The 72,089-nt window shown below is 42.3% G+C and overlaps 1 pseudogene; it reads left to right on the plus strand.

Moving 5' to 3' along the window:
* The first annotated feature begins 4,802 nt into the window (after window positions 1-4,802).
* On the plus strand, window positions 4,803-27,966 carry LOC133362873 (exostosin-1-like; annotated as a pseudogene).
* The last annotated feature ends 44,123 nt before the right edge of the window (window positions 27,967-72,089 follow it).

Here is a 72,089-nt window from a genome sequence, read left to right on the forward strand (position 1 = left end):
ATATTTTCAACTTTGTATTGTTTTGTAAATAGTCATTTCTCAGTGGTGTTTTTATTCCTAACGCACATAAACCACGGGGACCACGTAGACACCCACATAAGAGACCCATCGACTCACGTAGATAACTGTAGACCTACATTATAAGGTCGGCACAGCACACGAGGGGGTGGGTGGCCAGCACCACGCCCGGCCGCCTTTGTCTCTCTTAGTGGCAATGCTTACACACTGCACCAGGTACTAATTTGAGACTGAGTAGACCTAGAGGAGGCCAATGACCGGTTCAAATAAAATCACACTGGAGTTGGTGTCTGTGGGCAGGAATCAAACTCGGGTCCGCCGGGTTCATAGCGCAGCGTGCTAACCGCCACACTGCTGCTCCCCACTAGAGAAAACACAAACACACACAAACTCTTAGTCGGCGTCTAGTTTCTCGCGGACGATATGAAGGACTCTGCGTTGCTACCAAGCACCGTAAAGCGGTTGTCGAAAAAAAACCTACTTCGAGCTCATCGCCTGACAGTTAGCGTGTTGCCAAAGTAGGCTAGCGAAACAGATGCGTATGGGCCAAACTGCAGACTTGCATTCCGTTTGAGCAAGCGGCGTGCGCGGCGAGGAATGCGGGCCACTTGTTGCCTGCAAGGCATTCTCCGGCTTGCCAGCGACACGTTTGCAGGTCGTGGAATTGTTTGGTGAAGTCAGTGGAGCCGCGAGGTGCCCTCGGGTTAACGCAGAATCCCACCTTAATGCGGAGCTCTGGTACAAACGCAACGGCAAGAAAAATAGATGTTTTTTTGGTGGACGTGGACGTTTTAGTCAATACCTGTAAGAGTAACTAGTTGAAATTTTTCATAGTTCCGGAGTATTTTTTACAGTAGAAACTCATGTTAAAAATACGGTGATGTACGGTTTAACGTTGTGGATGCCATTATCCACGATGTCATCTGCAAACGTACTCCGCTTACCCTGCAGAAGACAAGAAAGCAGATTTAAAAAGTATAATCTTATTCACCAAAAAATATGCAGATTGCTTAATTTATCATGTAATTTTACAAAGTATATCCTGGGGAAAAGGGAAAGTCAATACACACGATAAGAAGTGGTTAATTGGATACATTTTTCACGTGACTCCTCTTATCCATCAAACATTGCAGATAATAGGAAGCTCTTCTGCCAAACAGCATGGGGATAAGAGCAGATAATGACGAATTATAGGAAAACGAGGATGCAGATACAAGTGTAGTGAGCGACTTCTGAGACACGTCGAGTAGAAGGCTTCTTATTTATTCAGAACACACTGGGCGAGACATTGTGTGACGCAGCTACACATAGCCGATCCTAACACGTAGCCTCATTTCCGGCTTCGCTACACAAGCTGTTCGACCAGCGCAGCGACGGCGACGGAGAGAATCTTCCATAAGATCAGCCACGTGGTCGGAGACGAAGAGATGACAACGAGCAGCGACGCAACGAGGACCCAGGACCTGTAACAGCCACGAACCTCTGGTTCGGTGCCCCTTATATCTGTCCCGGTGTGGCCAAGCTCCACTTATGGCCACGCCCGCTTTCCAGAACCTTCGAGCCGGTTCCCGGAGCTTCTCGACTGACTCTGCCTTTCACCTTCACCCCAGATACGCCCCCCTTATAATAAGGCATTACGTAATGCAGCCATGACCGTAATTACCACTCCCGGCCAACAGGTGTCACCCTGTCATTACACAAGTAATAGGAATAATGGTAAAATGGGTCAGAGATAGCCCTAGTTACACTGTATATATTATATTGTAGCAATGAAGCGGGGGGGGGGGAACATCAACACATTATTTCTGATATATTCCTGCAAACGATGGCAATATGTTCAGGAGATAAATACCAATGCCGAGGTCTGCTAGCCACGAGACGGCTTCAGGAGAGAGTGCGTGGAGTTTTGCTGTTCCACCATGGAAGGACTGCAGACTACAGTGGTTTATCGTGGCCCATAGTTTGGATCGCGTGGCCACAGTCGCCCGACTGTGGCTTGCGTCTTCAATTTTCGCGTTCATGAAGGAGATGTTGTACATCGGACTGTTGATGTGCTGATGCATTTAAGCTAGGGCATGTAACGTTTTCAACTCTGGTTATATGATTTGAAGTTACTGAATATTTTACGTGCTCAGAATGAATACTAAGAGATGCTCCTCGCGCGTAAGCTCATCCATTAAAGGAGATATTTGGACCTGATATTTGGATATGCAGCATCGGCTATGAAACAAGCGGCCACTGTACATTTTCGGAATTTTCCACGTGAGCACAATGCACTCAAAGTTCGCAGAGGCGTTCACCTGTGTATACATTGCACACTGTTTGCTGTAGTAGCTGAACGATGCCATCTAGTGGATAGATAATACTTTCAGAGGCGTCTTTTTCATCTCGAGTAATAGAGTTTTACAAGCCACAGCGTAACTTCAGAAAAAAAGCAGCGATATTTCAAAATGACGAAAAATTTGTGGTGGTGTAAAGACACGTAGAAAATATGACAATGCACCATCAAGAGGCGTTGTTGTTTTTGTTCTGATTTTTGCATACCTTTGAAATGTATACAATTATTAATATTGAGTTGCAATCATTGCAATGTATTACCATAAATATGCATGCTATATGTCAGTTGAATATACATATCGTAGTCAATTTATTAACTACACATTTCCTAGCATCACAAATAACAAAATATGTTACTATAATGTTTAGCTATTGGCAGCTCTACAGAATTACTCTGCAATTTCAAAATACTTTTTGCAAAAATATATTTTATTTTTACACGATTATTTTCACCCTGAATTCGTTATATTTCTTTAAACGCATGTTGCTTTGTGACCCCCATTTTAAGTGCTTTCCACCACAGAGAGTACAAAAAAGTAAAGAGCAGTGAGTGCCTAGAAATGTGTTCCAATTGGCCACTATCAGAGGAAGGACTCACAGTTGGTTTCCTTCTGTCCATTGTGGCTGAGATCAATATTTTTTGTCATCGTTACAGCTGGCATATATATATTTTCCCGTTTTTAGATTATTTTGGTCCAATTGCATTTCTTTGGAGGCGACTCAGTGGAACTACAAAATGAGGTGTTGCTATTAAATCTGGGAGATAGGCAACGTATTTTAAAGCATGATTTCCACCACAAAGATGGCATTGTAAATGAGTGTATACAGTGAGTGACTTGTAATTTAGATTTGCGATTTTTGCTCCTGCCGGCGACACATTCTCTCCTCCAATTATCCAGCCACCCTTGTCCACTCGTCATCTGGCGGTGTAGAAATTCAAAGAGTTTTCTATAAATATGCGCCATAAGAGGTTAGGTTAATAGTGTAGAGAAGACGTCGCTGGGACGTTGATCGTGGAAGAGATGATTGGGTGAAGTGTGCAGCAATTTGTATCACGTGATCATCACCAGCCACGATCTATCTACTGCTGGATAATTGCCTCTTCAGGCTATTGAAATCCCTTAGTTCAGTGGTTCTTAACCTTTACTGCAGCCTTGAAGCCCTTTATTTCTCAATCGTTTAAACATGTATAATGTTCATATTCTTAGGTTTTTTCGGTAAAGTCACGTAAGTAAAAAAATTTTATTGAAAATAATAAAAGTAATAAAAGGAAAATTAAATAAAAATCACGACGTTTCGGATGCAACACAAGCCTCCGTCTAGAATATATAATGTTAATATATACATAGGGTTTGATGAAACAAAGTAGTTGTACTAAGATGCCGGTGCTTAATTTGTGTTTCAATAATTCACCTTCTAAAAAAAAATCGTACCGTGTCTCGGACCCCCAGAAAGGACCATCTCGCACCTCCAAGTGGCACGTCCACCCCAGGTTAAGAACCACTGCCTTAGTTGCTCGCGATTCCACAGCACATTGAGTTTCTCGCGCTCTTGGTCGTGGTGTCTGTTGTTAATCTCAACCAACTGGCAAACCACGACGCCGTCCATACTGAAGACGCAACCGGTACACAGACGGTCCTGCAGCGCTTGAGCCAGCAGTGGCCACGACCGAGAAACTGCGGGGACTGCATCTTCACCTTTATCCGTGTCACTGTTTTAAAATCGCGTCTTAAAACTCGCCTATTTGTACTATGTGCTTTCCCTGTAACCTAAGATGGAAAAAATACGACTTTGTTGTCTGATTGGATTACTCTGCAATTATTGTTATTGGCTTTTATCGTAGTTATTCATATTAATGGAATTTCGAGAGTGGTCATTAACATTATTATCAGCTTCCTATTCCCTTAGATTCATCGATATTTGTGAGTGTAGCTTTATCTTTACGTACAGCGCCATGAGATACTTCAATATGAAAGGCGCTTTATAAAATAGAGGTTATTATTATCATAATTACCTTCGCTGTCAGAGACCAATCCCGTGCCCATCAGGCCGACCAATAATAATCTTAGGTTTTTTCGGTAAAGTCACGTAAGTAAAAAATAAAATTAAAAGTTAATAAAAGTAATAATGGAAATAAAATAAAATAATATAATAAAATATATAATAAAGTAAAATAATAAATCACGACGTTTCGGAGGCAACACAAGGTCCTCCGTCATCAGGTGGGACAGTCACAGCTAAAATTACTGCATCAAGTGAGGGAAAACTCCAAAAGACCAGCCCTTAAATACAAGTTAATAATGATTCACAGTTAACGCACGTGTTTTACAACCTGGAGACATTTTCCTGGACAAAGGGGGGGTGGGGAGGTGGGTGGAATTCTCCTTCGGTGAGTTGCTTTTACGTCCACCCGCGCCGAATGCTAAACCGCGCTTGTGTGGTCGCAGGTACGACTACCAGGAGATGCTACACAACTCCACGTTCTGCCTGGTGCCACGTGGTCGACGCTTGGGCTTCCTTTCGTTTCCCTCGAGGCGCTGCAGGTAGAAACCCGCCAGCGCGTGCCGTGCGTCTTCTCTCGTCCGAAAGGTTTCCATGTTGGTTAATTGTTTTTTTACCCTTCTATCTGGCAACTAAACTGACACTTTTTTTTACAAGGAGTCATGTTTGCATAGACCACAATACCTACGGTCGGAATGCAAACAAAAAACATAACTCTGATAATGTGCACTGTCCTTGAAGTTATGTTTTTTGTTTGCATTATGACTGCAGGTATGGGGTCTATGTAAACATGACTCCTTGTAAAAATGTGTCAGTTTTGTTGCCAGATAGAAGGGTAAAAAAACAATTATTAGGTTTCCATGTTGTTAATTGGTTTTTTACCCTTCTATCTGACAACAAAACTGACGCCTTTTTTACAAGGAGTCATGTTTGCATAGACCACAATACCTGCAGCCATAATTAAAAAAAAACATAACTCTGAAAATGTATGCACTGTCCTGGAAGTTGATTGGTCCACACCCGAGACAGCTTCCTTAGAGCCTAGTCTCACATGGGTTGGACCAGATGACGCCAAAAGGCGCACAGCTCTATGTTTTACACCCGTGTGTTGTTCAGCGTGATGTTCGACGTTTCGCCCCCCAGGACACAGCTTCCAGGACCTTCGGCAACCTTGCGGAACTGCAAGGTTGGCGAAGGCCCGGGCGTGTGGAGGCAAACGTCAGAACTCGGTGGCCGGAGAGTTGCCATGCAGACCCTTCCGTTGGCTCGATGTTAAGGTTCTAGATTTGAAGCTTTCGTGACTGCAAGGATTCATATTCTTATGTTTTTTCGGTGAAGTCACGTAGGTAAAAATTTAAATTAATAAAAGTAAAATAAAAATAAAATAAAAATCACAACGTTTCGGAGGCAACACAAGCTTCCGTCTTCAGGTGGAACCGTCACAGCACGCTTGCTGTATCAAGTGAGAGAGATTCCAAGAAAACAGTCCTTGTGTATATACTGGTTGAGGGTGGGAGGAGCCAAGGTAGGCCCTGGATATTATTATTGTGAGGTGTCGGTGCGGCTGAAGCACGCTGTTAGGAATGAGCCTTTTTTGTGTAAACTAGGTGCGGATGATGTAAAGGATTCGATTTGAAAGCAGACCGATTGGGTACATTTAATTATTATTGTCAAACTTGTTTGCCGAGGAAAGCCTCCCTGTGTCTCAAGGCATCTTCAGGAGGGTCCTGCAAAGTACGGGGCAATGTGGAGCTCTGCAATCCAATGTGATTGATTTGCAGGGAATTTTTCAGCATTCGGATGTTTTGCCAATTAGCAGTTGCATTGTATGGTGGATTTTTTTGCTATGGAAGGAAAGCAGAAACTCGTGCAGAACAGGGGAAGAGAATTTTGCAACACATCCACACACAAGGTGTCCGTGATTGGAATCGAACCGGGGCCCTTCTAGCTGTCATGCACGCATTATGACTGTGCTACCCTGCCACCCAATTGTATATAACAAGCTTGGCATTTCTGCTCGGGAATTTTAATAGAGACTTTTTTTTCTTCCATTTGGCACCTATTGTATTACTTATACAGCCCTTTATCAATGCAACGCTGGATGAATGCCTCGCCATGCCATGTCTGTCATAGGGGATTGTTTCACCAACCTTCATCACGCTGGTAGGTGTGTGTTGGTAAGTATGGTGTGGGGCCTGCTTCAGATGCCACTCGCCACTGATGTTGTCCGTGACCAGGAATTTAACTCAGATCGTCAGACTCATAGCGAGGTGTTCTAACCACTGCACCACTGCTCCGCTCCCAGTGCACAGATCAATTTACATGCAGCTATATAACCATAACTCTAGGTAAGTGAGCCGTTTTTCCAGTCCAAAAATGTTTTTTACAGGTTCATTAATATATTATAAAAAATTACATGTTTCTTTGCTGGCCATGCCCACTGCCGTGTTAGGTTCGAAAACCTAGCCATGCCAAAAATAGGCTGGTCCAGCACTGATTGCATTTCTGCACTTAGCGGAGAGAAAATGTATGAAATAAATCTTAAATACACAAAACAAAAAGCGAATTATTGATTTTCACAGTTTTTTTTCATTGTTTCCAATGGACTGGTAAACTAAAACCATTTGCATGGAAGGGAGGCTTTGTGCATTGTGGAGTTCCTGGGCAAAAGCACACGTCTTCTTGGTTCTTTCGGTAAAGTCACGTAGAAGGGAAGTAATAAAATAATAATAAGTATAACCCGTAAAAACAAAGTTTTTCACTATAAATCCTTTATATGCGAGGCGGCTAGAGTCCTCTCGTCCTCTGGCTTGAGATGGCTGCCACCTATGGGTCAGATTATTGCATTGCACCATTAAGCAATTGGTAATTAAATATAATATTTTTGTCCTAAAAAGTGTAACATTTTGGAAACGAACATTAATTGTCACGCACAACGAGTCTGTGTGGAAAATTTCAGCTCGATTGGATCACGGGAAGTGGGTTAAAAAACGACTGAAAGATTTGCACGGTCGTAAGCAAGCAAGCAAGCACGCAAGTGAACTTAATATAAATGATTTAAAAATAAAACATAATCAAATAATTCTCACGACGTTTCGTCTACAACGCAAGCAGCCGTCTTCAGGTGAAGAATGAGACACTGCCAAGCTTGGAGCTTATATATAAGCTGGGTTGGAGGTGGAAGAAGAGCGCCTTAACAAAAGAATGCGCATATCAATAAAATAATTCTCACGGCGTTTCGGCCACAACGCAAGTATCCGTCCTCAGGCGGAGAACAGGTCTGTCTTATTTTATTATGTTTTATTTTTATTATTTTATTACTTCCCTTCTACGTGACTTTACCGAAAGAACCAAGAAGATGAATCCCTGCAGTCACGAAAGCTTTAAATCGAAATTTAACAGCACACGTATTACGATAATTGGTTTTTTACCCTTCTATCTGGCAACAAAACTGACGCCTTTTTACAAGGAGTCATGTTTGCATAGACCGCAATACCTGCAGTCATAATACAAACAAAAGACATAACTCTGATAATGTGCACTGTCCTTGAAGTTGATTGGTCCACACCCGTGACAGCTTTCCTTAGAGCCTAGTCTCACATGGGTTGGACCAGACGACACCAAAAGGTGCACACGTATTACTTTTCAGAACTAGCAAGCACATGACTGCGAAATAGAGCCCTACCATGTAGTTCTTTGACCATATTCTTACATTTATATTTTATTCAAGTCTGTTATTTTTCAGTTTGCAAATAATGTTTGAAATGTAGTTTCATTCATCATCCCATTTAATAACCTTGTAAATTATTTGTGTTCTGATTTGAATGCGATTATCTACAGTAACTGCCAATTGTGAGTTGTTTTTTAGTGTTTTTCTCGTGATTAATTCCTGTGACTTCCTTACTTAACATGTAATAAAATGTGACCTAATAAAACGGGTGCCTAAAGTTTAATATGAATATGTCTTGTTCTAAATAAACACCCCCCCCCTCCCAATGCGTATTGATTAATTAACTTCTTACTATCAAAATATTTTTTTAAATCCGTAACTTAATTAGGTCAAAGTAATTGGGATTGCTTTGACCTGCGTTAAGACATTCCAGTAATTAAAACCTGCTGAGGATTTATACAAACTTAAATTAAAAACACACCAACAATTAATGAATGTCAATGTTTTACACCCTCATTTAGAAATTAAACTTTTATATGTTTTAAATTTTATCCCATTTTTCTAGATATACTTTTGAAAAAAAAGTGCAGTCTCCTCAGCAAAAAAATTAGCAAGTCAACACAGTTTAATACAAGCCTCATTGTCACAAGCCAAGATATACAGATGCGATTAAAATATTTTTTATCAGGCATGCATATGAATACGCCACATCATGTTTTGTGTTTACGCTAAAAATGCATCTTTTATTAAAACATTGTTTTCGTTTAATCAATCCCGTTATTGTTGTATTGCTTATTTACACATTTTTTTTGTACGAACAGCAATTACATCATTGCAAGTTTACTTGGGAAAAGTCTCGTGTATTCATCGTGTTTTCCTGAAAAGGACATTTTTTAGGGTGCCTTAAGCGGTATACTAATGTGTTAGTGCAATGTGCAGGCTGCAGGCACGTGGCACGTGTAATTCAATGCAGAATATTTGCAGTAAGGGATTTTTTTTTACCCAGAATAGCTGGCTTTATAGTTGTCCTGGGCTAAAGCAGTGCAAGCACGCAAGCGTTCCTTGCTTCCTTCCAAGGCTGGCTCTAGCTTCAGTTGTGACGCCCTCCATTGCCTTTCTCTCCTGCCCCTTGAACAATACTTGCCTCTGTGCACGGGGTCACCAAATGCCAAGCCCAGACATGACGTCAGTGCGTTGGGGTACGGAATCACAAAGCACATCGTCGGCCTTTAGAAGTGACACACACACACAAAACCCTGCTGCCTCCGAACACTTGTGGACGTTATGTATTCCGCAAATCTCCATGCCCCCGGAAATCTGTTTGGAGCCAAACCCGATGCCAGCATGACCACCTTGAATAATTCTATGCTTGCATTTTTTTAATTATGGTCTTCATGCTGCCAAACACCTGCGCTTCTAGCCCTCGTTGTTGGTTTTGGGTCTCGAACGTACGTACATTAATTGTTATTTGAAAGGCAATTTGGCCAATAATTTCAGACCACATTTTACCACGCATTTTAAATTGTTTTTACCTCACACTTTTGTTTTTTTTTCCACTCATTGATTTTTTTTTCTCCCCCCCACAGGTCTATTAATTTTTCAAACAAATTGTGCAATATTTATTTTATGTGTTTCTCCATTGGCTTTTACCTATGTACCAGTAGAGTAACACGGATGGTGTAATGGTTACCGCACGGGACTTGCAAATCCAGAGGTCGCCGATTGCATTCCATATCTCGGCACGGCAGTTGAAGCAATGAGCAAGGTTTTTAAAACCGGCAGTGCCTCTGTCCACCCAGCAGTGCTAATGAGTGCATGCTACAGTGAATCGATGGGAAGGTCACGTGTGGTAGAGGTGGAGTGTTGGCACTCACACCTGTTTCAAGGTGTCTAGCCAGCGTGGAAGAGAAGGCCAATGAAACAATTCCTCTCGACCCATACTTTCCGAACCCCAATCTACTTCCTGCTGGGCAGCTTTGCGTTTCCACCTTTGGTGGCTAGGAGATGTTAACTACCTTGCCTGGTATACAGGAGGTCGTGGGTTTGATCCTGACCCTGATGCCTGCAGTATAGTTCGAGTTTGCACGTACTCCCTGTAGTCTTTTTTCTCTGGGTCCTCTAGTTGTTTTCCCTTCACGTAAAAAAAAAAACATCTGCTGAGAGTATTTGTCTGCTATAAATATCCACGTGATAAGCCACTTTGTTGAATTATTATTGTGGCCAGGTCGTTTTCTGAAAAAGAGCGAAATAGCTCATTGGGCCTTACCTGGTGAAATAAATTTTAAAAAGTACGAACAAAATCCAGCATTTTCTTCCTTAACCATGGCCACAATGATTTGTTCTCTTCTGTGTCAGGCTGCATGTGTTCCAGTGCTCCTTAGCAATGGCTGGGAGCTTCCCTTCTCCGAGGTGATCGACTGGAGCAAGTCCGTCATTCGCGGGGAGGAGAGGCTGCTTCTTCAAGTATGTTTGCAAGTGCACGTGAACGAGCGGCATAACTTTCCACCACTTTTCTGCTTGACCGCTCCCAAGAGCATTCTAGCCACAGCTTGTAACCCTGCAGATTAATGAGGCACCGCTGCAGGCTTAAGGCAGGACTTTGATTCCGACAGGCTGGGAAAAGCTATTACGAAATGATTGGTGTTTGAAAGAGGAAGCAGTTCACTGGTCCAGTAATTTGCAGTTCTGTCTGATGTGTTCTTTGTTCTTTGTGATGCAATGATACATCAGTATTTTTTTCATTTTGTGAAATAAAATACATGAAGAAAAAAAAAACTGGGATTGTTCACCAAAGCGTGCATGCAACTGCATATCTCTTTCATATAGCCTGATCCATCCTCCCTTAAGATACCTGGAACATAGGTGTGGGCAGTTTCATTTTATATAAGGTCACTTCATGAAAACAAATGCCTCTTAAGTTTACTTCTGCTGCAGAAAAGAATGCGACATTAGGCAGAGCGCACGCGTGTAACCCACGTGACTCAAAGCAACACAAAATGTATGAATGCAGCAGCAGCAACAAAAAAATCAAACAAACACAAATAAACAAAGATCTCTCATATAGCCTACATAGATTTGTTTTTTGCAAATACTGTTAGAAACCACCTATTAAGGCATGAGGCATATCTAGCACCATGCAGAGCCACCTTTGTCTCCCCATTAAAGTTTATACATCATAAAGGTTCTACATCATGCCAGCTAAGGCTCTCTTCCCCCTCCAACCCAGCTTAAATATACGCTCCAAGCCTGGGGTGTTTCATTCAGACGCTGTCTTCTCGACAGACCTGTTCTTCACCTGAGGATGGTTGCTTGCGTTGTGGCCGAAACGTCGTGAGAATTATATTATAATGTTTTATTTTTATTATTTTATTATTTTATTATTTCCATTCTACGTGACTTTACCGAAAGAACCCAAGCAGATGAATCCCTGCAGTCACGAAAGCTTTAAATCGAAATCATACCAGCTACTCAATTAAGGCTAGATCGTCTTGGGAAAGACCCAAGACTCTTTCACATATCGCTCGCCACTCACGTCAGCCCTGACCAGGAATCAAATTGATGGCGCCGTGTTCACAGTGCGGCCTGCTAACCATTCTCGATCACTCTTTTCCACCCCGCAAAGCCCCCGCCATACACACACACACGCACGTATATTTTTCCCCAAATTATATATCCCCAGAAAAATATGAAAGGTATACACAGAAGGTGAGGTTATGTCTAAGTGTGCACCCATTGTAGGTTGGCACGAGTGGCATTGATTTCTCTTCGGTAACGTCACGTAGAATGGAAATAATAAAATACAAATAAAACATAATGAAATAATTCTCACGACGTTCGGCCACAACGCAAGCAGCCGTCTTAAGGTGAAGAACAGGTCTGTCGATAAGACAGAGTCGACAGACCTGTTCTTCACCTGAGGACGGCTGCTTGCGTTGTGGCCGAAACGTCGCGAGAATTATTTAATTATGTTTTATTTTTATTATTTTATTATTTCCATTCTACGTGACTTTACTGAAAGAACCAAGAAGATGAATCCCTGCAGTCACGAAAGCTTTCAATCGGCATTGATATCGTTAAGCGCCTGGTGTTCGCTGCTCGCGTGAAAACGCAGACGGGCCACGGCGCGCGGTCATCTCGTCGTGGCCACAGAGGACGCATGGCCAAGTGCGGCCTGTGCATCGTTGAAGCAGGAATGGTGGAAGGGAGAGCCCCCTCCCCCACATTTTATTCCGATACAGTGATCGCAGACTTATCGTGGGTCAAAAAAGCACGACGATCCTGTCTGCTGGATCATCCTCACCAAACGGATCTCCCAGGAGGAGCAGCGGCTAGGATTTGCCAGGCTCGGTGGCTCCTAGGCCTCGAGGCAGCCACAATATGGCAGGAGGGCCCGTAAGCTCGTGTAATCCGTCGAGTAAATTGGATCCAATGCCAAGCGCCGCCTGAAGTGCACTGGTGGCAGAAGGCAGTCGAGTACCTCCTGAGGCCAAGTGTGGCCTTAGAAATGGTGATTACCAACTCCGCATTTTTACATTTTAAACAAATGCACTGTGCTAATTCTAGATTTGAAGCTTTCGTGACTGCAAGGATTCATATTCTTAGGTTTTTCAGTAAAGTCACGTAGGTGAAAATTTAAAATTAATAAAAGTAAAATAAAAATAAAATAAAAATCACGACGTTTCGGAGGCAACACAAGCTTCCGTCTTCAGGTGGAACCGTCACAGCACGAATTGCTGTTTCAAATGCACTGTGCTGCATTCAAATGAAGTGGGTTTTGGCACGTTACGCTACCAATTGGAATGGAATACTTTTAATGGAATGTGTGTTTTGGTATTGTTTGGGTGGTGCACAATCCTGTGTAATTATCAGGAACACTCTTCCGTTGCACACATATGGCCCTCGATGAAACGTTCATGTCAAACATTTAAGCTGGAGTTTGTATGTTTGTAACTTGGAGAATCCTATCCATATCAGCATCAATAACATCATTGGCGGACACTACAACTTACGTACCACCACGGAGGTTTTTTTGTGGTTCCTGCTGCAAGCCCCTCCGGTGTGTGTGTGTTTTTTTTGGGTTGCGCACTGCGTGTTGTTCGGCCCGATGTCCGACGTCGCGCTCCGCGTGCTGGTAAATGGAAGCCCCCAGTGCGCGGGGCAAAACGTCGGACATCGCGGGTACAGCTCGAAAACACATCGCAGAGATGCACAGCTGCACGCAAGCCGTGTAACGTACACCGATGCTCTCGTTAACTGAATCACATACAACATTTACACGGCATGGTGCCAAGCGCACATCATATATGATTAAAACATCTGTTTGTCCTAAAATCCCCTTCCCTACCTAGATCCCATCGGTCGTTAGATCAATGACCATGACAAGATTTTGGCGCTCAGGCAGCAAACCCAGATGCTGTGGGAGGCTTACTTCTCTTCCGTTGAGAGGATAGTGCAGACCACACTTGAGGTAAGATCCATGAAGCGCACCGCCGCATTCCCACCTGCTTTTTGAAGTTGCAAAAAATGTGAGCTTCTCCATTGTTCAGAGAAATCGACTTGAAAAGGATGAAAACACATCACAGGATATCGTTATTTGCCACCAGCGAAAGGCGTTTTTGCGTTACTTGAAGTTCATTAAACATGAACTGTATTAACTGTGCGACACATACTCTATATTTGCTTGATTATGGTTTATAATAATTGTGTACATTAAACTTGAAATACATTTTCCCTTTGTAGCTCAAGCTACACGCCTGTGAAATAATAGTTTATTGCGTTGAAATGACGGATACGGTAATTTAACGAATACAAATTATGAAACTAGTATTGTTATAAACGACTCGCAGATGACGCTGGGCTTAAAATATTGATTCGTGCAGTTCCTCGGGCAAGTTGTACATCATGTGGTGTGGTCCGGCGCAGAAAATAGCAAGTTTATAATTCAGCGCAGCCCTTTTCATGGTGAACGTTTTACAATGCCACTTGCAAAAAAAAATGTTTTTGCAGATAATTCAAGACCGGATATTTTCACACATAGCCAGAAATAAATGCTGTGGAACCAATCGCCTGGTGGACTGTACGCTCTGCCACAGTATTCCACGGATTGCGCTGATTTCCCATTTTTATACGCTACTTTGGGTAAGTGTTGTGCAACTTTAAGGTCTCTTAATTAATTCCGACCGTAATGAAAGCAGTTAAAAATGACAGAAAAGTTAACCAGATTTTATGTCCTGTTCCTTAGCAGACAGCAAAAAAAAATCAGCAAAATGCCAAGTGATTTTCAGGAAATATATGTCCACAGTAAAAGTTTTGCAACCATTCGCGGAAGCAGTCAAGGTTATACGATCAGTTTTTAATGCACGCGTGTGTTGTTGAAAGTGCCTTAAAGGTGTTTAGTTTTTGTGCAGAGAGAAACCGCTACATTTTAATTGCCTGCTGATGTGTGTAATTCATAACAAATCTAAATCTGGGATACTTTCAATATCCATCATAAAAAATTATTGGTCAAGAATATCACAATAACGATATTTGTTTAAATAACAAAAAATATCACGATGAGATGGATATTTGTAAAACAATAAAAAGCATTGGTTAGCTTCCTTCATTTTAGAAGTCTTCAATGTCGAGCAGAGATGCATGAGGATGTACCAACCAAATTTGAGGACCCTCAGTGAGACAAGCACTATGTATGTATGCATTTGGAAGTTATTTCACACCACACCTCGCCAACTGTGCCCATCGGACGTGTGGGGGAAAGGACAACAAACTAAACAAACAAAATCAGTTCTAAAGAAATTAGTTTTCAATCCAGATTTAGAAGTGCACAGCTCCAGTGTCGTCCTAATCTAAGAAAGAAACGTCACCATTTCCGGCATTTAGCGGCCAATTGAGTTCCATTGCACGTAACAGCAGAGTCTGAAGAGGAGCAAGGTTTTTCTGCTTGCGGGGTTTTTATTTTGGAGGTTGGGGGGGGCAAGGGAACGCTCTTTCAATATTTGCTTACTTTGGCACTTCTTGGCCGGATTCCTACAATCCCATTAGCCGCGAGGCATGATCTTGTCACAATGTCAAACGGAGTTCGGTCTGCCGATTTAGCACCAGAGTTTACGCACTTCCACTGAATAGCAAGTGGTGCCTCCAAAATAAATCACGAGTCTGGTTGGCAGCGTGGCTAGCACTGACATGCACCGTGTCATGGAAATGATTTCAGATGTGTGCAGTCACTATGGATATTTCTATTTAGGTTATAAGCTACCCGGTGGAATGTTGTGAGGTTTTTTTTTTGAGTGGACAGTGAGAGTTTAAAATGTTCGACGTTACAGAGCTTTGGACGAGCATGTGGTGATTACGATGCTGATAAAAAAGATGTAACAATAACAACACTGGTCACACTTTTTCTGGCATAAGGTATTCCAACGGTTTTAAGGTAAATTTGGGGTGCTGATTCCAAATCTGGCATCAGTTTTTGTCTATCACATCAGGTTTTTGAGATATCAAATATTGTATTTTCAATAAAAACTGCAGAAGAAAAATATTAAATAAATGTGGATATCTACATAAAATGATATTATAAAACACACTATCCTAAAAATACAGCACCATATTTTAACACTAAAGCAGTCACTGACTCGCAACACTTGCAATCATAAGTGACAGAATTAATTTCGGGTAAAATCAATGAAAATGGGGTATGCCGATAGCATAAAAATGAGATGTGATAGAGCAAATCTGAGATCAGATTTGGAATCGGCACCCTGAAATTAGTCTAAAACAGCTGCAAAAGTCCAGGCCAGAAAATTCATTTTTGTTGACCAGTGCAATTGAGATGTTGATGATGTTTTTTTTTTATTTTTTTCAGGGATCAAGCCTTTGGAGCAGTTCACAGCCGTTTATTTTATGTCGTTTCCCCACTAATCTCCCAGTCCCAGCCTATCATCAAACTCATACTCGCTGTTGCAAAATCCAAGTACTGTTCACAAGTAAGTCTGATTCTACAATAATCTGTGGAATGTGCCCAGGGAACAAGCCATATACAGTATAACATAATATAATTTCCATATAAAGTATTATATTCTTGGGTTTTCGGTAAGTCACGTGCGTAAAAAAAAAAATTAATAAGAAGTAAAATAAAAATAAATAAAAATCACGACGTTTCGGAGGCAACACAAGCCTCCGAAACGTCGTGATTTTCATTTTATTTTTATTTTACTTTTTATTAATTTCAATTAAAAAAATTTACCTACGGACTTTACCGAAAAAAACTAAGAATATGAACCTGCAGTCATGAAAACTCAAATCTAGAATATAAAGTATTACTTTAATAGAATGATTATAGTTGAAGATTATCACCGTATAAGTACTACCCTTTTGTCAATCCACTTCTGGATAAGGAGGCCTCTCCATGCAACGCAGATGGGATGGAGTTTCTTTAATATATTTTACCCCAGATGGTCATAGCCGGTTGTGGAGGTGGAGAGCATAGATGTGGGAGCATAGTACTGTACAGCAATCTCAATTTTTCTGCACTACCCTCTGCTGCCACACTGTTGTCCCCACAGCAGCCTATAACACCTATTTTATTCAATGCCAATGGTCCCCCATCGAAAACACAATCCAGGCACAAGCCTTCTTAGCTTCTGAGCTAGAATGGTGTCCGGGCACATTCGTGTGATTTTTTTTTCCACGAGAAATGTTGACTAATATACAATTAATTTGTGAGTCAAACTCAGGAATGTTGCGAACTTGGCGTGGTGTGAGAGTGGGCTGAGACAAATAAAACGTCCATCTCCCATTATGCCCTACATTGTTCTTATAATGTGTAAATTGGATAACTTGTAATGGTCTGCCAAGTGCAGAAAGGAAATGAAATAAGAACAATCATAACATTGTTATGGGAATGATAATTACTACTAAAAATAGTCCCGCGGACAGCTAAACAGCAATCACTTGTAAAAAAAAAGTGATGTCTTCACATTTTAAAGGCGCGCATAAAAAATGTCCTTATAATTGATTATATTCATGCAAAATATACTTTAAAGCATAGTGCCTGTCAGCAAGAAGGTCTGGGTTCTATTCCTGACTCGAACACCTATCTGTTCAGAGTTCATATGTTCTCCCCCTTTTCTGTGTGGGTTTCCCTCTGGGTTCTCCAGTTTTCTCTCCATCGCTAAAACACGCACACACACACAGTGCAACTGCTATTGGCCAAACATCCAATTGCTGAAAAATTACACAAAATTACTCAACAAAAACTAACACCAAACTTTTTTTTTAAACGAACTAAACATTTTTTTTATTTTACCAGATAAGATCCACTGAGCTATACAGCTTTTTTCAGAAGTCACCTGACCACAAATGACAGCTCAACGAAGTGAATTATCACGCGGAAATGTATAGCAGCCACAAATACCCTAAACACATGTTGCTAAATGTTGAGGGAAAAACCGGAGGACCTGGAGAAAAATCCACGTGACCACGAGGAGAACACGCAAAATACAAACAGGCGCCAGGGTCTGGATCAAAGCCACAACCTAATGTGTACCAGGCGAGGTGGTTAACATCTCGCCACTGTGGTGCCCCACGAATTACATTTTGCACATTGTCCCCCCCCGCAATTGCATAAACTTGACAGGACTCTCCCGAAAGAGAGCGGATAGGCTTTTCCTGGCTAACCTAACGTAGTAAATGATGTCTCCCCATGTCATTCCTTCTTGTCCTCAGATTGTGATTCTGTGGAACTGTGACAAGCCCATGCCAGCAAGAAACAAGTTGCCAGACACCACAGTGCCTCTAATAATGATTGAGGGAGAGAACAAGGTGAGGGCACCATGGCAAAGGATGATGATCTAACGCTCGTGACAGGAGCGGACTGCTTTGTCCGGCGGTACAATGGGGTGCCACTGTTAAGGGTGCCCTGACGTTGGGGTTATTGAACGTGACAGTCGGTAAACGTAAAGGACCGGTGGCATGAAACTAATAACGTCTAAACAGCACTCGGGGGGCCAGGTTGTGCTCACTGAGGCAAAGGTGATATCATCTTGTGAATGTGTTGCGTCGGAATAGGATGAGTGATAGGGGCAAAAAAATGCCATCGTTATTAACCGAACGAAAATAGCACTTTAGCACTTTTTTTTTATTCCAGAATGCGGCGATCCGTTTCATATTTGCATGCTGTATATTTTAACGTTTCGAATCCATTGAATCAGATATTTGTAAAATAGAATAATATATATGGCGATATTAAGTACCGCTTACACGTATGAAGTGGATGCTACACAATTCTATGCATTGTTAAAAGAACAACGTGAATAATAAAGAAAACAACCCTGCATTCAGTTAATGTTTTTCCAAAGCATACATTTCGTCTCACGTCTTATACAGATGATTAAGAACGTAATCATAAAATGCAAATAGACTAAAAATGGCCAGTGCATTAAAACCGGCCTGTCTCGCTATTCTTATCTGCAGTTGCACATTTTCTTGCTTCCAAATGCGTTTCACTAACATTCCCAGTTTGTCTGATAAACACTCATTTTCGTTTCTCATTATCATCATCATCATCGTCGTGTCTTCACTGGGTGGTTACAGACTTGCTGTTTTTCCCGGGATTTTCTGTTGCATGTAGTCACTGTAGATGTTTCTTGTTCATGTTTTATTTTGTTGCGGTTGCACCCGAGTCAAGAGCAGCATGGCTCACAGGGTTATACCTAATACATGAAACAACTGAAACAGGATTGCGATATCAAGCGACCTACAACATGAGCAAGTTCCAGGTTGCGTTCCTCCCCGCTCCCCGCGAGGCTCCAGCTAATATACAACCGCAGTTTAGAAAGATTAAATCTGCCAATTGATCTCCAGTGCATGATAGACTTGAATGGAGAGTACGGAAGACACTTTCCACTTAACCTGTTATCTTATTTGGCTATTGGGGAAACCATTCATATTCTTGTTCATTGTGTGTGCTTATGAAGATGTTTGACTGCGAGCACAGCAATTATTACAGCAACATAACTTTTTTCATCGTGTTTTTCCTTACCTCCGTACCGTCCCATTAATTCGTGTACTCGATTGGAGCGGTCTCATTCTGCTCTTTTGACGTCATTCAGACCGTGGCATTGTCAGGGTAACAAAATGTTTTTATCTTCGTCCCTGCCGTCTGACGTTGGCTGGGCAGGTGATGAGCAGCCGGTTTCTACCCCTGGACGTCATTCAGACTGATGCCGTTTTGGTCTCGATGAAGACACGGTCCTCTCCACAAATGAGGCAAGTCCACCGTTCGCACACACACACACACAGTTATCCGGGGAGAGAACAACAACAAACACGCGGACGGGTTAATGAGCGGTCTCGATATAAATTTCGGGGCGTGCGTACGACTGCACCTCGCCACGTTGCCATTCATATTACAAGCGGGCGTTGTTGTCGAATAAGGCTCGCGATTTTGCAACGGCAACAAAATGTCAATGTCTAAACTCGTTTGCTGAAATACAAATAATCGAACGCCAGAAATGATCTAGATTTGAAGCTTTCGTGACTGCAAGGATTCATTTTCTTAGGTTTTTTTTCGGTAAAGTCACGAAAGCTTCAAATCTATGAAAAATATTATTTTTATTTTATTTTACTTTTAATAATTTTAATTTTTTACCTACGTGACTTTACCGAAAAAAACCTAAGAATAGAAATTATCTAATTTAATACACCGCTGACACAGGAGCTGCACAATGCGCAACTATCAAAATAAATTGCCACCTCCACCGCGAACAATATTGTTCATAGCTGTTTATCCTTAGCACAAGCACCGATACGTATTGCAACGTGTTTAAGCAACAGCAAACAACGGATTCTGTATTCACACACAAATCGCAACAAGAGCAGGGCTGTCAAGAAACGCATCTGACATCTGTTAACGGTCCGGCTTCCTGATCACGGTGGCCTCCAACAAGTCAGTTGCGTCTGCAACGAACCGTTTGGTGTTTGTGCAAGAGGTGCGTAATCACGGAGACGCCTCGCGCGGAGTTGGCGACGCCTCGGGTAGAAATTACACCCCCGTCGCTGCGCGCAGGTGGACTTCTCCTTCACGGTGTGGCAGAGCTTTCCCGAGCGGATCGTTGGCTACCCCGGCTCGCAGCCACTTCTGGGACAGCAACAAGGGCGGTGGAGCTACACTTCTAATGGACCAACGATTACTCCATGGTTCTCACCGGGGCTGCGTTTTACCACAGTGTGAAAACACTTTCTCACCGTGGAACCTCATTTGCCAGTAAAAAAATATGATTATTGGTTTTTTACCCTTCTATCTGGCACAAAACTGACACCTTTTTTTACAAGGAGTCATGTTTGCATAGACCGCAATACCTGCAGTCATATGCAAGCAAAAAACACAACTCTGATAATGTGCACTGTCCTTGAAGTTGATTGGTCCACACCCGAGACAGCTTTCCTTAGAGCCTAGTCTCACATGGGTTGGACCAGATGACGCCAAAGGCACACAACTCAAGACAATGCACCATCAGAGTATGAGAGCTCGGGGTAAGAATTTACACCATTGGAACCTCATTTGCCAGTAAAAAATATGATAATTGTTTTTTACCCTTCTATCTGGTTGTGTGCCTTTTGGCGTCATCTGGTCCAACCCATGTGAGACTAGGGCTCTAAGGAAAAGCTGTCTCGGTGTGGACCAATCAACTTCAAGGACAGTGCATACATTATCAGAGTTATGTTTTTTGTTTGCATTATGACTGCAGGTATTGTGGTCTATGTAAACATGACTTCTTGTAAAAAAGGTCAGTTTTGTTGCCAGATAGAAGGGTAAAAAAACAATTATAACAATTTCACCGTCACCTTCCCTCATCAGCAGCAGCAGCAGCCATTGCCTATCCGCTGCTGAATAAATGTGTCCACGTTGCCGTCGTTTTCGGGCAATGCCATGCCACTCCATCTCACTATCGCAATCGAACCGATCTCGTCACCCCCATCTCTGCGGTGGTCGTTTTCCCATGGCGCGTTCTCTCCTTTGGCTGCCATTTCTTCACTTACTTACCTTGTGATGTGTCCTACCCCGAGGCTATTTGCTTTCCTGAACGGTCAACACGATGCCTCTGATTTGCATTTGTTTACTGATCCATGTCCTCCTCCTCCTGTCTCTCGGCGTGGTTTCAAGGACGCATTTCTCTGTGCTTCTTTGCACACTTTTCCAATGCTTAATCCCTTCTGACTTTCCAAGCCACGTCTGAAAGCCTTGCAGATAACTGTTACAGGACTTTTAAGTTCTACGTAGGAGGCATTTGACTAATCACCCACCCCTACATAAATTCTATGAATTGCAACGATTATGAGTCACAGTTCAAGAATGATTCCATTTTTACAATGCCATTAGTATTGTTTTCTAAATTTTGTCTGTGAGACTTTTTTTTTTTTGCATAACTATAAGCACTACCCTCTGCTCTAACTGTTGTGGTTTTACTCTCCGACACACCGGTGTGCTGAACTAGTAACGAATTGGCACGTTTTGTTTACCTGACAAACCTAATCAATTGGCTGTGTCGGGTGGTGGCAGCGGATTTAACGACACATTTATATTCACGCAATCTCACCCAAAAACCTCTTATGGATTATATTGGTCACTGAAAGTCTCCTGCTATGTGTTGAACTGAGGTGTAGCGTTCATTAGTGCAGCGACGTGTTAAGCTAAAACGATGTGAGCCAGCATCTCTGACAACGTTGGTTCCAATGCCTGGGCTAAAGGGAAGGTACGAGGCACAATAGAACACGTTATATTTTCAGTCTCAACGAATTGAAAAATTATCACATGGAGCGGAATGACCGTTTCAGCCCGGTTGCCAACAACTGAACGGAATATATAGATTGTTGTTGCTGGCGAGGGCATTACATAACAGACACATGGAAAACACCGTGCGATTAAAAGCTTATCCGGTCACGTAATCCCTTAAGCAATAGTCTTGAGGCCAAATGAAGAAAGATCCAGACCGAAATGAAATTATTTTGTTCAGTTTAGCCACAAGTAAGTCTACTGCTGAGATGCCCAGCTGGTTGTCGTTTGGTGGTTTGTTCTCAAACCAAGGGGCAAAGGTAAATGTAAGTATTTTTTTTAAAAATAATAAGCTTGTTTACATATTTAATCCATTCAAATCTAAAGAGAAACGATACATTGGGCACCTAGGTTTCGGCAAGGCATAAAGACAAATCTTTTGCCCCTTTTAGACTGCACTCCCTCCCCCCCCCCACACAGCCACCGAAAGGGTGGACAACGATCCAATGTTATTTTGTAAAAGTTAAAGAAGGAAACTTGTAAACGAATGTGTTTCTACAGTCATGTTCAAGATTTCACAGACATCCAAATTCACTATTCCATTGACTATCGTGACCTTGGTCAAATTCCTAGCCATTCCCCCCCCCCCCCCCCCCCCCCCCCCCGCAAGTGCTGAACATCTTAGCAGGGTGTAACACATTTATTATTATTTGTTTCAGGTACTATCATTATCTGTACACATATCACCTTCCCGAGAGCTTGAAGGCCAATGGTGGACCAAATGGCAAACTGCGAAGACATCCTCATGAACTTTCTGGTGTCGGCTGTGACTAAGCTTTCCACCCATCAAGGTCACTCAGAAGAAGCAGTACAAAGAGACAATGATTGCAGCAGCAGGTGAGTTGGTGGTTAGTTTGTTGCCCCCCCCCCCCCCGCACACATCCGATGAGCACGGTTGGCTGCGTACGGTACGAGAGAAGTTCAACGTGCAACGCGCACAAAGTGCGAAAGGGCAGAAGGAATTATACTGATAGGAACAACCTGGTTCCACCAGCCCACAGGGGATTATTGTGTCGCCGTCCGTCCGTCGTGCATCCAAAAATGGGAGGATTGAGGCTGGGTGGAGAGGAGAGGGTGGGGAGGGGCTGAGGGGGGGGAGAGAGGGTGGGGAGGGGCTGAGTGGGGGGAGGGTGGGTTGGGGAGGGGCTGGGTGGGGAGGGTGGGGAGGGGCTGGGTGGAGAGGTGGGGCTGGGGTGGGGAGCGGCTGGTCACCCCGTGGTGCCCTTATAAAAACTCAACGTTTAACCTACTCACGCCGGCTTGTGCCCGCCCTCACAGTCGGCCATATTTGCGGGAATACACCACGCCGCCGTTGACCCTGGCCATTGACCGAGCAACCCACGTCTACCAGCTCCCTCCACAGGAATGTGTTAAGGTCGCACTCATTGCACACAAAGTTATTTCAAACAATGCACCACGATGCCAAGCTGATCTCGTCCAGGGACGTAACCATCACACAAACTCCGGTCATCTTCGTAGCGGATTTTGGCGGAGCCATCGAAACAAACACGGTCACTGCATCTGGCATCGCGCGCTTTCAGATGTGCTTCTGCGGCCGTCTGGAACGCTCTTCCTTCCGATATTAGGAAGCCACTGGAGCCATGCACTTTTTAAATCTAGATTGAAAACTCGTTTCTGTAGAACTGCTTTTTGTGGTTAGTTTGTTATCCTTCCTCCGCACTACGATTAGCACGGTTGGCTATGCACAGTGTTAAAGAAGGTGAAACACACACACATACATACTACAAAACAATAATGGGGTTACTGGACTCCGCCATAACACTTGTGGCCATCCAAGCATACCCAGGCTCCACCCTGCTAAGCTTGTGAGATTTGACAAGATTAGGCGCATCCTGAGCTGTAGGCATGATTGAAAATGTAGTGTGAAAAGTTTGCGAGTCACAAGTTCAGATGACTGCTCATTCAGTTTGTCTGCAGCTTGTCCCTATCTGTGCATGCAGAAACTGAGGAGTATTTCATATTCTACGGTTCTTTCGGTAAAGTCACGTAGATAGAAAAAAGATAACAATAAAAATATGAAAAGAAGGTGAATACAAATATCACGACGTTTCGATTGCAACACAAGCGGTCGTCGAGTATTTGTTTTCTGCCGAAGCAGTGCAATAATCTTACAGAAGCAGTGCGAAAGAAGTTTTAACTACATTCCTGCGGAGGGAGCTGGTAGGAACGTTGTGTTGCTCGGTCAATGGCCAGGGTCAACGGCGGCGTAGGTATTCCGCAAATATGCCCGACCTGTGAGGGCGGGGCACAAGCCGGCGTGAGTAGGTTTAAACGTTGAGTTTTATAAGGGTCAACCACAGGGTGACCAGCCCCTCCCCTCCCCCACCCAGCCCCCACCCCTCCCACCCCCACCCAGCCCCACCCTCCCCACCCTCTACACCCAGCCCCTCCCCACCCTCCTCTCCCCACCCAGCCCCTCCCTGCACGACGGACGGACGGGACACAATAATCCCCTGTGGGCTGGTGCAACCAAGGAGGTTCCTACCAGTAACATTCATACATACATACAAAGAAGAATCGGCAAAGAGGAACGTTCCGAGGACTCCCTAGGAATGCGGAGGGCATGCAGGGGAGCTTTTTGTCTACTCCGTTGGTGGTGTAATTGAATGGTGTTCCTATGGAGCACAACTGTGAGGTTTTAATCTTATTTTGAATTAATGTTGTCTTTCTTTTCACACATTAAAGATGATGATTAACATGTCAAACAAAAGTACTTTTTGAATGCACACAAGATAATGTGCTTTTTCCTCAAGTGTTTTTTGTTTCTCAAGAATCGCTTTTAGTTGTTGGCAGAAACGGAATTGAAATGTCTAAGTGGGGTAAAGTTATGTCAAAAAACGATCGCAAAGGGGGTATAATTGACTTCCACATTTCTTGCCTAGGTTATAATTTACTTGATAACATGTGTTGTGTTCGATATTGCCTAGAATTCATTGTGTTAACCTGTTATTGTTTGCAGAACATTTCTATACACATCAACATAACATTTCCGTTTCATGTATCTTTATAAGTATATTTACAAAATTCGTTTGGTGGAAAGTGACAATAATTACTCATTCACCTTCAAATAACTACGGGGAATCATTGCTATAATTAGAATTAATATTTGAAAAATATCACACTGCCATCTGCATTCATTGCTGTGTGAATAGTATGTTTGGTGTTGTCCCATCAACTACTTCAACTACTTTCTATTGGCTGCAGAATCACACTCTTCCACAACGTACCAGGACCTTTGAGCCTAGAAAAGTTTGTCAATTGCGAATTCAGGAGGCTGTAGGGGTTGAAAATGGGTTATCAAACGGACTTGCAATCTATAGGTTGCCTGTTTGATCTCCAACTGGGGTTAAGTAAAACTAATTGGGCATATGTCTTGAATTCTCTCCCATTCCCTCCATCCAGCAGTATTAATGGGTATACCCACAGTGGTCAATTATATCGATGTGGTGGGATAAAGTGTGGGTATTTTCCATTTATTTCAATTTATTTCTATTATCATATGTCCAGTGGGGATGGGTAGGCCAAACTCCCTCTCAGAGGAGCTCTCTTGGCCTCTATAGCGGGGGCACTTACACCACCGGTAGATTGACAAGCAATTGCAGGGTCTGCACCTTTAACTCATATTTAGTAATTCGGTCAAATTCCAAAAATCCAAATCAAATTTCTTCGTAGACCTATATATTAGTAACACAAAGTTAAATACAATTCTCCCACATTTGGAAAGCTAAAATTGAAAATGTGGGTTTTCAGAGTGTTCTCCTTACACATATATGTCACAAATCTATTCTCTCTAGCCTTTATACAACATGATGAAAACCTACATCAGTCACTGCATCATTCATGACAAGCTACACGCATTAGACATGATGCCATAACAACATTACTCACGTGTCTAAAAACGAACGGTTTGCCAAGATCACAGGGCATTATTGCGTCCACATTTGTTTTCACTCATTAGCGGCTGAAGGATCTGCCCTGAGGGCTGAGTGTGTGACAGAAACTCTCAAAGACTTTCTCCCTGCCCAGCTGCCCACCTATTTAACAAAACAAAACAAACACCAACCCAGCCTCGCCATGTCTTAGCCAACAGGGACTTTGTACGATCCATCTAGCCCAGGATTCGGCAACCTGCAGCTCCGGAGCGGGAAATGCATTTCTTCAAGACCGCTTCTTGCGTTCGTATTTTAAGGACCCACCATCTCGTATCCACATCGCATTGTGGCTATTGAAATATTGAGTGTTTTTTTTTTAAATACCTAATTCGAACAAAAAATGTTATTTTGGTTGCGACCCCCCCCCCCCACCCCCGATCGAGACGAACACAATGTCCTGAGGCAATGTTTAAAAGTTTTGAAAGTATTAAAATTCCATATGCGCACACTTGCAATATGCCACTTACATAACCGGGCAGCTTTGAACCAATAACAATGGAAACTGCTGCTGCGCTCACGGGACGCTGGCGTGGTGGAATGGTCGTCTCACTCGACTTGCAATCCGGAGAGAGGTCTTGGGTTTGACCTTTCGGCATCGCGGTGCAAGTGGGCACACTGGGTTAGTCGATCGGAAGTCACGTGCTGTATGGGCACTTGCCACCTCTTCCAAAGACATCTGGCCAATGCAAAAGAGTAGGCCAAATATTCGCGTCTACGAGAGCAAGAGACAGCGAATTGCACGCTGCGCCTTTTAGCTTTTGATGTGAACGCAATAGATGTGATTTATGCCGAATTTGTCGTGATGTTCTTTAATTTCCGGTCTACCGTGAAAAATACACTTTTGGTCCCATTGAGCTCTACCTGAATATAAAGGGATTACGACATGTAGTGAATTTAAAGCCCCCTACTTTCTAACATTGAAATTACTACTGATCATTTGGGTGACGAAATGACTGATTGACTGATCATGTGAGGAAGCTGAAACTAATCAAAAATATAGTCGAGGCTATGCTTATTAAACTGGAAAATCCAAAAATTGGCCCACTAGAATGTACGGCACAACTTTTAATTGGTTTTACTTCTAGGGCAGGAGTCAGCCTACAGTCTTGTGCTAAAACACCTAAAAGTGGACGATCCAGATCATCGGTGAACCTTGCTACTCACTTGCCTTAAGAGAATGATGCTAAAACCAATAAAAAGCAGGCAAAAGCTCATTCCTGGTTCAGAGCAGAGTATTAACATCACCCTCCCTATATCCAATGCCATCGAAAGTGTAATGTGTTACAAATTATATGTCTGTGGCTTCGATATCTGTGAAGAATACTTAAGTTTTTTTATATCATTTCCCTGTCATTGTCTCTCGCCCCCAATTAATTACAACCGTGCTCTAAAAAAAAAACCCGTATTAAACTCACGAATTCCACCTTCACGAGATTTGTTGCTGGTCACCTTGGCGTTTTGGCCCTGCGTGCTGTGTGCTCAGGCAACCCCCTTGTGACAGCTATCGTGCGTGACTGTTCACCTGAAGACGGAAGCTTGTGGTTGCCTCCGAAACGTCGTGATTTTTATTACATTTTAATTTTTATTTAACTTTTTATTAATTTTTATTTTTTACCTACGTGACTTTACCGAAAAACCCAAGAATATGAACCCCTTGTGACTTATTTATTCTTGTTACGTATAAATATACTCAAATAACATTGCAATCGCCCAACAGGATTCAAGATGTTCTGGCGCGAAACACGCACCGTTACTTCGAGTGCGCGCATTGAGGGTGAGACTTAGCAATCCTCGTGCTGTGTGCATTTCCTGACCACCACCACCCTCTCCCCCATGTCACTCGCAGGGCTCAAAGACGTCTCGCTGGGCAGACCCCGACCACTTTGCACAGCGGCAGACCTGCATGAACACCTTTGCCGCGGGGTTCGTGCACATGCCACTCATCCGCTCGCAGATGCGCTTAGACCCTGTGCTCTTCAAGGACCAGGTGTCCATCCTGCGTAAGAAATACCGTGACATTGAGCGGCTCTAGTGACTAAGATCTGTACCGTGTAACATCCGCGGCTCAGCAGGATGCCACTGAAGCAGAGCCCAACCGCTTACCGGGGCTCTTTCCTGCTGAAATAAATACACATCTATCTAAATCTATGTAGTGGCAAAGAGGGAGAAAGGAGGGGGGGGGGGGCAAAGAGAAGAAAACTAAAAGTAAATGAAGATCGAAAGGGATGCAGAAAATGAGAAGAGGCGATGAAGGAGGGTCAGAGAGAGGTGATCGCAGGGTGACGTTTTCGCAATTTGCAGGAATCGGTCAACTACTCGCCGGTGACGTTCAAAGCAAGTTGAGGAGGTTCCCATGCGCATGCTCAAGTACTGAAAGTAAAATACTAAGACCTGAGGGTCATTCTCAAAGAAACAGAGAGAAATGACTTTGAAACTCAATTCAGTTAATCCATAAATGCCAGAAATGCTTTGATATCTATAGTTTAACATAATGGCATTTTCTAATACGGTGTTAGACAAAGAAAATCCAGTGCTCATACAGTAATGTCAAAGCCTTAAACATCAATAACGGTAATGATCATGTTGTTAGCATGAGTGAACTATTGTTTATGTTTCAGCACTGTCTGAGGGTACCTAAACAATGTGTTGATTGACTTTACCTGTTTAACTTAATTCCAGACCTTTTTTTCCCCCCATTTAATGTTCCGTCTTCTTAGGCATCTTATTGTACGAATATTACTTGATCACGTAAAATCTATATGAAGAGCGGCTGATTGAGCGTTCGTTAGCAGGGGTATAACGATGCATGTGGTGCACATGGAACTGCGAACGGGGGAGACTCGGTCCTGAATGCAGATTATTGCAATTGTTAAGGCACTGTGGCCTGTATAAAACATTTAAATGTTTTCAATGTGCACTGTTGTTTTCAATTTAAAGCATCGACATATTCTTTTAAAATTTATTTCAGTGCATTTGTCAATCGACGTGGCTCTGTATTCATTAAAAACAACTTTTTTTTTTACTCTTATCTCATATTACAAACTGATTTTAAGCCGAGGCCTCTTGTAGCATCCTTCAAAAGGGGCCCCACGCCAAACCCATTTCCTGGAGGGAGATGAAAACGGTAACACTCGTTTCATGTTTTCGCATTTAGGAAATAAATTAAGTGTTTGTGAATGCCTCCCACAGAGCAGCAGACAAATGAAAAAAAAAAAGCCACCAACTTAACAAGTGCAATGAATGTTTGTGCAAAAGTATAAACACGATGTGAAGTTTAGTTTGCTTTGTAAAAGTACATTCGGTTGTGGAACGATTTATATTGTAGAAGTATCTCTTCAGAAACTGTATAACTACAGGCGTTCATTATTCACGTATTTATTAGTTCTCATTTACATGTCCATAATGCAAAGCATCAACACGCGGCAGTTTGAAACATATTATTGATTTGTTTATGGAACCATTAAAAGAAATCCGCGTCGTCGACGGACATGGATTTCTGGTTTACGTTTTTATTATTCACATCGATTTTTATGGCTTTCATTAAATCGGAATCATTAAGGTGTGCCCAGTGTCATCAAATTACCCTTTCAAAACGTATTGTTAAACTCGAGATTAATAGGCTCATTTTAGGTCATCAGATATGCTAGATGCAGAATGCCGAATAGTTTTTGTTGCTCGTGTTTATGCAACTGGTTAGCAATGCTGACACGTTTTGCTTTTATCGTTTGTTTACGGAACAGACAATAACATGCTAGTGTGCTTGATCAATGTGGCTTGACTTGATAAAGTAATTGCAAGGGGTGTAACAGACTTAAACGAACATTATCCGCAGAAGAGTTGCAGCAGCCGGTAAATTATTGATAAGTAGTTCGATACAAATGAGGAAAACACATTATTATTGAGGCAATATTAAATAGTATCACTTGGTGCACCTTTAATGCCGATGCTGTTGTCCAGTTTCGATTTAGAACGGTCACGCATCATGTGACGTTGACCATTTTTTTAAGTTCGCGTTTGTTCATGGAACATAAGCAGTGATTTTTTTTTGTTTTGTAACAAACAGAGATGGGTCGGTGTCTTTTTGATGCTGGAGGTAGCCGGTAAAGATCCCGTCGTCATGAAGTGGAGTTTAGTTCGGCTTGGATGTTTTTAATGTCCCTTTCAGCCATGTACTCATCAAGTAGATGCACACAGATAGCAGGAGATTGAAACAATTTTTTGGAACTGCACAACAAAAAAACATTCCTGATTTCATTGCTCAACGAGTCCATTTTTACTCCAAGTGCATTACCTCGTCCTTCTCTTTCGTGATTTATACACTTTTAATGAAAGTGGCTTTTTCTCAGTGTCTCTCCATTCGGTTCATTTTGCCTTTACATAAAATGCAGCCAAAAGATGTGGGCTAAATATTTTTTTTGTTCTATTCACGGCCTGTATATCCAAATACAAAATATAAAATGATGTTAAGCTTCTGGTGTGCAAAAGGAGGTGACTCGTGAAAGTAATTTCAAAAGTGGAAATCCACAGTACATCATTTTAACGCAGTGGTTCTTCTTAACCTCGGATGCACGCACCCTCTGGGGGTGCGAGATGCCCTTTCTGGGGGGTGTGAGACACGGACAGATTTTTTTCGAAGGTAAATAATCGAAAGACAAATTAAGCACGGGCACTAAGTACAACGACTTTGTTCCACCAAACCTATGTATTCATTAACGTTATACATTTTGTCACCATTGGCATCCGAAGGGGTGCAAGGCTGCAGTAAAGTTACTCTTTGGTTCTTTCGGTAAAGTCACGTATAAAGATAAAATAATGAATTAAATACTAGCATACGACGTTTCGATTGCAACACAAGCAATCATCATCATCAGGTATAAATGAAATAGAAACACAAATCTAGTCTACTTAGACATGTAATGTAATACAACAGAGAGTCTGATCTCATTTATACCTGATGATGATTGCTTGTGTTGCAATCGAAACGTCGTATGCTAGTATATAATTTATTATTTTATCTTTATACGTGACTTTACCGAAAGAACCAAAGAGTAATTCCTGCAGTCACGAAAGCTGCAGTGAAGGTTAAGAACCACTGCTTTAATGGGACCTGCCTCAGATGCACGTCTTATGGAATGTTGCCGTTTAAATATTGGTTTTGAAAACTATACATTCTTTTTTAAAATAAACTTCAATAAAGCCAACGTAACCGCTCCCATAAAGATAATAACATTGCAGATCACCCAATCCAATCGATCGTCGATATTTTCTCTTGAACACAATTTTTGGAAAAGTAACAACTTTCTTAGACGTACGTATGCACACTCTGTGGCCAATATTATGTTTTCAAAGAGGGTCTTTGATTGGGTTTAATGCATTGCGTTTGCTTAAGCATCTCTCTGTACTTTTACCAGGGTTCTGAATGCTTTCTGGGACACGTGAGATTATGGCTGGCGTATTACATTCTGAATCGAGTTGGTTTGGAATTTCCAGAGACATCTTTTTACAAATTCAAAAGTAATTTGAAAAAGCAAAAACTCCATACTAGATATTTTTCACAAAGTAATCAACATTGTACTGTATTCTAGATTTGAAGCTTTCGTGACTGCAAGGAATCATACTCTTAGTTCTTTCGGTAAAGTCATGTAGGTAAAAAATTAAATTTAAATTAATAAAAAAAATCACGACGTTTCGGAGGCAACACAAGCCTCCGTCTTCAGGTGAAACTGTCACAGCAAAAGTATATAAGGTCGTACCTCTTAGGACTTGTCTCCACTTGATGCAGATTTTTTGCTGTGACAGTTTCACCTGAAGACGGAGGCTTGTGTTGCCTCCGAAACGTCGTGATTTGATTGTTTTTATTTTTTTATTAATTTTAATTTCATTTTTACCTACGTGACTTTACCGAAAGAACTAAGAGTATTGTACCGTATAACATGGATGTCCCGATTTGTTCCAGCTTCTTAAGGTTACTTATGTTTGTGTTAGCCTCACCAGCTAATTTCATGTATCGCATTTTTTTGTTTTTGTTGCTAAAATGTGTTTGACAAAAAGAAATAGATGCTCTCTGAACTGTGGAAGCACAGGATACTGTGTTTTGTACAAAGGTTTAAATTTCACTGCTAATTTTATATAAAAAAGGTAATAATGAATAAAAATTAAAGAGCAACAAATACCGAAAAAAAACCAATCCCCTGAAAAACAATAACTTAAAAAAAAGAATAAACTATTTGATATACTGGAATGTGTCCTTGTGCGTTTATTTATCAAAGCCGTTAACCTTGCTTCTTGTGTTTTACCTAAGCAATCCATCTGACGTGATGTTTCCAGGTCGTACCGCGTGTTGTCCGGCACGATGTCCGATGTGTCGCTCGACGTGCTAAGAGTTTTGTGAACTGAAGTTTGCTTAACGCGGAGCGAATCGTCAGACATCGTGACGAACAACACGCGGCGTACGTCATCGGGATGCAGAAAAATCTACCCAGTCGCAGTCGTAACAGGGAATTAATTTACAAACTAAACCTGAACGTGTTTTTGTTTTATCAGGTAAGACCCACTAAGCTATAGAGCTCTTTTTTCCCAAAATGACCTGACCCTATGATAGCTCAATAAAGTGGTTTATCATGTGGAAATGTATAGCAGCCAAATACTCTCAGCACATGTTTTTTTTTATGTGGAGGGAAAAACTGGAGGACCCAGAGATAAACCCACGTGACCACAGGGAGTGCATGCAAACTCCAAATATACAGGTGTCAGGGTCGGCATCGAAGGCACGACTTCCTGTATACCAGGCGAGGTAGTTAACATGACATCGAAGGCACAACCTCCTGTATACCAGGCGAGGTAGTTAACATCTTGCCACCATGGCACCCGATTCTTAGGTTTTTTTCGGTAAAGTCACGTAGGTAAAAAATTAAAATTAATAAAAGTAAAATAAAAATTCAAATAAAAAATAAAAATCACGACGTTTCGGAGGCAACACAAGCTTCCGTCTTCAGATGGAACCGTCACAGCCACGACAGCTGTATCAAGTAAATGAGAAATTACAAGAGCTACCACTCCGTATATATAATGGTTGAGGGGGGAAGGGCCCGGAAAGGCACACTTTTTATTAATATGGTAAGGTGAGGCTTAAGACTAAGAATAGACTGCATAACAAAAGACTGCTCAGTGGCTAGAGGAAGGGGGATTTAATAAACGTGCCCCTTTTTACAACTGACACCCCGGAAGATCAACTGCAACCAGTGACCTCTGGATTGCAAGTGCGGAATGCTACTCAGTACACCGTGGCACCACCACGGTGGGGAGATGTTTTTGCAACATGTGCTTAACTGATGAGCAAAAACCACTTCAGACATCACGTATAGCAGGCTCATATTATAAACATCACCAGAAACACCGCGATGACTTGTTCAAAATTGTTATTTTCCACATTAGTCAAAAGTACGTGAAAATACTGCCGAATAACAACACATACTACTCCACAATTTGCTTTAATTATTATTATTATTCTTGTGCGGCAGTGGCAATCCTTACCACATTGTTCTGACTGCATTTAGTTCGTGTGAATCAATGCTCAGCTATCTCATGCTCGGAGGAATTCTACTTAGGATGCTGCTTTAGAGCAATGACCAGAGAGCCGGCCATGCAACATGAATTAATAAATGTACCACCTGCTGCATATCCTGAAATGTGTTATTCATGGTCAGGAGCAAACAGGCCCTTTGAGGAAAGAGTGCTGCTGGATTTAAGATATTGCACTGCTTTTGCAGACGACAAATAATTCACAGTTCTGCATGCGTCGGGACGAGCTGCAGCCAAACTGAATGAGCAGTCACCTGAACTCGTTTCGAACTATTCGCACTACATTTTCAATCAAACCTATCACTCAGAATGCGCCCCAATGTTAAATTTCGATTTAAAGCTTTCGTGACTGCAGGGATTCATCTTCTTGGTTTTTTCGGTAAAGTCACGTCGTGAGAATTATTTTATTATGTTTTATTTTTATTATTTTATTACTTCCCTTCTACGTGACTTTACCGAAAGAACCAAGAAGACGCCCCAATGTTGTCAAATCTCACAAGCTTAGCAGTTTGGAGCCTGGTTAGTGCTTAGATGGAGTGACCACAAGTGTTTTCGGGGAGTCCAGAAAATCCCGTTATTTTTTGTAGTATGTATGTTAAACTTTTTTCACACCGTACGTAGCCAACCATGCTAATCGAAGAGCGTTCCAGACGGCCGCAGAAAACGCATCTGACAGAGCGTGATGCGGTGAAAGTATTCTCCCACATTTATGCTCTCCTGCCTTCACCAACCGGAACTGACCATCGCAAGGATAAACAACAACCCCCATAACCCACTCGGTGTGAGGCTCTCATCGAGAATCGCAGTAACACACAAAGGGTTGTGCATTTACATTCGCGATGCACGAAGAGCCCCTTTCGTGAAAACCGCAGCCACATGCAGTCGACGTGCATCATCCTCGTCCGCCGTGCGTGGAGTCCATATCATTAGGAGTATAAAAGAAGAAAAAATTAACCCGTAAAAACAACGTTTTTAACTATAAATCCTTTATATGCGTGGCGGCTAGAGTCCTCTCGTCCTCTGGCTTGAGATGGCTGCCACCTATGGGTCAGATGATTGCCTGCCACTATTAAGCAATTGGTAATTAAATATAATTTATTTTTTCCTAAAAAATGTCTAATTTTGAAAAAAAAAATTCACGAAAATAAATTGTCACGCACAACGAGTCTGTGTGCAAAATGTCAGCTCGATTGGTCACGGGAAGTGGGTTAAAAAAACGACCGAAAGATTTGCACGGTCGTAAGCGTGCAAGCAAGTGAACTTAATATAAAGGATTTTAAAAATAGCATTCGTACTAAGTCACGTGCTTTTTCAACATTCTACATTAGAGCAAACGTGAAGACAAAGCATCCAACTGAAAGTACTGCTGAATCACCGCGTTTTTATTTCGACTCAGGTTGCGCGTAATGTGTTTATTTGTTTATTTATTTCCATGAACATGACAATAGTGTTACATGATCCGATATGGACGAATTCCAATTTTAGTATGTTAACAGGCCACATCAACCAACCCACAGAAATCACCAGGCTTTGGAGGAAAACCTACTTCAGTTTACCTGGGAACTGAAACCGGTACCAAAACGTTGTACAAAGGTGCAGCCCTGAAATAGCTTGCCCAGAGCACTGCTGGTGGAAAATCATCTACTCATAGGGCGTTTGGGCCTACGCTTTCGCGCTGGCCAAACGACTTTAAACAGGTGGGAGTTCTTTACCTCACCACGTGCTAATTGGTGTAATAGCCACTTTAATTTAACATCGAGGCGAATATCAAATACATTACACTTCAAAAGATCAGCGATCTGAAAACCTGCCTCAGTAACAATGGTCTCAAACGTTGGGTGCTTCTTCTCAGAACGATCAAAATTCCAAATTCATAGCTATCGTAACCTTTGTATATATATTTTTTTAAAGGCCACACATGTAGCAGTTGTGGCATACAAATGATTCTGCACAATCATTCAAAGGTTTGAGTGGAGGCGCCTGAGAGTTCGAGTCAAAAGGTAAAACGAGAAGGTGAAATGTCACACGCCGGCCTGATTAGTTGCCTCATTTAACATTTTCACACCTGGATATGGGTAATTTCATTTACGTCGAGATGGTACGATAATTTGAATAAATAGTCAATGCTGTACCTATATACAGTGTACACAATTGTGGCATTTAAGAATATAGTATGGAGTGTTATTACAAATATGCATAGGGGCCGTCCATAAATAACGTCACGCATCTAGGGGGCGGGGGGAGGGTCAGACATTTGTGACGATGTGTGACGAGGGGCGGGGGGGGGGGTGAGAAATGTGACGTCACATCAAAATTAGCAACGTTAAACAAATATTTAATTAAATAGACTTTTTAATAAATGTTTTCTCCTACAACATCAGAGTGCAGCGCCACATTAAATACGCACTACAATGACAATAGTTTAAAGCGATTTGAAGCATGTTTTTTTTGGGGAGGGGGGGGGCAGAGCTTTGTGACGTCATATTTGAGGGGGGGTCTGACTTTTTGTGACGCCGTGTGACGAGGGGGGCGGGGGGTAAAAAATCGTCAAAAATCGCGTGACGTCATTTATGGACTGCCCCATAGCTAACATTGCAGAACTTTACAGATTTAAGTGAATATTTCCACGTTTCTCTTGTACAATGCAACCATATTTTAGTATACGAGACAAACACTTTTTCCAAAACATTTTTAACGCTTGTGTATTTTAAACAAATCCATGACAGCGAATGCCTAACCATCAGTGTGCTATTTTGAATTATGACGCGGCAATTTGATTTAGACAACATTTGTTACACTTCACAGTGGTATAACTTAAAAGAAATGTGTATTTACTACACAATAACTAAAGCAAATGTTCTAGCTTTTATGAATCCCCATGGAAATATGAAGCACTATGTAAGCCGTGGGGACTTGAGGCGCACCGTTACATTTTAAGGGTAATTAATAGCTAGGGAGTGCCCGTGCTGCGGAAAATTCCAGGCGCAAACCATGGGAACGTAATGATTCAAATCAAGAGGCCTCCACTGTAATCAAATGTGAGCATCAACCTGGAAGAACTAGCGAACAGAGTTTCATTTTCAGCAATGTCTAACCACCAATGAGGGATATTTCGGGAGAAAAAAAACCCCGTGTAGACTGGGCGAGGAGGGGAAATGTTGGTGAGTCGTCAAATCCCTCTTTATTCGTACGGATTAATAGCAGCAGATTAAAACAATGTAATTTTATATTCTTAGGTTTTTTCGGAAAAGTCACGTAGGTAAAAAAGTTTAAATTAAAAGTAAAATAAAATAAAAATCACGACGTTTCGGAGGCAACACAAGCTTCCGTCTTCAGGTAGAAGAACCGTCACAGCACGGAAAAAACCTAAGAATATGAATCCTTGCAGTCACGAAAGCTTCAAATCTAGAATGTAATTTTTGATGTTGTTCGCCACTCCGTTGTCTGTTCCGACGCAGAGTGAACGCCATCCGTGTGCCTCCTTTAAAGGAGTGAATGCTGCTGCAGCGGCGGCAGCAGCGGGGGCGGAGTGTTGACGGTGGCCGTCGAATTTTCGATGCCGCCGCCATCGCCACATGTGGCACGAGGTGGTCGCAGCGGTCACGTGGTGCCACGCGTCCCGATTTCGTTTGACGGTCGGCCAATTGGACGGCGTGGACGGCTGAAACCGGTGTGCAGGTTCGACCGGTAAAGGCGTCCACCGTACGAGATGGGCTTTTGTTTTGACGTCGGCCGCAGTCCAAACTCTCGCTTCCATCTCTCGCCTCCATCTCTCGCCTTCATTTGTATTTGCGGCGTGGAGTGAGGCTGTGGTGCTCCAGAATGGGGTGGCGGTGATTCTCGGCGAACAGGCGGTTAAATGAGAAGCAGTCGGTGTGGGAGGGGGTGGGTGGGTGGTGTGCACCCAAGGCCATGGGGGGATGGGGGCGCTGTGGCAAAATGTGGGATGAGTGCCCCGGTCGCAGAGCGCCATGGGCACAACTAATGGAGAGAGAGAGAGTGGGAGGATATGTGCCAGACCGTGGCAAGCGTGGACAGCTGGGTGCGTCGTCACCATTTCCCTTAGCCCTTGCAGTGCTTAAAATACGAGACTTTTAATATTAATACGTGCCGCGCCTCGCTTTGCAAAAGGGACCGCTTCACTTCACCTCCGTGTGCGTGTGTCGGCTGTGCAATTTCCAGCTTAACTTATAGCACGCTTAATAATTAATGGCTTACAGTTGATGAGACGCAGGAGGAGGGTTTTGCGTATGTATAGTTTTTTTTTGTGGTTCACCTAAAGGACACCGCCTTCAGTACGTATGGAAGTTTCCTGCTCAGTGGCCTATCGAACCAAAATGTTTCGGGGAGGGAAAAATATATTTATGGTTGAAACGTTCATAGCAAATACAATAGGTGCACACGTGACGTGAAGCCAAGACTTGCAAAATGCCTTCCTCTCATAAAGAACCTTTTAGGGGAATTCATCGGACAGCTCGAATGAGGTCAGGGATGTTTGAAGCATGATAGACTTTTATGCTGCTCTTGTGTAAACAATGCAAAGGGATAGCTTGTGCAATGTGACTTAAGATTTCTGAATTATTTCTCATCAAGTGCACAAAAAAATGTGCACTCCAACATGTGAATTCCTACAACTCGTACATATTTTATAACGCCCCCAGTTATTTTGCCAGCCCAAGCCTCTAATATATCTGCCATGAGAATACCAGCTGGCACTCTGAATTGCACCAAAAAAATGTAAACCTCCAAATTGTGATTGGTGAATCCATAACAATTTTCGTTTATAACACAGCCAAGCACTGAAATGGAAGTCCTTGAACAATTGAATAGGGAAAATAATATATATTTGTTAAAAAAAATCTTCCAAAGTCATGAATAAAAAAAAAGTTCTATGAGGCTCTAAAGGCTATTAATTCCGAGGAAATTGAATTGATTTAGGCGAATAGCAATGTGGTGTAGGCAATGCTCTATGTAGGGCATATCCATGTATTATTAAGAGTAGTGCACAAGCAGCCACTGCTCCATCTTAGTTGGGGTGATAGCAAGCTCACCCCGAGCAATCGCCATGCTGATTAAACCAATTTGCCACGGAACCTGCGGGGCCCTGAATCGTAAATTGCAGCGGCTTTTGGCTCGTCATCGAACAAAGACGGTCACTGCATCGAGTGCTTTCAGGTGAGCTTTCTGTGGCCGTCTGGAAGGCCCTTAGTAGGCCACTGGATCTATGCACTTTGTAAATCTACGTTAAAAATTAATTTCTTTACAACTGCTTTTTGTGATAATTGTTTTTTTACCCTTCTATCTGGCAACAAAATGACACCTTTTTACAAGGAGTCATGTTTGCATAGACCGCAATACCTGCAGTCATAATACAAACAAAAAACATAGCTCTGATAATGTGCACTGTCCTTGAAGTTGATTGGTCCACACCCGAGACAGCTTTCCTTAGAGCCTAGTCTCACATGGGTTGGACCAGATGACGCCAAAAGGCGCACAACTCAAAGACAATGCACCATCAGAGTATGAGAGCTCGGGGCAAGCATCTACACTATGGGAACCTCATTTTGCCAGTACAAATATGATAATTGGTTTTTTACCCTTCTATCTGGCAAACATATTTTTTGTTTGTATTATGACTGCAGATATTGCGGTCTATGCAAACATGACTCCTTGTAAAAAGGTGTCAGTTTTGTTGCCAGATAGAAGGGTAAAAAAACAATTATCATATTTTTACTGGAAAATGAGGTTCCCATAGTGTAGATGCTTTTTGTGTTTAGTTGTCCCCCCCCCGCACCTCCGATTCGCACGGCACGCGACGTACGGTGCGAAAGAAGTTGAAGATGCGTACATACGTATGTACGATCCAGTGGGTGTTGAAGTGTTTCAGAGGTTGCCAAGTGAAAAGGACAACGAGGGATTCTCAGATTTGCGGACGAAAATTGAAACTCGCAGACACACATTTGTAAGGTTTCACGTATAATTTCCCATATGTCTCAATGTTTATTGAATTAATCAGACCATCTCCAAAAACCGTGAAAAACTGAGCACCACCTGCCTGGCGGGTGAGCGTACGTCGATTTAAAAATAGAACGGCTCCCGTCAAAAGCTGGCAACTTAAAGGGTATATCTGAGCGTTAAACAGATGCTCACTGACTTGGAACAACCGGCACATGGCACGATCGAACCCAGCCGGCACAGCTGAAGCAGGGGTGCGACTGGTCCAGTGGAAGGAGAAATCATTTGGCTCCAGGCAATGCACTTGGCAACGTCACTGTCTCTCGACTTGGCTTTTTAAACGCATGGTGACGAGACGTTAAACATCTCTCCTGATGGGTTCGATCCCGACCCTTGACGGCCTGCTGTATTTTTCGATTTAAAGCTTTCGTGACTGCAGGGATTCATCTTCTTGGTTCTTTCGGTAAAGTCACGTAGAAGGGAAATAATAAAATAATACAAATAAAACTGCTGTATATTTGGAGTTTGCATGTTCCGTTTTTTTTCTCCTGGGTCCTCCGGTTTTCCCCTCCACATTGGAGAACGTTACGCTGAGTGTATTTGCCTCCTATAAATGTCCACGTGATAAGCCACTTTTTTGAGCTATCATTTGTGGCCAGGTCGCTTCTGAAATAGGGCTATCCAGCTCAGTGGGCCTTAACCGGTAAAATAAAATAAAAAATTGTTATTAGTTTAGTTGTTGCCTCCATAAGCAAATTAGAGCGCTATTATTACGATTTACAATGTGTCCCACACATGGCTGGGCTCGTTTAAACATACTTGAACCGGGCCTTCTTGACCTTGGTGCATTACTTTAGTATCAGCTCATTAAATAAACACGCTCTGAGTGCAACATTTCACCCATGTTTGCAAGTTTGTCTTGAGATATTTTCAACACCGATTAAACAAAAGGGCTGCCAACTGCTTTCCATAAATTAAAAATGCTCCTCCGCTTAATTCTGCCGGTGCGTGGTGCCTCTAAGCCCCCTCCCCCATCCCCCCGATGTCCGTCATTTCTGAACACGTGTTTGGCTGCGACTCTGACCGTCCGGTCCCCTCCAGCCTCGCAAAAAGTTTCTGCTCAAGGTCACACGCTGTTTAACTAATGTGTGCAAGAGTTCTCATGGCACCGAGGAGCTGACAGTGTGTGATACATTCCAGATGCTTAGTTGATTTATTTAGTTTCCACCGAACCGTACCCAAACCCATCTGCTCTTCCTTAGCGGTGGACATCGTACAGGTCGACAAAGGAATGCCTGTCACGATCCACTTTTGCCACTTAAAGCAAACTGTTATTTGTTGAATGTTGTCAGCTCTGCCAATTGTGTTTCTAAGAGAGAAGAGCACTGTGTTCTCACATTGGCCTTTAGTAAACTGGCTGTACATTTGTTCGTCCACCTCTTGCATATGGGCGATATATGCAACGTACAATTAAAAAAAATTACGTGTATCATATGCATACACTATCTGAATGACTGTACTTTAAAATATCAATTGTTGGTAACCCCACATACTGCATTCTTTCCAACCCTACCCATTGAAGGGGTTTGATGCTGATGTGTTAACAATTTTCATTGCATACCGACTTACAAAGCTGATCATATCGCAATGTACGCCCATTTTAGTGATATTTTGGCTTTGACAAAATGATTGCACCATCGGCACACCGATAGCACATACTGTACATTCATTGAATTATAAAATCAGCAACAATTAAAAAAAATCCACGTTATATACCTGATGCAATATTAATAATAAACTACAACCCTTTGTCGATCGACTGCTGGATGAAGGCCTCCCCGTTCTGTCCTTGTGGGTTTTATTAACCATATTTGGCCATGCTGTTTAGTGCGGTTAAGGATGACCTTACATCAGTTCAGGTATCACTCACCATTGATGTTGACCATGGATGAACATCCATCTGGGGTCAATAGGTTAATTGTTCCGTACACGAACCACTTTGCCACTGCTCCCTCATACAAGTATGTCACCATCATCACCAGCGAGCTCTATCCACTGCTGTGTGAAGACCTCACCACATCACTGCCATCCCCCGTGATCCCACAAGGCCACAATGCATCTCACGAGCACATAAGCCAAACTCATCCTTCCCTTATCCATGGTGGTCACATCTTCAGGCACGATCCCTCCCCTGGCTGCCATTCTGTTACCAGTCTTATACATCAGCCATCAACCCTTCTCGTGATGTGTCCTGCTCAAGCACATTTTAAGTCACTATGATGTCCCTGATATGCATTGGATCTCCATGTATTCTTCCCTCCGTATCTCAATACAATTCCCAGCATGCACCCCTCCAAGCATCTCTGTGTACCTCTCAGCGATTGTTACACATTCTATTTCAAGGTCGATGTCTACGATCCAAATGTTGTGGCAAGTATTATGCACCGCTTGCAAACTTTTCTGTTTGGCCCACATTGTTATGTTTCCTCTCATTGTAAAATTAAACTTTATCAAATCTCTCCGGCCCACTCACACTTCATTCTCTATTCCATAATTTCTAAACCACAATACGGTATGTCATTGAGAGGGCACGACATTAGTTCTGTGTATTTAGTTTATATGTCACATACATCTACTCACACTTAAGACAGACACTGATGTATTAAGTACACAGCAACCGAAATGTTTTGCAGGATTTAATGACTCAACAATGTCTGAAACATAACAAAAATCAACACGCAATTTCGGGAAACCCGTGCCAGTGCTTGACATTGACATATTGACTCAAAGCAGCTTGGATAGGCTATCTGTAAAGTGATTACTCTATCTATTTTACAACCAACCTTTATTTGAAGGTAATACAGATTTGCACATCAATCAGAAAATAAACTGTAAGGCTCCTTAGCCATTCCACGAATTTCCGAGCATAAAAAAAAAACTGACGATGCAAATGAATTCTCAATTTTGCTCGAAATGATCCCTTGTGCCTTTGTAAACCAGTCGAGGGTCCCCTCATCTCTTTTATATTTTAAATATATTTTCCATTGAGCTCCAAGAAAGTACAAAAAAAAGAAAAACCCAGAACACAAGCAACACCGAAAAATGGAAACCAAGGTCACGCATGCCCTGCACATTGGGCGATGTGCCACAACCACAAGGTCCTTCTGACAGTGAACAATTGATTGCACCGCATGAAGAACAATGTTGTTGGCAACCGATGTCTGTCCGACTATGTTGGGTTGCTGTGGTGCGCATCCACAGAATTCCATTTTAAGCAATAGCTATACGAGCGGTCCTAATTTTAGAGGAGGCACAACTTATCTCGACTTATAACCAGAGATTTCCAGCTAGGGGTCAGCCGAAGGAGGAAAGACCGTCTCACTTCCAGAGTGAGCACTTGACCCTTCGTGCACCTTGCATTGCACCCAACTCCCATTACGCACGGCACGTTTGGTCGCGTGTACAACTTGTGAACAAGAATCAACACTGTATACTTTATATATATATATATATATACACCTACCTGCTTGCATGAGCACCAACAATATTTTACTCGATATTTACACGTTTATGTACGAAGGTAATTTTACCGATCATATTTCCACGCATCTTTATGACTGTACACATTTTGGTTGGTGTTCATCATCGTCAGACATCGTCGATCCACTCCCGGATGAACGCCTTCGGCCCACCAAACTGCTTGGCTCGAAAACACGCATCGGAAAATGCCACAATTTGAGTGCAGAGAATCTGGAGCTAGGGAATAGATCAGTGGACACTCCACCCACCATCTCGTTGACCATGCTCCCTCGCGTTGTCCATGGTTACAATTACTGGGCAAGTGCATCGACATCTTTAAAGACGCCTGGTAAAAAAATCTTCACTACTTTGGATGAATCCTGACTGTCATAGCTCAACAGGCAACATTTTGCAATGCAGGACGACTGCTAAGTTGTTTTTATAGAACTGAAGCGTAAAGGAGTGAGCTGAAAGAGTCATTGATATAGATACATGGATCACTTTCTCATACAGTTTTCAAGTTTCTCCTAAGGTAGCCAGACAAAATATATTCACGTGTAATTACCAATTGCTCAGTCGAATTCTAGGCTGTAAAAGAGCAGGATTAACAAACATTAAATGCTCTTCTTCAATTTTCTAATTTTCCAAATCAGCTGACAGAGAGAAACAAATCCATCATCTTCTCTAACACAGCCAATGCAATTATCCAGTGGTGGGAGAAAAAAATATCTCACTATCAATATAGTGATTAGAGAAACGCGCACTGCCTGCCCAGCATATTAATTCACATTTACTCTCGAATACCACTCACTCAACACTATGAGACCTCCTTTACCAGTGGCAAAATATAGTGATAGGTTTTTACCCTTTCAACTGGTACAAAAACTGACACCATTATACAAGGCATCATGTGTGCAGTAACCACAACACAAGCAGTCAAAATTCAAACAAAAATAAACAACTCTGATAATGATAATGATATGCACTGTCCTTGAAGTTGATTTGTCCACACCCGAGACAGCTTTTCTTAGAGCCTAATCTCCATTGGGGTCATTTGGCGTCATCTGGTCCAACACCAATGGAGACTAGTCTCTAAGAAAAGCTGTCTTGGGTGTGGACCAATCAACTTCAAGGACAGTGCATATCATTATCATTATCAGAGTTGTTTCTTTTTCTTTGCATTTTGACTGCTTGTGTTGTGGTTATTACAAACATGATGCCTTGTATAAAGGTGTCAGTTTTTGTACCAGCTGAAAGGGTAAAAACCTACCACCACTCACTCACTCCAACAGCAGTGCTGCATATATATGAAAAACGTTTTGCATAACTCTTATAGGAAATCACAAAAAAATAATGTGATATGTTGTTCATGGCTTAACTTCCATGCACACAATTACACATATTTCGGTGTGTGCTTTTACCAATGTGCTGCAGATTTAGACATGATCTCTGGAGCATTTCGACTTGAAAGTACAGAGCCTTATCAAAAGCATAACATGTTTGGACCTCTGCCTGTTAGATTGTTCGAGAATGAATTAATTTAATGTTTTACTTCAAAGACCTGTGTATTACACTACTGTTCAACAATGGAGTGTAACGTGCAAAATAAATGTCACGATAATTTCACACAGTTCGTACACTATTAATTTGGCGACTAACTGCAGATCCATGTCTTTAATGCGCTTGCACTAACTAATGGCATGGTCTCAATTGGGGCGTCATCACCCTGCGAGTGTAATGTGAAAATACATGTCAAATTAGTCCACTGTGCCTTTGCATACGCTTAAAATATTTCATTGCATCCGTTCTCCAGTAAGCCACGGGCTACTTTTGGAGGATTACGTGCAATAATTCTCACACTCAATGTGCAGTGCATTTGCGTCCAAACTTTAAAAGTATATTACAGGCCTCAACTCGTTAGACGTGCATTTCCTTTCATCAGCAACATGAAATATAAATTGGTTTAAAAACTTAAAATGAAACGTATGAACAGTACCATACGCTTGTCAGCTTATATTTACTTCTAAAAGTAACATCAGCCCCGCTCCTGGTGTCCGGGTTTGTGCTCTGTACCGGGCATTTATTTACAATACGATAAAAACACTACAAAAAAGTCACATGGCCAAAGGAATCAGGCAAGGAGATACGCTTCCACCAAAATCAGTGACAGACATATTAGAAGGGATCTTCCGAATACTCGATGAGAGAAATAAAAGGCAAACACAAGCATGAGGAAAGGTTTAGCCATCTCTGAGCTGCTGATGACAGTCGTGAAAACAAGCGGTGACATTTCACAATTGTGGAACAAAAATCTTGAAGAACTTCACAAAGAACTCTGAAAAGGTTGTACTTAGGGGCCGTCCATACATGACGTCACGCGATTTTGAACGAATTTTGACCCTCCCCCCCCCTCGTCACACGGCGTCACAAAAAGTCAGACCCCCCTCAAATATGACGTCACCAAGCTCTGCCCCCCCCCCCAAAAAAAAAAACATATTTCCATTTTGAAAATAAAACATACTTCAAATCGCTTTAAAGTATTGTCATTGTAGTGCGTATTTCATGTGGCGCTGCACTCTGATGTTGTAGGAGTGTTGTTACAACAATTCTATATTTATTTAAAGTTGCGCATTTTTACGTGACATCACATTTCTCAACCCCCCCCCCCCTCGTCACACATCGTCACAAATGTCTGACCCCCCCCCCTAGTAGCGTGACGTTATTTATGGACGGCCCCTTAGGATAAATATGATCAAAGCAAAAGTAATTTTCATGTGGTTTACTTTACAACGTAAATGTACCGTTGAAGGAACAACTAAAAAAGAAAGCAGAATGTGTTGTATGTTGAACTTCTTTCACACCGTACGTTGCCAACCGTGCAAATCGCTGTTGCAGAGAAAGGACAACAAACTAAACACAACAAAAGTTATAAAGAATTTAGATGTAAAGCTTTCGTGACTGCAGGGATTCATATTCTTGGTTCTTTCGGTAAAGCCACGTAGAAGGGAAATAATAAAATAAAAAATATAAAACAATACAAATTCTCACGACGTTTCGACTGCAACACAAGCAATCATAATCTTGACTTTACCAAAAGAACCAAGAATATAGTTAGAAATAAATTAGTTTTCCACCTAGTTTTCAATTGCTATTTCGAGGTTGTGTAACTTCATTGTATTATAAAGTAGATGTCGATCAGCTCTGCGTGTGTGCAGGTTGTATGCATGCATGTTGAACTCCTTTCGAAACTGTACGTGGACAATTAAACACACGCAAAAATCAGTTCTCAAGAAATTCGTTTTAGAAGGCAACTTGAGATCAAAAGAAAGGGATTTTGGAGACGAGCAGAATGTACTGCCTTGAACAGGATCGTGAAAATAAGTGCAGCAAAGTACCTAAAGAGGAATATTGTCAATCAGTGCATATTTCTAGATTTGAAGCTTTCGTGACTGCAATGATTCATATTCTTAGGTTTTTTCGGTAAAGTCACGTAGGTAAAAACATTAAAAAGTAAAATAAAATAAAAATAAAAAAAATAAAAATCACGACGTTTCGGAGGCAACACAAGCTTCCGTCTTCAGGTGGTACCGTCACAGCCACGACAGCTGTATCAAGTAAATGAGAGATTGCAGGAGCTACCACTGCGTCTATATAATGGTAACTCCTGCAATCTCTCATTTACTTGATACAGCTGTCGTGGCTGTGACGGTACCACCTGAAGACGGAAGCTTGTGTTGCCTCCGAAACGTCGTGATTTTTAATTTTATTTTATTTTACTTTTTAATGTTTTTACCTACGTGACTTTACCGAAAAAACCTAAGAATATCAGTGCATATTATCAGCTGTGGCAATATGACACAGAAACACGGACACCGACAAAGAAAATTGAACTAAAGCTGAAGGTTGCACAAAGAAGTATGGAGAAATGCAAGGCTTGGAAGTAGTGTGCATACGGAGAGACGGAGAGAGGGACACGCAGATCGTGGAACAAAGACGTTTCAGAGACAATTAAGAAAATATATTTAGCTTGAGCAGGCCACATCACTGCTTGGGATGATGGCCGATGCATGAGACTGGAGATGGGAATATGAAATGTAAGGCAAAGTTGTGAATATGTGTGTCTGTTCAAAATGTTTAGCGTACTTCCCGACATGCAACAAACTTGAAATTTGCCATGTGGGTACTTTCCAGATTGTGACGATTATTGAAACCGGTCCTAGGCCTCCCCTAACTCGACTCAGCCTCAAACAATTAACTGGTATGGTGTTAAAACATCGCCACTGCGGGCGTGGTGAATCCAAGTCCCGGGCGAAGCCGGCTAGTAAAGCTAGTATGAAATAAACATTTATAGAATCTTCTTGGTTCTTTCGGTAAAGTCACGTAGAAGGGAAATAATAAAATAATAAAAATTAAATAATAAAAATGAAACATATTTTTATTACTGTACATATTTTTTATTTTTTTATTATTTCACTTCTACCGTGACTTTACCGAAAGAACCAAGAAGATGAATCCCTGCAGTCACGAAAGCTTTCAATCGAAATTAATAGAATCGTTATATGAGAAGGAGTGGAGCAGATTGTACTTTGGGCCAACGAAATGAAATAAGGCCATTGCTAGAGATGACATGAAGAGATATCTTAATATGAAGGAAGCAACATATTGGGCATTTGAAACGAGGTTTTTAATGCGGTTGGCAGATGTGGCAGCATTTATCGGGCCTCGTCTCAGCAGTACCACAGAGGAGACCTCATTGAAGGCTGCTTTAAGACAGAGACGTATTTAAATATCTCATTTGAACATCTTAAAAGCAATGGAACATAATGGCAAGGCCATAAGGGCATTATATCCTCAAGTTAAAGTCTGATGTTTAATACCATTAAGGTATTAAAAAATGAAATATTTGTTACTGATAATAATTCGCTTTAGAGTATTGATATCCATTACATTTCTCAATTGTATCATTGTTACATGAAAATAAATTAACTGTGCCCTCAATGTAAGGATCACTTCATTTCATTTGAGTACTCAGGATAATAGTTAATTGTAAATGACTCCTGCAGAAAGAGCTTCATGCAATTTACATTAGATTTCAATTTTAGGCTTGATGGCCACTTAATACAAATGACGGATCAAATGGCCTTGTCGATCACATTGCTAGTGGCTTATATGGTTAAACGTGACAAAAGGTTCAACTAATTAACTGGACTTCTGCCTGGCAATTAGTAGCAAAATGGATATGCTTGAATGGCGAGAGACAGTGGGCAACTTGCTAGCCAAGATTTATTGTTAGAATTGGGGGGGGGGAGGGGGAAAGACATTTCGCCAATTTAATACTGGTATAATTTCGACTTAATACACCACACGTGTTAAAATATGGTCTGCTCACCTCATTAACAGACTTCTGGGAAATACATGAAAAAATACATTTAAAATGATACTTTTTTGAGGATTAAACATTGGTATTATGTATTAAGTCAGCGAGGTATTATACGCACTGTATATACACCATCTTTTAGCGACAGGCTCCAATATTGAAGCTACAGTCCTTTAAAAATATATACAGCCGTGTGTAACACTTTAATAATTCATGGTCATATATAATGTATCCAGTATTGGCTGAGGAATATACTGAAAATAATTGTAATTAAATAGAAAAACAAAATGTGTCATAAAATAGTAAACATTATTATTTCTGTAAAGCCAATATGTAGCATATATATGTATATAAATATATATATTTAATGCATATAACATATTTGTGAGTGTTAGGATTAGATTCATGATGCTATTATACATGTAGTCATAACAAGCCTTCATGAATGACCTTCTGTTGTATGAATGCTAAAATTGCACAAGTATGAAGGCTCTTCTGTAACCGGACAATGTAATAAACATGAAGGCACACAAAGCTGCATTAGCAATCTGGATAAGTTCACTATTAGGCCACCAGGCTAAACCAGTCACGTCCTTTTATTTCCCCACTACCACTATTTAATTGGAAAATAAATTTGTGGAGTTGATATTGGTAATACAAAAAAATAACTTCGTTGAAAAGAACAGTTTAAACTCATCGTGTTAATAATGTACAGCCTTTGTCATTCCACTGCTTGCAAAAAGGCCTTCCCGCACTATGACAGGCATGAGGGTTGATTTACCACACTACTCTACCGCGCAGGTCAAGTGTGGGCTGGCGAAGTGTTGGGAAGAGCAAAACTGATTCAGATATCACTGACGGTAGCCGCGGATGAGAATTCAACTCATGTGACTGGATTCACAGTCTTCTTCTTCCACGCGTTTGTCACGGTGGGGGTGTCCGTTGTCCTTGCCAACTTTTTACACGCTGCCCTGTCCTGCGCCATCTCTCTTTCCGCTCCTCGGGCCACATCACCGCCCCCTCCCACTTCTTCTTGTGCCTTCCTCTTCATCTCTTTCCTTCTACCTGCATCACTTGCACCTTCTGACCCACATGATCCATAGTGCGGTGACTGGATTCATAGTGCAGTGGCGCAAATCACTATACTGGCGCTCCACCCTGTCAACTACACATGTCTTCTAAATTCACTGTCTTTTTGGCAATACACATTCACGCAATTGCAACATTGATACAACATATTCTACTTTCGATGACACTGTGTAACACAATTTTTGTTCCTGGGTAGTACGTGTTATTTCGTAATTGCTTATGCCTAAAAAGTATAGAAAATGGCTATTATTCCCCCACAAACTTTGCTTTTGTGACCAGGACAGTGATATTTTAAATGTACCTATTTTCAATGAAAAAACGGGCGAATATGTGTCTTTTCGTTCACGTAAAGTCAGAAAAAAAAAACATATTAATCAAACATGAACATGTATGTCTACTAAAGCAATACAGAAATTACTACAAAAGATTTAGAAGCGAGTAGTTTTTCGAGATTTAACGATTATACTGTAAATCACTTTCACGAATCAGCCCCCAAATGTAGTCTCCCATCATGTTCTCGTTATACTGTCCTTGGTGTTTTCAAAATAAGAATCGGTATTTACCCTTTCTGGAAATCAAACAGGGGTTAAGACGTTCAAACACCAAATAGATATCCATTGCAAGGAATCCTGTCTGCATTAACCACACGTATTTGCGGTGAGCATGCAAACAAACACCCTCTGATAATATTTGCATTGTCTTTGAAACGGATTGGCCTACACCAGAGACAACCTTCTCTATGGCTTAGTCCCACCAGTGTCAGACCAGAGAATGCCAAAAGGCGAACAGTACAGAGACAACGCACGTCTCTAAGAGTATTTATAGCTCGGGGAGTGAGCTGCTATATCATGGGAACTTTTGCCAGTATCAAAGTATGAAAAAAATTAACCCGTAAAAACAAAGTTTTTCACTATAAATCCTTTATATGCGTGGCATCGGTTTTATTTTATTATTCATTTCTGTTTTTCTTGAGTAAGAGTTTCATTTTTATCACATTGGTATTTTAAATGAAATATGACATTTTTTGTTTTCCTAAAAAGTGGAAAATTTAGGAAAATGTTTTTCACGAAAATAAATTGTCACGCACAATGAGTCTGTGTGCAAAATGTCAGCTCGATTGGATCACGGGAAGCGGGTTAAAAAACGACCGAAAGATTTGCACGGTCGTAAGCGCGCAAGCAAGTGAACTTAATATAAAGGATTTAAAAAGGGAATAGGTGTTTATCCTTTCCCCAGCAAATAAAACAGGTGTTGAGACGTTCAAACACCAAATACACACCTTTTGCAAGGAACCAAGTCTGTATTAACCATACGAACTTGTGGTGAACATGAAAACAAACGAGCTCTGATATTAATGCACGCATTGTCTATGAAACGGATTGGCCCACGCCAGAGACAACATTCTCTATTGCCTCGTCTCGCCAGTGTCAGACCAGAGAACTTATAGATTTGAAGCTTTCGTGACTGCAAGGAATCATATTCTTAAGTTTTTTCGGTAAAGTCACGTAGGTAAAAAAAATAAAATTAATAAAAGTAAAATAAAAATATAATAAAAAATCACGACGTTTCGGAGGCAACACAAGCTTCCGTCTTCAGGTGGAACCGTCACAGCACGACTGCTGCATAAAGTAAGAGAAATTCCAAGAAAACAGGACTTGTATATATACTGGTTCAACCAGTCCTTGTATGGTCGTGCTGTGACGGTTCCACCTGAAGACGGAAGCTTGTGTTGCCTCCGAAACGTCGTGATTTTTATTTTATTTTACTTTTATTAATTTTCATTTTTTACCTACGTGACTTTACCGACAAAAACCTAAGAATAAGACCAGAGAACTCCCAAAAGGTGAACAGGATGGGTGTTGAGCAATTGCCCCGTTCAACATAGCCCCGCCCTTTTCGTTTAACCCCGCCCCTTTTATTCTTACCCCCCTCCCCGCAAATAAATTGTAAACCATCAATTTGTATTCTTGGGTCTTTCTTTTGGCCCAACCAATTTGTGTTCGCAAAGGTTTGTTGTCACCTTGATGGAACGCTTGGCTCCAAATCGCAGAGCAGATCTTTTGAGGGTAGAGTGTTGACTGCTTGCTGTAAGTAACTGCTTGCGGAAACATCCAAAACATAAGCGAGATTCAAGTTGCATGAAATCAAGCTGCGCAACTGATCACCCAGGTGTAGACCCAGCTCAAGTAAATACAGCCGTCCCTCTGTTAACGTTTTTTTTAATTCGTTCCACAAAAACTACTGTTAAGCGAAATAACTGTTAATAGGAGAAAGAGAGAGCAGTTATTTCCACTGCCAAAACAGATAAGGTAATGTAAACAAAGCCAGTCGAGGTCTAAACGACTCATAAATGGGCGTCGCTGATTGGTCGAGGCCATGGCTCAGCCCCACTTACGAGCGCCGGGGATTGGCCGAAATTGGCGCCCGGGGGCATAACGTAAACGTACCGTCAGTCAATATTTGTAACGTTAGTCGAAACCATGGGGTCCTATGGGAGGCGAAACGTTAACCGAAGTCACTGTTAACCGAGGTTAACTACTGCATTGGGAATCAACGAAAGCCAGGTGATTAAACTGGCCCAGTTAAATTTGGAAGGTTGGGAAAACGTCAGAATGTCATTGAAACCGTTGGACCAAAATTTTTACTTTAAACTTTCGTGGCTGCAGGAATTCATATTCTATGGTTCTTTCGGTAAAGTTACGTAGAAAAAAAAAGTGAACAAAAAATTATAAAATATCACGACGTTTCGATCGCAACACAAGCGGTCGTCATCAGGAACAGGGAGGTTGGCCTCTGAGGGCAGGCTATTTATAAAGGTTTAGAGATGGGCGGGGCAGCTAATGTTAATGTAGGAGAGGGCCCTGACACAGGCAGTAGGTCTACACCAATCAAAGCATTGCACCTCCCTCCACACACCCACACTGCTGACGGTGGAGGCGAACAAGAAAACACAAATCAAGTCATGACCCAAAGTGGTTGATGACATCTTTACAATGATTGCTGAGTTTAAAACCGTCGTCTCGGTTGAAATTGTGTCTGTATATATGGATGGCTTCGTGAACGAATCTTTGTTGATAGCCAGTCGACTTGTAACATTGGCCCAACATTCCATGTTCACTATGCACATAAAAAAGCAACACAACTTTCATAAAATCATACAGAAAGAGTATAATAGTTAAATATTTGAAATAAATCAGAGTTTACCGACAGCCTCATGACAAGTTTTAAATTTTGTGCGAGCCAATTTAGGTTAATGTTTCACTAATCCTGCAAACGTTATGGTGCATGCAACTTTAAAGACAGCAGTTTAATACACATCTTACATGAAACAATGTCTGTATATATTAATGTTTTTGTGAATAAATAGTGGTTTGTACAAAGTGAACACAAAAATGACTCATATTTTTCTATTAGTTTAGATATAAGCCAATCGATGGAACCGTTTTTGTTGTTGTGCAGGGTTAAACTTTAGTTAAGTCACGTGTTCCGTATGCATTTTCTGCATGCCTGTAAAATTGTTTGTGACACTGCGTTGCCATTGGTGGACATACAATAAATTAAAACTCAAGTCAACAACATTGCCATAACATGAACAGACATAATCGGGTACGTTTTGGGCAATGGACCTTCTTTGTCTGTTATGAAGAATGATCATTCGCTATGAATAAGGGCTATGGCTATTACGAAGGGCTATTGCTACGATGAAGGGCCATTGTTATTGCTATGATGAAAGGCCATTGTTATGAAGAAGGTCCATTGCTATGACGACAGACCATTGCTATTGTTATGATATAAGGGGCATTGTTATTGCTATGATGATGCTCCATTGGCTATGAAGAAGCGCCATTGCGTTGACAAAGGACCATTGCTTAAAAGAAAGGCCATTACCCAATACATTGCCTTTGGGCAGTGCTAATGACAAATGTGTTTAATTTTTATTTGTTTTCATAAGCGTTGTTAACGTGCGCGTTTATGCATGTATGTCCATATTAATGCGTGTGTGCGTATATGCGACTTCGATTCCCGCTCATGGCCAACACCTTTGAGGATTATCTGAACCAGTCCTGGGCCTCCCCTAAGTCGACTCAGCCTCAAATGAGTACCTGGCATGGTGTTCAAACATCACCATTGGGGCGGACAAAGGCAGTCAGGCATGGTGCTGGCCATCAACCCCCTCGTGTGTCATGCAGGCCTTCACAGTGGCTCGCTCACATCACTTGTCCCCAAAAGTCTGATAAGGCCATGAGGGGGGGGGGTCTCTTTGTCTTATTGTATATGTTTGTGAGATTCACAGCTGTGTCCGTGCACGAGAGAAAGAGACACTGTCTGCAGGGTGCATCTAGATTTAAAAGATATATGACGTGTTTAGAAATGTTAACCTTCAAATGTTGAGTCACGAGTACACATAGGGCCATGGGAAAAGTGCAGTGATGCATCCCCAGATAGGCTTGTTTTGTTTGACTGTGATCCGAACAGAGCCACAACCAGGCAGCATATCTCCCTCCCTCTGCACAATCTGCCCTTGTACAATGTTGTTTTATTGTTCGTGAGTGTCTTCAATTTCAAGTAACTCAGTTTATTAACTGTCCTAAGTAAACGAGGAGCGTTCGAGTTGCGATGACGATACCAGCCGTAAATAATGTCGTATATAAAGCGAAACAAATATTTACGTCTTCATGAAGTTGCTTACTTTCCAGTAGTTCTCAGAAAATGTCAGAGTAACAGAGAGCACTCTCAAACCACTTACACGTGTGTCCCCTCCCACCCCCCCCCCCCCCCCGTGTGTTCACCCACGTGTGTGTCCCCCGGTACGTTCACACACGTGTGTTCCCCCTCGGTGTGTTCACACGCGAGAGAGACGCAGAGAAGAGCCTTCAACAAAATCGGCAAAGCCCTTCTCAGACAGCAGCTGCGCCACTAAGCACGTCTCTGATCACGGCAGAGACTATTGCCACCTAACGCAATTCGAGTTCATCATCATCAATCGCCAAGATCAATCCACTGCTGGATAAAGGTCTCCCTATATAATTGCCGAAGCTCACAGTCTTGTTAAGCCATAGTCCACTTTGCTCCTGCATGAGAGATAATCTCACCACCCAATTTCCACAGGCCTCATACTCCCATATGAATCTGTTACAAGAATCATTATAAAGTCTCCTACCTCCCGAATTTTATATGTTGATGATAAACGTGTTGTTTTTGCTTGCAAATAGGGTAATTTTACTCTCTTGGGCAATTCTGAAGTGTAACCTGCATTGCACTAATCTTTGATTCCTTACGTTGCAGAATTTGACGAGATCCCGGAGATATCTGACTATTTGGGACGTTTCCATCAGAATGAAGTCAAATAAATTTCACCGTTTTTTCTGTTTAGGCAAGTCAATTTTGGAGACCACTTTTTTCAAGGTGTTCGTTATCTTCATGTCACTTCTGGCTGTGCACTCCATCTCCATTTTATGTTTTTCTCTCTCCTCCTTCACTCCTATGCCAACTTTACCAATAATCCTTTCATCTCTGCACATTTTACCTTTGCATTGAAGTCTCGAATATTGATGTTGTGGTGTGCTTGAGGCCATTGCAAACGTTTTATAATTTCTCCATGCATTTGGTCGACTTCCCCATCTTCACAGCTCTTTGTTGAAGCACATCTGAATTATCTTATTACTCGTAGTGGTTCAAGATCCTCAACATTAGTCACCCTATCCGAAGTGCTCTTGACTTGCCCAGATAACATTACAGCTCTCCAATCGGTCCAGGTTTAGTTTCATTATCATCTATTATAATTCTCAATGTAATTATTAATAATTACCTTGTACAGTCTAAACAGTGTTTTTCGTCTTCATTGTCAATGAAAAATGCATTCGGACAAAGAGACAACACTCCGATCTAGTTGCTATGTTACATAAAATATTGGACATCTTGCCTGAACATCTGCTAGCCCTAATCGCCACAATTCACAATGTGCCCTACAAACGCGAGGAGGACTGCAATTGGGTTTAAAAGCAATAAGCTGTGCACTTGAAAACCAAGCCGCTGCTGCGAATTCTTCCCCGCAACACTTCATACGGAACATAGCTTGACGTCGCCGTCTGTGGTTTAATGTGCTGGAAATTAAACCCCCTTATATTAAACCCAATTGTGTGAAGATAATTCAAAGTGAATGCTGAACTGCTGCAGTGTGGTGCAGCGTGAACACAAAAAAAACCCGCACTGATTTTGAAGTAGATTGTCTGAGCTAGCAGACGCCAACAGGCAGCAGCAGAAGCAACAACGACGATGTTACGCAGCAATCAATGGTCAAGTGACGATGACACAGTCAACTTTTGTGCCACATTGATCCCCCCCCCGCCCCGAGCCACGTACATCTCCATCGATACAACGGACAACGACCCTTCCTCTATTAATTATCGAACGGCGTGGCAAGGCCAGCGGAGAAAATTAATTCTCAATAATTAGTATAATTTTCTTCTCTTTTATTTGTACAAGATAATAAATGATAATAACTTGTCAAAATAATTGGCTGCCATTTGTCAATCCGCTGCCGAGTTGCAGGCATTCCCGCAACCACGTGAGTCCGCGGGCCGTTGTTTGAGCTTGCTGAGCAGTGCGGGTTGGTGAATGGAGTGAGTTGCCCAGGACCGGTTCAGATATCACTCACGACCAGAGGTCGCAACCGGGTACCCGATACCCGTACCCTACCCGATACCACCCGTTTGCGACCCTGGTGCGGCCGGGTACGGGTAGGCCGTGAGTCACTGGCGAGTAACCGTTTGTCACTCATTTCCCAACGTCTTGTCTCTTCTCACAATTCAAGTTCCTAGAATCAACCCACCCGCGCCTGCAACATGGCTTCATCCCAGAGGTCGCAATCGGGTACCTGATACCCGTACCCTACCCGTACGGGTAGGGTACGGCTTACGGCCGGGTACGCGTACCCGTTTACGACCCTGGTGCGGCCGGGTACGGGTAAGGAATCAAAACCCGTTTGCGACCTCTATCTCACGACCTACGTGAGCCGTGGTTGTGGCTCGGAATTGAATTCTGAGAGTGGGGTTACTGTGCTCAGGACGGTGCACGCCAAGACATAATAACCATTAGGGGTGGAACGAAAGATCAATTCATTGATTAATCTTGATACTGGTAGGAACCTCCTGGTTCCACCAGCCCACAGGGGATTATTGTGTCCGTCCGTCCGTCGTGATTCCAAAAATGGGAGGGGTGGGGCTGGGTGGAGAGGGGAGGGTGGGGAGGGGCTGGGTGGGGAGGGAGGGGCTGGGTGGGGAGGGGAGGGTGGGGAGGGTGGGGCTGGGTGGGGAGGGTGGGGAGGGGCTGGGTGGGGAGGGTGGGGAGGGTGCTGGGTGGGGAGGGTTGGACTGGGTGGGGGGTGGGAGGGGTGGGGCTGGGTGGGGTGGGGCTGGTCACCTCGTGGTACCCTTATAAAACTCAACGTTTAACCTACTCACGCCGGCTTGTGCCCGCCCTCAGTCGGCCATATTTGCTGAATACACCACGCCGCCGTTGACCCTGGCCATTGACCGAGCAACCCAACGTTCCTACCAGCTCCCTCCGCAGGAATGTGTTTCTTAATCTCACCATGCGAAATGCAGTATGTTTTAAATTTGAATCTTGGATGTAATCGGTTCACGCTACTCCTGCATTCTGTAGAGGTTGCTACGGTCACCATAGTGTTTACTTTTTTAAAATCTTGAATAGAATCGATGCATTGCATCTAGATAAATTTCGCAAAGCTCGTTCCATAGCTCATTCCATACGTGTGTCGCCGTTCCAAACTGAAGAGGGCGATTTCTTGAGGATATCATATCAACACATCTCCCCCCCACGGTTGTAACGGTGAGCACACGTGACTTGCAACCCACAAGTCGCCGGATCAATATTCTGGCATCCGCCTCCTCCTCTGTCTACCCAGCAGTATAAATGGGTTAATTCAGTACTAAACCAAGATTGAACCTATTTTTATTTTTTTACCAGATAAGACCCACTGAGCTATACAGCTCTTTTTCAGAAGCGACCTGGCCACAAATGATAGCTCAAGCAAGTGGACTGTCTTGTAGAAATGTATAGCAGCCAAATACTCTAAACGCACGTTGATAAATGTGGGAAAAAACCAGAGGACCCCGAGAAAAATCCCCGTGACTATGGGGAGAGCAGAAAAACTCCAAATATGCAAGCGTCATGATGAGGGTCGAACACACGACCTCATGCATACCAAGCGAGGTAGTTAACATCACGCAAACCGTGGAGCCATGTAAGTTTATTGAGCGTGGAAGAGCAGGCAATTGCAGTACTGCACCTTTACTATTTACAGACACGTGCCATGTTAAATGGGTAATTTATTAACATTGTAATAATCATGAAAACAATCCACATGCAATGTCTATAAAAGGAACATTTAAAAACCCCAATTTACGGCATTTCACATCCGTTGTGCTTTTTTCATTAAACCTTAATCTTTTCTCTCGTTGAGTTTTGATCGGATTTTTGGAATATATATAATTGGTCATGATAATATAAACAATGCATGGAATGGGTACAAGGTGCCAGATGTTGAACAATATAGCATACTAACTCTCTCGCTCTCCCTTCCATGTGTTTGGCTGCTTCTCTCACAAACAACCACATGTGCCTGTTTAGGAAGATGGAAATGCAAGGATAAAACTGCACGTAATTACAGTTCATAAGATTGAACTATGATTGTTTTGTTAGAGGGCAGGTGGCATCAAATTTATATGCGGTCTGCGTAAGCGAATGCATATATACGCAAATGTGCTATCGTGAAGCGATGGCGTATATTTAGGTACACTTTTTTTTGGTTTGTTTTTCAAGTAAAAATATTCCCGTACGCTAGTTGAGGTTTTTTTTTTAGATGACATTCATTTGGCAAGGGCCATTCTCTCACAATCATTGGTGAAATGCTGTCAAGAGGAGGCATTTATCAGGTTCTATTCATTTTACAGAACCTGGAGGGATGATTTGCTCAGTCAAGGCCAACTGGGAATTAAACTCGTGCTATTTTTGGTCGTGAGTCCCCGGTACTCCGTAAGCTGATGTGTCCTGGTTTTAATTATAATTCACTGAAGTATGTAAAAAAAAAATGTTGGTGCTTGCTTGGCATTGCTTGGCATTTCAAATAACTTTTTGCACATACTTGATTGCATATATTTCCAAGCATGTAACCTATGCAAAGGGCAGTCCACTAGCTTGCGACACTTACCTTTACGCAAAATATGCATGCCAAGTGTGAAACCCTGTGCAAATAGGCATTTGTACTTTCACGTTATGCAAATATGAATGAATAGTGTAAACCTTGCATCATTCACCGTTGTCATTTTGGTAACCCAATTATGGCCACCACTGCTGTTTGCATGCGGACCTTTTTTTTAGAGCACCAAATGGGTTGGTGTTTCTCTCAGGTGGCTTTCGATTCCTAAAATACATAAGATATTTCCCCCTCCTTTACATTATCTGCCACATACATGACCTCACATATATTAAACATTTTTTTTTTATCCATTTGATTGGGGAAGTGGTTCACAACCTTTCCAGGAAGCCCTGACCACTGTCAGTACTCAAAATTATATTCACAAACAACCATGCCGTAAAAGAAACCCTGGTGTATTGTGAATGTAATTATACCTGCAACACCTCCACGGACCACAGGTTGGAAAAATGTATAGATTAGAGTACTGTATTTAGACGTAGTTTGTTTATTACAACATACTATTCAAAACGGGCATGCGTTCATATGTTTCAGGATATTTCGAGAACTATTTCGAATAAGAGATATGCAGTAATCCCCAATGTCGTGTTACTGTCATTTCTTGAAAAGAGGTAATGGACTATGTTTCTTTAAATTGCTTGGAAGTGGGCTTGTTTTGATTGAAAAACAATGTCTGCCAACTCTTCCCCAAACCTTCTTTTCCAGTTTCCACTTTCTCATTATCGCTCATCTCTCCCTCACTCCCTCCCGGCAACCGCTCCACCGCTCCACCCCCCGCTCCACCCCCCCAAAAAAAAATAAAAAAGAGAAAAAACTCATCTTGTCGAAGAGATTGATTCAACTGTGCGCTCTCCAAGACCAAAATAAGTAAAGCCCCTTTAATCTCTGCCACATGAATCTCTGTACTTTAAAGTCAGCAACGCTATCCAAATTCTAGCGCATTTCAGAAAACGACTAAAAATGTAATGTCTTCATGGAAAAAAAAAAAAACATTTATTATTTAACACACTGTATTCCAATGTCTACTGTACACATTAAATGAACAACAAGTACGATTAACCCCGTAGGCAGTGCCCAATATTATTAGATCACAGAAGCTAAGCAGGGTTTCGAGCTGGCATAGTGTTTGGATGGGTGTCCACCATACGTGCTCAGTTATCGGAGTAACATCCATTCCTTTAATATTTTTACGTGCTTCCTACCTTCACCAACACTGCCCAGTGGAGTGTATTATGATAAAACAATTCCCACCACCTGTCCTGCGTGGGTAGACCCTTAACCACCATTGGTTTGACAATACATGGGGCATGCACATATCGTTTCAACACAAAAGTAAGAACACGGAAACACTATTCCTCACCTAGACGTGAATGACCTTTCAACAATAGCAATAAATAACGGGCAGACCATGGTCATTTATAGTGAAGCTGCGATGGACAAGACTGGATTTCTGAAACGTATTTTTGTTCATCTTCTTGGTTCTTTCGGTAAAGTCACGTAGAATGGAAATAATAAAATATTAAAAATAAAACATAATAAAATAATTCTCACGACGTTTCGGCTACTTGCGTTGTGGCCGAAACGTCGTGAAAATTACATTACCGAAAGAACCAAGAAGATGAATCCCTGCAGTCACGAAAGCTTTAAATCGAAATATTTTTGTTCTTTATATTTCCATGGCGAGCCCGCATCGAGTCATACCCTGCTGATGTCAGGCCCCCGTTCCAGCTCTACTTGATGAAAGCGAACGTGACCCATCCACAAACGTCGGCAATTACTCGGCTGGACAGCCGGATGGGATTAGTGCAATAACACTCAATCATTGCAAAAAAGAAGAAAGCTCTCCCAAAGTCATTTTATGTTGCACGCAATCCACTGTGCCGAAAATCGTCGTACCGAATGCATCTCGGCACAAAGGCGGCGTCACGCTGGGAAGCCTCGGTTTTTTTTGGGAGATGCAGCGTCTTTGGCTGGAGTGGTACAGCTTAGCTCACGTTGAAAAAAAAAATGGGGCACAATCGCACGCTGCCCCTGATTGACTCGTAGAAAATAATTTCAATTGCGGGCTGTTTGAGGAAATTATTGATAGCATCTGGAACTTCAATAAAACATCTTAATATTGAAATCAAAAGTGCTTGGGGCTTAAACCAATTTCACTACTCTAACTATGACTTATGCCCGCATAAAATACAAATCCCAATAAGCCACAAGGCATTCGGCATGCCATCTAGAAAAGTATCAATTGCCGCCCCCATAGTCTTCACCCTTGCGCACAATTAGAGGAATGCATTTGTGCGCTCCTATACACGTAAAAAGTTTTCTCTCAAAGCTCAACACAAAAATGTTTTCCTGTTCCTCCAAAAGGTAGAATAATAGGCTACAGGTAAAGGTGCAGCCCTGAGTTTGTTTGCTCATACCGCTGCTGTTATAATCGCCTCCGCAAAATGGGAGCTCTAGGGATGCCCCCTCTTGTGGGTATTTTTGGCCTACTCTTTCACGCTGAGCAGATGTCTTGGAAGAGGAGGTGCGCACATTTACGCCACGACACGTGACCTGCCAATCAATTTTGGTTGTAACCATTTATAGTGCTGGGTGGGCAGAGGCAATGGGGGAGAATTTTAGAAACTTGTTCCATTGTTTGAACTGCCGTGCCAGGAGATGGCAAGAGCAACGCGCTAACCACTACATTGTGGCTGCTGCATCCTTGAGTTGAGTAATCAGCATTTGTAAATTGTGTTTTTGTATGACCAAGTCATTCCCAATGAATGTCCGTGCTCAAGCGAACCTGAGGCTGTTCTTATCTTACTTGGTTGCTGAGAGATAGTGGTAAAAAAAATCCACGTTGCTATTGTGCCAAACAGGTTCTCTTTAGGACAACCACTCTTGACTTCCCACAAAGTGGGACTCAATTTATCGACGGTGTAGAAATTATGGGCAGAGTTGACCCCTTGACCACGGATAGCAAGCGGCCGAGTCAAGCACTTTTCTACAGTGCCAACCCGTTCAAATTTAATGAAAATCTCGGTAGTAAAATGGGAAAGACGTGATTTTCATTTAAGTCCTCATTGGAAAGCCAATTTATACAAGTGGAATTTACGACGGATGATTTCAGAGGTGAGTTGTGGTGCAATTGGTTTGTGAGATGTTATGAACCTCGTGGCCAGCACGTGAAGAATGGGTGAAAAGATTCCACCTTGTCATGGGGAGGCCTTTAGCCACTGGTGGATTGAGAACAGATGGAATTAATATCGTACGTTATCGATGATGTAAAGTCCTAAGATGTTCCAACCACGTATATATTGGAAAGCATTACTTCGTTTGATCTCGTTGATTACTTCTGCAACCTTTTGAACAGCAGGTCCTGGAAATAGATTAATGTTTAAAGAGGCTGGGATAAATTAAATGGCTAAGTCTCCAGTTATAAATCTTACCCTTTTGTGTTGTTCTGTTAATACAACGGACGTATGCGTTGTTTTAAATAAATAAAAACATTTTGTGGGCATATTTATGTAAACTTTTGACCTAACAACAATAACAAAATGTAGCATTCATCATCAATCAGCCATGATCAATCCACTGCTGGAATAAAGCATCCCCAAACCATCCCCCATCATTTCGATTTAAAGCTTTCATGACTGCAGGCATTCATCTTCTTGGTTCTTTCGGTAAAGTCACGTAAATGGGAAATAATAAAATAATAAAAATAAAACATAATAAAATAATTCTCACGACGTCATTCAGACGCTGTCTTTCTGATAGACCTGTTCTTCACCTGACGACAGCTGCTTGCGTTGTGGCCGAAACGTCGTGAGAATTATTTTATTGTATTTTATTTTTATATTATTTCCCTTCTACGTGACTTTACCGAAAGAACCAAGAAGATGAATCCCCCATCATCTCGCTTTACAACAATCTCCCCCCCGCCCCGGCACCTGAAAACCATTCCCATTTCATCACTCCATCTCCACGGTGGGCATCCTCCCAGGCGCGTTACTCCTTTGTCTGCCACTCAGTTACTATTCTTCGTCACGAGAAGGCCAGCTGTTCTTGACATACGGCATATCGCCAAAAAAGAAAGCATCATTTTGCATTGTTCAGTGTAATTTATCGAATGTGCAGAACGTGTACTAAAAGTCTCCACTTGGGTATTATACAACACACTGAACTGTGCCTATTAAATATTGCATAGAATTGTGAACCAAAGCTCTGCTCGCATAGTTCAGTGATTAATCTCATTGTCCGCAAAAGTCCGCAGACAGCATGAAATTAAAACACAATTTACTGAACGGGGCTCTAAATAATTACCCTGCCCAACGCCACTTGGCAGAAGTTGGTAATGAGATTAATACACATTCTTTTATGCGACCAAGTGATGCACTGTGTGTCATTAAACCTTTGTGTGTATTTCCATCAATTTGCATATTAAATATGTGTGTTCAGTGGGGATAGATAAATCACCTCCAAATTAGGAAACTCAAAAAGATTTAAATAAGTGTTTGTACAATGTATAAACATTTAATGGAAATACCAATAAAATGCATTCAAAGTCCTCACATGTATATAAAATGCTAATTTACATGCACTCCATTAAATAACGCGTTCTTCTCCCACCTCCGATTCGCACGGTTGGCTACGTACAGTAGAACCGTAGTTCAACACACATACATGGTGAATTGAAAAACACGTGGAACTGTCAAATGTATAAATTACAATTGTAGTCGTAAAAGAGCAAAGACATATGAACCCAGAAATCCAATTCTAGATTTGAAGCTTTCGTGACTGCAAGGATTCATATTCTTAGGTTTTTTTCGGTAAAGTCACGTAGGTAAAAAAATTAAAATTATTAATGAAATTTTTTTTTTACTTTTATTAATTTACATTTTTTTACCTACGTGACTTTACTGAAAAAACCTAAGGACCAGAAATCCAAGTTAGATTCCCAACTAGCCATGGCTAACACGAGTTACAATCGATAGCCGAACTTGTCCAGGATAACTCCTTGACCAACCCACATTGACGAGGGTAAGAAGGATTTCAAACATCCCCCGTGACTAATACAGCACTGGGAGACTTGCATCGAGCAATGGATTTATAAGAGACTGTAAACAATATATATTATTACATTTAATACAAAAACGAGTGTTTATTTACAATGCATTTCGTCACTAGTTACATGTGTAGTGTGCTAATTCACAGACACGAGTAGGGAGGTACTCTTTTATTCTGGCCTTCACAGCCTTAGGGCAGCGGTCCCCAACATTTTTGGCACCAGGGTGCAGTTTCGTGGAAGACAATTTTTTCACGGACCGGGGGGGGTGGGGTCATCATTGGGTCTTTCCCCCTTTTAAAAGAAGCTCTCCAGCTACGTTTGTTTTTTACTCATTTTGGCTACTAGGGGTTAGCAGCTTGTGGGCTTACCAACACTGTGACTGAGACAAGTGTGCATTGTGGGGAAAGAGGCGCGAACGAAAGTGGAAAATAAAACAATGGGTGTGGGCCACTCACGGACTCACCGCTCTCACCTCCTGCTGCTGTGCGGCCCGGTTCCTAACAGGACCGGTACCGGTCCGTGGTCCAGGGGTTGGGGACCCCTGCCTTAGGGGATAACCACACACCCAGGTCGGGACAGCCAACATGCTGCCAGACCCACAGCTTGAAGAGGGTGAAGCTCACGACGCCGATGGCACGACGAGTTTCACTCCAGATCGCAACCGCCCCGACTGTGAGTCGGAGCTCGTCTTATACCCTACCCAGCGTGGCAAGGCTTTGCCCTCGGCAACCGCACCCCTCTGGATCCCCCAGAGGGCTCCGTGCCTTGAACACCGGTCCAACTGGTAGAACGCACTGCTACCCCCAATCCCATTGTGTACCAATCTCTAAGCGGCTCGCGCTCCAATGACTCATTCCACGTCACTATCACATGGACTCACACCTCAGCATACAAACACATTGTCCTGCGGAGGGAGCTGGTAGGAACGTCGGGTTGCTCGGTCAATGGCCAAGGTCAACGGTGGCGTGGTGTATTTCGCAAATATGCCCGACTGTGAGGGCGGGCACAAGCCGGCGTGAGTAGGTTAAACGTTGAGTTTTATAAGGGCACCACGGAGTGAACAGCCCCTCCTCACCCTCCCCACCCTCCCCTCTCCACCCAGCCCCACCCCTCCCATTTTTGGATTCACGACGGACGGACGGACACAATAATCCCCTGTGGGCTGGTGTAACCAGGAGGTTCCTACCAGTATAAGGTTATTAGCTACGATCAATCGACTGCTGAATGCAGGCCTCCACTAAGCCGTCACCATCTCTCATTCTTCCGAAGCAACAATCCATGCATCGCCCCCACGCACACAAGCTGCATTCATCACTCTATATCCACGATGGAAGTGTATGCTCCATACAGTGCAATTAAACTCTAGAAACAAATTAGCATGTAAGCCAACACAAACTTGAGCTTTCTGAAGGGCCAATAAAAAAAAAGGCATAATATATTTCTTGGAAAATGTATCATTGAGGGTTTATCAAGAAATCAACCATCCACTGATGTGACAGGGCCACGGGGTATTTTCAACTCATGTGCAAATGTCCACTCATTAAAACACGGTAAAGGTGCAGCCCTGCAATTCATTGCTCACGCCACTGCTGGCAGAAAGCCCTCCACTGGAGGGAGCTCTAAAAGTCCCGACGGAGGTTATGTTGGCCTACTCTTCCACGCTGACCAGACATCTTGGAACACGTGTCAACACCCACACTTTACCCCATCGCACGCTGGCTGCCGCTCGACTTTGGTGTTCCCATCACTATTCAGGGATGCAACGATATCATATTTTTTAAACGTTTTGAAGACAACATCTGTCCATGTAAATTACGCATCATTGGTCATTCATGCAGGTGAAAGCAAAAAAAACGAAATTCCTCATTTCATTAATGCCCGAGGGACTAATCAGATTCAAAGGAAGATTTCTCCTTGAGAATTTGCCACAGGTAAAACACAAATACTGGTTGATGATTACCATTTCAAATCATAAAATGTCTACGAAACGTGATAGAACTGGAAGAAAAAAAAGTACCAGTATATATATTTTTTATCTACAAAGGATTTGCTTTTTAATTATTCTGATTTCACTATGTAACACATTTTCTGTTCCTGGGTAGTAAGTGTTATTTTGTAATTGCTTGTGCCTAAAAAAGTCTAGAACATGGCTTTTATTTTCTTGGTTCTTTCGGTAAAGTCACGTAGAAGGGAAGTAATAAAATAATAAAAATAAAACATAATAAAATAATTCACACGACGTTTCGGCCACAACGCAAGCAGCCGTCCTCAGGTGAAAACCAGGTCTGAAAGCTTTAAATCGAAATTGAATGGCTATTATTCCCCACAAACTTTGCTTTTGTAACCATCGTCATTGTTGCTTCTGCTGCTGCTGTTGCCCTGCTAGCTAAGTCCATCTACTTCAAAATCAGTTCGGGGTTTTTTTTTGTGTTCACGCTGCACCACACTGCAGCAGTCCAGCATTCACTTTGAATTATCTTCACACAATTGGGTTTAATATAAGGGGGTCTAATTTCCAGCACATTAAACCACAGACGGCGACGTCAAGCTATGTTCCGTATGAAGTGTTGCGGGGAAGAATTCGCAGCAGCGGCTTGGTTTTCAAGTGCACAGCTTATTGCTTTTAAACCCAATTGCAGTCCTCCTCGCGTTTGTAGGGCACATTGTGAATTGTGGCGATTAGGGCTAGCAGATGTTCAGGCAAGATGTCCAATATTTTATGTAACATAGCAACTAGATCGGAGTGTTGTCTCTTTGTCCGAATGCATTTTTCATTGACAAGACGAAAAACACTGTTTAGACTGTACAAGGTAATTATTAATAATTACATTGATAATTATAATAGATGATAATGAAACTATACCTGGACCGATTGGAGAGCTGTAATGTTATCTGGGCAACTCAAGAGCACTTCAGATAGGGTTACTAATGTTGAGGATCTTGAACCACACCGAGCAATAAGATAATTCAGATGTGCTTCAACAAAGAGCTGTGAAGATGGGGAAGTCGACCAAATGCATGGATAAATTATTAAACGTTTGCAATGGCCCAAAGCACACCACAACATCAATATTCGAGACTTCAATGCAAAGGTAAAAGATGTGCAGAGATGATAGGATTATTGGTAAAGTTGGCATAGGAGTGAAGGAGGAGAGAGAAAAACATAAATTGGATATGGAGTGCACAGCCAGAAGTGACATGAAGATAACGAACACCTTGAAAAAAGTGATTTCGAAAATGGACTTGCCTAAACAGAAAAAAAGCTGTGAAATTATTTTGACTTTATTCTGAGAGGAAATTCCCAAATAGGTAGACATATCCGTTATCTCGTCAAATTCAACAAGGGCAGGCATCAAAGATTAGTGCAATGCGGGTTACACTTCAGAATTGCCAGAGAGAATAAAGTACCCTATTTGTGATCAAAAACAACGCTTTTAACATCAACATATCCAGTTCGGTATGTAGAAGACTTTATAATGATTCATGTAACAGATTCATATGGGAGTATGAGGCCTATGGAAATTGGGTGGTGAGATTCTCTCATGCAGGAGCAAAGTGGACCATGGCTTAACAAGACTGTGAGCTTCGGCAATTATATAGGGAGACCTTAATCCAGCAGTGGATTGATCATGGCGATTGATGATGATGATGAACTCGAATTGCGTTAGGTGGCAATAGTCTATGCTGTGAAAAGAGACTTGCTTAGTGGCGCAGCTGCTGTCTGAGAAGGGCTTTGCTGATTTTGTTGAAGGCTCTTCTCTGCATCTCTCTCGCGTGTGAACACACGGGGGGGGGGGAGGGGACACACGTGTAAGTGGTTAGAGAGTACTCTCTGTGACGATAACATTTTCTGAGTACTGGAAAATAAGCAACTTCATAATGACGTCAATATTTTTGTTTCGCTTTATATACGACATTATTTACGGTTGGTATCGTCATCGCAATTGTATCCTGTCTGCCACTCGAACGCTTCTCGTTTACTGAGGACAGTTAATAAACTGAGTTACTTCAAATTGAAGACACTCACGAACAGGGGCGGTTTCTTCATTAGGGCGATTGGGCGACGCACCACCAATGTCATTCAACCACAGAGTCACGCTAGCCGTCACTGTGCCTCTGGATATAGTCCAATCAGCGTCATGTCACGTTCTGTGGAGTACCGCCTCTTTTTGGGCGATTTCACTCCGGCTGAGAATCGCCCCGAGTGGCCCCATAGACTTACATTCAAAGATGTTTTTTTTTCGAACGGGGGCGCTGCAATCCATTCTCTATGGCTTCCGGGAGGGCTCGCCCTAACGTGCTTACGTCATCATACGTGCTTACGTCATCATACGTAAGCACGTTTCATCCAACAATATAATTTGTTGCCATCTAGTGGAATCTTTAATAAAATAAACTTGAGTGGTTTGTTTTAATAGTGAGTATAGAAACAAACAAGATGTATTGTAAGAGTCACTTTATTTTTCATTAATATTAAAGAAGTGAAGTTGCCTTTACATGCTTAAGCTGTTAATTTATCCATTGCATGGGTGGACCTTATCCTTATCAATTATCCAGACATTTGCCCCCCCTGAGAGATTTTGCAGGAGCCGCCACTGCTCACGAACAAGAAAACAACATTGTACAAGGGCAGATTGTACAAGGGCAGATATATGCTGCCCGGTTGTGGCTCTATACGGATCACAGTCAAACAAAACAAGCCCATCTAGGGAGGCATCACTGCACTTTTCCCATGGCCCTATGTGAACTTGTGACTCAAATACTTGGTGATGGTGTAAGTGTCATAAAAAAACAAATTGCATTAATGGACACTATTTGTTTTATATATTGTTATTTAGATAATCAAGTAATGCACAGAAAAGAGCTTGTACACAAAACTTCCATCTTGGTTTGAAGCTTTCGTGACTGCAGGAATCCATACTCTTTAATTATTTCGGTAAAGTCACGTAGGTTTAAAATAAAATAATACAAAATTTCCAGACGCACAGTTAAATAAGACAACGTGCATCATGACCAGAACACCTAAACGGACTTTTTCGATTTAAAGCTTTCGTGACTGCAGGGATTCATCTTCTTGTTTCGTTCGGTAAAGTCACGTAGAATGGAAATAATAAAATAATAAAAATAAAACAATAAAATAATTCTCACGACTTTTCGGCCACAACGCAAGCAGCCGTCCTCAGGTGGAGAACAGGTCTGTCGAGAAGACAGAGTCTGAATGACTCTGAATGACTCTGTCTGTGGCCGAAACGTCGTGAGAATTATTTTATTATGTTTTATTTTTATTATTTTATTATTTCCATTCTACGTGACTTTACCGAAAGAACCAAGAAGATCTAAACGGACATCAATCCCCTGGCTCTCTGTTCTGGCGAAGATTCTACCAACAGCGGCATGCAACCTGGAAGGGAGTTGAGTCACGCAACAACAACCACCAACCCCATCATCAACCAATACCTCAACAGTGTCACCTCGCAATTCCCCTGTTGGGATTATCCTGTCACCATTAAAAAAAAACAAATTCCGCCCAGACCCAGAAGAATACTGGCGAACAGAGAGTGGGAGCAATGCGTATGTATGTCCAGAGTAAACACCTCGAATCGAGACCAAAACCACTGCGCCTCCCTCCGACTCTCACAGCCGTCAGTACAGCCGCGAGGTACGTGATACGGCGTGACTATTTGGGGACTTGGGTAGCAGTAGCCTTGGCGGGGTTTGCGCCGCGAATAAAAGTTAGCGCAGAGCATCTGGTGCAGTGTCTGTGATGTGTGTGTGTGGGGGAAGCGGTGGTGTAGTGGTTAGCGCGTTGCGCTACGAACCCGGACGACCCAAGTTCGATTCCCGCTCACGGCCAAACACAAAGTGACGATTATCTGAACCGGTCCTGGGCCTCCCCTAGGTTGACTCAGCCGCAAATGAGTACCTGGTGCGATGTGTAAACATCGGCACTGGGGAGACAAAGGCGGTTGGGCGTAGGGCTGGCCACCCCACCCCCCCCCTCGTGTGCCGTTCTGGCCTTCATAGATGCTCGCTAACAGCACTTGCCCCAAGAGCCTGTCACAGGCTATACGGGGGATCTTTGTGCGCGTGTTAAAGAAGCTGCGGTGTGCGTGGGCTGAGTGTTGGGCTAACTCCGTTCGGCAGTGAGCCAGCAATTTTAGCGATGTCCATCAGAGAGGGCGGGGGGGGCGTACGCCGCCCCCCCCCCCCCCCCCACAGAAGGATGATATAGAATTGAACCAGCTGTGGACTGTCGGTGTTTAAAAATGCATCTTGAGTCACGCTGCAGTGGGTAGTCGAGTCGGTAATGGCTCGGGCTTTCCGATGTGTTGTCGAGTTACATATACCGCGTGTTGTTTCGGCATGGTCCTGGGATGCTACGGAGGCTTGCATGACTTCTATGCACGTATGGCGCCATACGTAGCCGAGTGTGCTAATCGGAGCACTTAAAGTGACGTTTCGGATATGATGCTGTGAACACCATTTGCCGGGAGGAGCCTCATCGAGAAATGAAGGTCCAAGAAGGTGGAGCGAAACGTCGGACGTAATTATCTATTATCCCAAAAACGCATCCGAGTCATACATTCTCAATTGCCCCACCAATCTGTGACTGTCTCCCCAAAGTGATAGTTTGATTGTGATGTGATATTCAGTCATTGAATCGGGTAGTCATCTACAGGGTGTTATAAACAGATGGACCCAATTTCAAAGCAGTATATTTCACGATGGCAACATGTTACAGTTACACAAAAAGTTACAAACGGTTTAATGAGTTATCAAGTTTTACTAACCATTTTTAAATGCTCTATGTGCCCTTCACCTGCTGTACGGACATCGAGACGATAGTTGAATTCGTCCCAAACGCCTTTCAAAGTGTCATCTTCCACTGAAGTCACCGCTGCCGTGATTCTGTTTTTGAGGTCATTCAGATTAGTCGCTAATGGTGGCACAAAAACACGGTCTTTGACGTATCCCCACAAGAAAAAGTCGCAGGCTGTGGTGATGTCTGGGGATCTTGGGGGCCAAGAGTGTAGCATCAAGTCTTGGGGTCCCATGCGACCTATCCAACGTTGAGGCAGTGTGTTTTGCGAATGACTGAGGCTAGGGGCTGTTTGTGCGCTGGGAGAGGCAGCTCGCGCTAATCATTTGAAACTCTATGCCCCGCCCTTCCAAGTGGTAAGAGTTGCATTCATGGGCGGTTCGTGGTTGCAGAGACATAGCGATTTCATATCGGGTGCTTATTTTTAAACACCCTGTATAACGGACTCCATTTCGGGAAGGCTCTGGAATATTCAGACTAGTTTACTTGCCACTACTCTCCATGGCCAAGACTTGAACCGAGGTTGCCAGGAGCACGTTACACTAACCCCACTGCAGCCCCCACACACTCGCAACAAATGACACATTTCCTGAAAAGGAATTACCACCTTTGTCTCCATTGTTTAGGTCAGTGTCAGCTTCGACTGAGAGATCACTGTAAGTCGTTGGCTTTGATTTCCGGGCATGAATAGAGCAGCATATTGTGTCTGCACCGTTGGAAATTTAAAACGTGTTTTTACATTAATGGAAACAAGCCTATTACGTTCATAAAGGTCACGTAAGAATCGCACAGTCAAATGTGTTTAAATGAAAAAAAAGCAAAGGAATATTATTTTATTGTTGAATAAATATATACTTTAAATATATATCAGGCATAAAGTGAGTGGCTTGTCATCGGAAAATTGCAAGTTCCAGTTTGTTTTGGGCAAACGCAGCATATCATCCCTTTGGGGTCGATAAAACGAGTACCACCTTGTGGGAAAGTCAACAGTAGTTGTCTTATGAATAGAATCGTCCCCGTCATGAGAATTTAGAATTTCCCACTCCTGACTTCGGGTTGTGAACAGGAGATGAACACTACCCCGATGCTCAAGCAGGAAGTAACCTTTTGACAAGACTTTTGAATTAAACAGTCACTAAGTCGGTACTTAAACATAATATTGCATTTAGTTCTGGGCTATCCGATTACTTAAGTAACAGATTACTCTTCCGATTATCAATTTGATTGCTCGAGAGATTGGGTAACGCGAAAATAGCCGAAATCTCTACTTTGTTCTCACATCTGTTCCCACACGTGCGCTAGCAGGAGTGGTGATGGGCGTGGCTTGGTGATGTAATCCACATCATCAACCGTGGCTTGGAGGGGGTTTCCTGCCTTCGTGAGGCGGGACATTGGGGTGGCTGCCATTTTGTCAAGGGGCCCCTGTTAATCGACGTCAGAAAGTATTAAATGTAATTTGATGTGTGAATTATCTACTTAATTGGGTAATTATCCCAGCTCTAATTTAAAATACGTATGTTTTCCATCGGTATTCTATGGTTCTTTCGGTAAAGTCACGTAGATAGAGAAAAAAAGAATAACGATAAAATAAATAAAATAAAAATGAAAATAAAGTGAATACAAAATAATACAAATATCACGACGTTTCGATCG

Source organism: Lethenteron reissneri, unplaced genomic scaffold, assembly GCF_015708825.2.
Source record: "Lethenteron reissneri isolate LAM-NWPU_2019-01 unplaced genomic scaffold, ASM1570882v1 scaffold_1631, whole genome shotgun sequence".
NCBI lineage: Eukaryota > Metazoa > Chordata > Hyperoartia > Petromyzontiformes > Petromyzontidae > Lethenteron > Lethenteron reissneri.